The sequence below is a fragment of the Pteronotus mesoamericanus genome, unplaced genomic scaffold (genome assembly GCF_021234165.1).
Source record: "Pteronotus mesoamericanus isolate MK-2021 breed Mesoamerican mustached bat unplaced genomic scaffold, CSHL_Meso_final scaffold_165, whole genome shotgun sequence".
Taxonomy (NCBI): Eukaryota; Metazoa; Chordata; class Mammalia; order Chiroptera; family Mormoopidae; genus Pteronotus; species Pteronotus mesoamericanus.
In genome coordinates, this window is record NW_026555307.1 from 7,053,626 (window position 1) to 7,118,741 (window position 65,116).

Consider the following 65,116-nt stretch of genomic DNA (forward strand, 5'->3'; position numbering starts at 1 on the left):
ACCATATTTCTAAATTTACTTAGAAATATGAGTATTATAAAGGACTGAGAGGCAAAAATCATACCTCCTTTTCCCACATATTTCTCTTCCAATTATGTCCTATCTAATTTCTCCTACCCTCTCCCAGATCCAGGCTTGCTTCTTCATAACCTGTGGTTCCCAGGAAGACAACTGCAGGTGGTTCCTACTGAGTTAGCCTGGGAAATGAAAAGTGGACAAGGTTTCTGAGACTGAGGAGGGGAGAATCTTTCAAAAATAAAAAGAGCAGTGTTAACTGCTTCTGCTGTCACTGCTCACTCAGTGCAAGCTGGCTTGAGCTGTGTCATAGAAAATGAAGAGAGATTGCATGGCTTAGAGTGTCACCAGCCCAAGGGCTGAGGTGCAGAAAGCTCTAGAGATACCACTAAGCAGGGGGGCACTCTCTAAAAGGATATCCTTCAGGGGTGTCCAATCCATGGCCCTGCGGCCCACATGCAACCCAAGATTGCTATGAATGTGGCCCACAAGAATATTAAAACATTATGAGATTTTTTTGTTGTTGTTTTCGTTAATGTTTGCTATTAATGTATGGCCCAAGACAACTCTTCTTCTTCCAGTGTGGCCCAGAGACACCAAAAGGTTGGACACTCCTGCAATGGAGTAGACACCAAATGGGAGGCAAGATAAGGGTTTCTCATTCTTGAGAGCTTTTGTTCACTGACTGGGGAGTTCCTTTTCCCCTTCTGCTCTCTTTTAGACTTCCTAAAAGTCTGTTGACACTCCTTGTCAACTGCATTTGGCTTACAGAGGATGCTTCCTTTTGGGCAGTCTCCCATTCTTTTGATCATCAATGGGCAAACCACACCAGTGGGGTGCTGAGTCACAGACTCGTGATATAGGTCTGGGAGATGAGAGGGACCACACTGGTGATGTAAGCTTCCAGACCCCTGTACCTTTCCTTCAACACTTGGGGTTTCCCCTTCATGGCTTTCCCCACTTATTCCATATTGTCAGGGATTATGTACTTCTTGTTGGAGGATATTTCCCTCTGTATACATAAATATCAGACATTGGTGCTTATGTGTTTCCAGGCCAAGTGTCTTTTATATGGGTATCTAATAAGTCCCTGGGTGTGGTGGTGTGGGGAGTTAGAAAGCTCAGAAATGGAAAACATTTAACATTCAGAGTAGCAAATGAATAGAGCTTGCCCATTTGCATTTTCCCTTTCACTCTGACTCATCTTCCCCTCTCCCACCCTATTATTGCCCCTCCACCAGCCCCACCCATTGGCACACCCTGTCTGATCTAGGAAGGGTTAATATCTGCCTGCATCAAGGGATAAAGTAGAGGCTGGTCTGAACACTTTGGGGTCCTGGAGCCAAAGGGAGAAACGGGAGTTTAGAGACATAATATTTGAGCCCAGAAGGGGACCAAAATCTAAGGGAGAAGCCTAAGGGGAACTCAGACTATGTCTTGTCACCAAAGCAGCTTACCAGTGCCTCATTTGTTTATTTTCCAGTTATTTATTGGGCAATATATGATATGCTAGGCACATACAAGTGATTTATCACTTGTTGAATAAATGAAAATTTGTCACAGCATGATGAGAATAATGGGATAATAAAAAACAGTAAAAACATTTGTTCAGTTTCTCAGACCTCATCCTTTCCCCAGGTTAACAAGTGCTAAAGTGCGAAAAGAGGGGAAATCTCCGAAGACCTTGACCCTTTGGGCAGGAAGTGAAAGAAACCCCAGAGTCCTGATTTCAGAGAAATGTCATTTGTCATCAACCCAAGAAAAGAAGTTTTTTTCTTCGAAGACCACTACAGACCCTTTCTGGGGTTGCCCCCTTCAGAGCTTGATGGAAGGATCTGAGTCACTCACATACCCCATCCCTAGCAGTAATCCAGATGAACAGTGGTCATTCCCACAAACCAGTCGGTGCTTCCTAGTACCAAGTCAGGCATGCTTTTGGTCCTCCTTCACTCTCTCCTTGGAATCCAGATATTTCAGTCGTTTTTACTTCTGAGATAGTACAAACAGCTTCATCTGCTAGAGCTCTATTGACACCTCTGAGAAAGAGAATTAGTAGTATCTGAATGATGCTATGTACTGACAAACCACTTTCACATTCATCATTTCATCTTCACCCCCACCTCCAAATGAGATAAGCAGAGGCTATCCCTATTTCATGGATGAGGTAACAAGGCTCAGAGAGATGACTTGCCCAAGGTGACTCAACTAGTAAATGGCAGAGATGAGACTCAAATGCAGGTCCGATTAGTTCAAAGTTTGTGTTGCCTAAGATACACCTCTTTAATTCTAGAAGTTCACAAATGAAATAAGGAGATGGGAGGTTAGGAAGCAGAATCCCTGCATCCTGGAAGTAGAAGGGGTGTTCTTTCCTGGAGGGGTGAAGCAGAGCTAGAGGTATAAAACCACACCCCATGTGGGGACTGTGGCAGATTGATACTTGGGACACCCAATGGAAGACTGTGAGGTCAGGGGCGGGGTTATTGGGGAGGTGGGCAGGAGTCCAAACAGCAGTTCAGAACATGCGGTGTTCAGGAGGAAGCTACAAATGGTGAGTGGTTTCTTCTCCCCAGCTGAGACTTTCCTTCCATTATACCCCTCTTTCTGTTCACTTCCTGCCAATCTGTAGCCCTCTCCCTGAGGTGTCCAAGTAATAATCCTCCCTCCCACAAGGGTCATAACTCACCACACCTAGGAATATGCCTGCTGGGCACTGAGATACTTGGGTCTCTTTGTATCTGGGTTCCCAGTTCTCTTCTTAAAAGCCAATGTGGTGGTTTTGATGTGTGATAAATTTCTGCCTTGCTGGGTTCTGTCTTTCTATTCTTCACTTTTTGGCTTATGAAAAACAAAATTAAACTATCTCCTTATCTTAACTTTGAAACTATATATAGCCTCCCCCTCTACAGTTCTCATCTCCCTCTTACTTCCTCAGAGGCCAAAGTCTTCTCCAAAACCTCTTTCCATCCTTGGGTCAAGAGCCTTCTGTCCTGTGGCTTCTGCACCTGTTCTCTTAACTCACTGGACAGGCTTCTTTGGTCTCTTCCAGTTCCTTCTCTGAGGATGTGTTCTAGAAGCAGCAGCCTCAGGATATGATCAGTTGATACCTTGGAGACTGCCCTCCTGCAGCTATGATCCCTGCCTTGCTGACTTTTCTGCCTCTCAGGACCCTCAGCTCCACCTGATGGGCTTATGTGGGGACACATCAGCTCTCTAAACTCTCTCATGAAGCTGTTTCTTGCTCCATACCTAGCTGCCTGGACTGACTGGGTCTTGTGGTGATCTCTTTGTCTCGAATGAAGAGAGCCTGGCCTACTCAGAGTTCTTTCTCTGCAGAGGGACTCAGAGAAGCAGAAATATCAGTGTCTGCTATCCTTTAAGTCAGAGATAGCTAATTGGAAAAATCTAGTCTATACTAATCTTAAACCCACTGCTTGATACACTTGTTAACTACCTGGTCCTTGCCTTTTAAGTCCTGACTTTGATCTAATTTCCATTCTCCTGTCACCCAACCCCAGGCCCCTGTTATGATTCCGGATAAGATCAGGTCCTCTCTTGGGTTAGTTTATTTGCTCCATTCAGGACAGAGAGCTCTGATCTAGAACCAGCAACTTACTCTTTCTCCCCTCACCTCCACAGGCTTGAGAATATGCTGTTCCTCCCTCCCCTTTCTACCATGGACCTCACACTGTGGCCTTTGTCTCAGAACCTCTGAGATTGGTACCAGGCAAGGCAAAATGCCCCTGTCCCCAACAAGACTGCCTAGCCCTTATGACTCTGATCGGCTGGTACGGCTAGCAGCTAGGCTCTGGCCAGCACTGTGTGATACCATGATCACCGTGGGGAGCCAGGAGTTCCCTGCCCACAGCCTGGTGCTGGCAGGTGTGAGCCAGCAGCTGGGCCACAGAGGCCACTGGACTTTGGTGAAAGGAATCAGCCCTTCCACTTTTGCACAGCTTCTGTACTTTGTTTATGGGGAGAGTGTTGAGCTGCAACCTGGGGAACTGGGGCCCCTTGAGGAGGCAGCCAGGGCCTTGGGGGTACAGTGTCTGGAAGAGGCATGCAGGAAAGCTCGAGGAGACAGGGCTAGAGTAGAGCTGAGTGGAGGGCTGAAGGACCATCAGGAGGAGCCAGAGAAACCCACAAAGGATTCTGAGGGAGGAGTGGGGGGTCTTGGAGAACAGAGACCAGAGAAGTTTATTAGAGCTGGTGGGAGAGGACAGGAGACAATGCATGAGCACAGGACACCAAGAGAGAGCCCTGAGATAGCAGATTCAATGCAGGAGGGTCAGGGGGAACAGATGAGATCAGAGGAGAAACTCAACCAATGCCTTCTTGACCATGGAGGTGTAGATAAGAAGCAAGAAGTGATCATGTGGGTAAGGGAGAGTCCAGGGGGCTCTGAGGAAAGTCTGGGGGAGTTGCCTGGCCCCCCACCACCCCCAGGTTCCTTCCAAACCAGCATCACCTCTAGGCCCTGGTGGGCTGAGGCCCCTTCGTTGCGGGAGGGCCAGGCTGCCCTGTGGAGGAGCTTCCTGCTGTTACCACAAAGATATGGCACTCCCTTCTCCCATAACACCTCCATTACTGGAGCTTGGCAAGAGGTCTGGCCTCAGGACCAGAGGTGAGTGAAGGGGCCTAATGGAAGCCTGGCTGGGAGGGAGTGGCTCAGGTGAAGCAGTGGTGATGGGCGGAAGGGCACCACATCTCTTATCTCTGTTGTACATTTCCTGAGTTGGAAATAGGACAAGAAGCTCCCACCACAGGGGAAGCCAAAGCCCAGCCCCTGAGAACTCGTGACATCTTCCTCTCCAGGATGGGATCAGTCAGGATCCCAGGTTTTGCCAAGTGTGTTACTCTTCTTCCTCCCCCTCTCCCCTCCCCCAGGATTCCACTCTCTCTAAATCTCCACAAAGGGCTCTGGAGCCAGAACCCGTTGGCCTTCTCTAGCCCTACCTCAGGTAAGCCCCTCACTGACCTACATGAACCCTGTAATATGGTCTCTCTGCTGGGGCTGGAGTTGGGGCAGGAGTAGAGCCTGAGCAGAACCCCTTTTTCACTCTGCTTCCTCCAGGTTTCCTCCCCCAGAGCCCCACAAAGCTCAGCCCTGGGGAGATGGAAGAATCTGATCAGAGGCACACAGGTGAGTAGTGTGAGGGCGTTTTTGCTTTAGTCTCACCATAGCCCCTACTGTCTTGCTTGGGTGTTTCAGTGATCCAGCTCTGGGATTCCCTGCTCTGCCCTCCTTTGCCGTCTTTATCCCCACAGGTGCCCTTGCAACCTGTGCGGGCCATGTGGGCAAAGCAGGCCGCCCATCTCGCCAACGTCCTCCTCCTCCCTCTCCTGCCCGGCCCAGGCCCTATTCTTGTTCTGTTTGCGGAAAGAGGTTTTCACTCAAGCATCAGATGGAGACACACTACCGGGTCCATACAGGTATGGGCGCCCTATCCAGTGTAAGTTGCTTCTCTTCAAGCACTGGTCTGCCCGCCCCTAAGTCCCTCTCTGCGTGCCTGGCCCCCATGCAACTCCCTTGCCCAGTTGTCGAGTTCTACCCCCACGCCAGCCTTCCCCCCTTCTTTCCTTCACCGGCCTTTCCCTCCACCCGCCATAGGAGAGAAGCCCTTCTCCTGTGGCCTCTGTCCTCAGCGCTCCCGGGACTTCTCGGCCATGACCAAGCACCTGCGGACACATGGGGCTGCACCCTACCGCTGCCCTCTGTGCGGGGCCGGCTGCCCCAGCCTGGCCTCCATGCAGGCACACATGCGCGGCCACTCGCCCAGCCAGCTCCCGCCGGGATGGACCATTCGCTCCACCTTCCTCTACTCCTCCACCTCGAGGCCATCCCGGGCCTCGACCTCCCTGTAGGCCCCCTTCCTCCTCCACCTAAAGGGATATTAGGCTTCTTTGCCTTCAGCCAAAAACTGAAAAAAACTAAAAGATGACCCGGTGAGCAGGCTAGGCTTTTGACCAGGCACCGCGGTTTCGGTTGTCCAGCAAACAAGAAGCATCGCAGAAAGGATGCCAAGAGCCCTCTCCCAGACGACCGCGGGCTGCAGAAGCCTGGGTCAGCGATCCCGTGTGGGGTGTGGGCAGTGAAGTTTTCACAAGTTAAGGTTAACTGTGCGGGGGCGGTTTATTTCATCACCAAAATAAAGCGTTTCCTGTGCATTCCTCTCAGGACAAGAAAGCCGAGTCCAGACTTCAGTCTTGTGCGTGGGTGGGAGTGCGTGCACCCTTGTCCCTAGTCCTGTAGCGGCCCCTAGTGGGCGTGCGTCCGCAGCTCGATGCTGCGGCCACCACCTCTATCTGCCTGTTCTCCGCAGAGGGCCGGTAAGGTTCGGAGGTGCAGAGAGTTAGCAGCAAGCCCTGAGAGGGGAGGCTGTGAGAACCCAAGTTACTGCCCCTTCTACAGCAAGCAAAGGCGCCCAGTGTCTGAGTCGGGGGACACCCCGACCCAGAGCTTCAGGAGAACGCGTGCTCCGCTCTGCTTTCAACCACCCGCCTCCTCTCCTTGGGGACAACGGTCGCGGCTTCTGCGGCATGTTTCCTCAACGCTGTGTGAAACGGCGACCAGGTCGTACCTCGAACTGAGAGTAACCCTTGGCCACCGCCCCTTTCCCAGCCCAAGCCTCCAGCAGTCGCGAACTTCATTTCCCAGTGTCTTCGAGGTTCCCAGGGTAAGAAGACCCCTGCATTCTGGGAGTGGTAGTTCACGCGGGCCCCTGGTCTAGACAAGAACGATGGGAGGAGTCTGGGGCGAAAGCCACACCTCCTGGTGGCTCCGGAGCTAGCTTCCTCTCTGGGTCGGGTTGGGACCCGACAGTCCCAGCTCTCGCGGTCCTAGCTCCCTGCGGAAGGAGCGAGGCGCCTGGACTACATTTCCCTGAGGCCCCTGCGCCTCACCTCTCTTCGGCCACAGCGCGGCGTCTATGTTCTTCAGGCCCGGTGTAAGGTGACGGCTGACCGGCCTCGGACTCCCGCTCCCGTGGTGCCCCGCGCGTGGCCGGCCCAGCCCCCCGGCTCCCGCCAGACCTGCGGCGGCGCGGGTTGTTGTCGTGAGCCTCGGCTGCACCGCCCCTCCTCTCCCTCCCCTCCCCCCGGCCCTGCTTTCGGGCCGCCCCTCCCCCTGCCTCCCCGGCCCCTCTCACGGTGCCAAGATGGCGGCGGCGGCGGGCGGCGGCAGTTGCCCGGGGCCTGGGTCCGCGCGGGGCCGCTTCCCGGGCCGGCCGCGAGGCTCCGGCGGGGGAGGGGGCCGTGGCGGACGGGGCAGCGGGGCCGAGAGAGTGCGGGTAGCTCTGCGGCGCGGCGGCGGCGCGGCGGGGCCGGGCGGAGCCGAGCCCGGGGAGGACACGGCCCTGCTCCGTTTGCTGGGGCTCCGCCGGGGCCTGCGCCGGCTCCGCCGCCTGTGGGCCGGCCCGCGCGTTCAACGGGGCAGGGGCCGGGGCCGGGGCTGGGGCCCGAGCCGGGGCTGCGTGCCAGAGGACGAGAGCAGTGACGGGGAATCCGACGATGAGGTGAGGCGGTCGGAGGCGTCCCCAGCGCAGGGCTGGGCGGAGGCCGGGGGCTTCCAGGGGTCTAAGTGGCCCAGAGGAGTGACGTGGGGAAGCGAGGTCCTCAGGGCCCCTGCGGAGAGAAAGGGCCCTGGAAATAGGCATGGGAGGAGGTAGACGGAGCTGTCGGTGGAAGGGGGTTTATAAGTGAATAGAGAAGCCTGAGCTGCAGCTGGGCACTTGGGCCCGTGGCGGGTCATGCTGAAGTGTCCTGAGCAGATCCTTCTTGGTAGCTGGCAAACCTAGGGCAGTAGAGGTTTGGGCGAGGAAGTTAATAAGGACTGCATGCCCAACCAGTGATCGTTGACAGCAGCAGCTTGGCTTTAGTGAACCCTGGCTAGGGCTCTCTGGGCTCTTACCTGTAACCTGCCCCGCCCAGCCTCATAACCTCTGACACAGCCCTGGTTTCACCAGTGCCCCATTTCCTCTTCTGACCTAAAGTGGAGAGAGAGTAGAATGATGGAGGGCTTCCTCTTGGGGGCACAGGTTGAAGAGAAATAGAGTGAAGCCTGAGACTGGGCATTCCAGTTCAGGATTTATTCCCAGTCTCAGAAAAAACAGAAAGGCGTGGGGGTCCTAATGTGATAAACATTTGATGCACACCACACTTGGGAGGCCCTATTCCCATCTTTGTTCTGGAAGAAACTACAGCCCAAGAGAATGTAAACAGAGATCCCACTTTGTTCTTAGTTGGAGTGTAAGGGAATCTGATGGTAGTGCCTACTGTCTGGCCTGAGAAGACCCTGTTCTGTTTCCTTCTGTACCAGCAAACCACTGACGTCTGTGCTGGCATGGTCTGGCACAGGAAATGGGGGTTCAGAATACTTTGTGTCTTCATCCCTAAGGAAGGAGAGACCCTGTTTTCTACTCCCTTCACCTTCAAGACTTTTTACTTCTTTTGAAAATGGGTCCATTAAAGGGGAAGCTAGGGATATTCCTCGATACCTGAGTCTCAGGTGGAACGAGGGCTTTGGCACTGACTGCTCTTTCTCCCCTCCACCCTTGGCCCCCTAAATCAGGAATTTCAGGGTTTTCATTCAGATGAAGATGTGGCCCCCAGTTCCCTGCGCTCTGCGCTCCGGTCCCAGCGAGGTGAGTGATGGGGAAACTCTACCTCTGTAGCTTTATAGGAATGTTATTCTCACTCTTTGTGTCAGCTTTTCCCTGCTCAACTAGAGTCTCATCAGTTACTGAGTGTGTTCTGTGTTCAAAGCCCAAGCTACGCTGGGCTATGGGGGAAAGAGACAAGTAAGACTTATTACTGGCCCTCCTGGAACATGTTTCTCAGTCCACAGGGCTGGCTTGACCCATCTCCCCACACCTATTCTCCTTTTAGGTCGAGCCCCCCGAGGTCGGGGCCGCAAGCATAAGACGACCCCTCTTCCGCCTCCTCGCTTAGCAGATGTGACTCCTACCCCCCCAAAGACTCCTGCCCGGAAACGGGGTGAGGAGGGCACAGAACGAATGGTGCAAGCACTGACTGAACTTCTCCGGCGGGCCCAGGCACCCCCAGCCCCCCGGAGTCGGGCTTGTGAGCCCTCCACCCCACGACGGTCTCGGGGGCGGCCCCCAGGACGGCCAGCAGGCCCCTGCAGGAAGAAGCAACAGGCAGTAATGGTGGCAGAAGCAGCTGTGACAATCCCCAAACCTGAGCCCCCCACTCCTGTGGTTCCAGTACAAAACCGAACTGGCAGCTGGAAATACAAGGAGGGGCCTGGCCTAGGACCTGGGACCCCCAAGCGTGGAGGACAGTCTGGGCGAGGAGGCCGTGGAGGCAGGGGCCGAGGCCGAGGTGGACACCCCCTCGTGATCAAGTTTGTTTCAAAGGCCAAAAGAGTGAAGATGGGACGATTGTCCTTGGGACTTGAATCAGGTCAGGGTCAAGATCGACATGAGGAAAGCTGGCAGGATGCCCCCCAAGGAAAAGTTGAATCTGGACAGGGAGACAGCCCTTGCTGGAACAAGGAGCAGAAGTTGGAGGAGGGTGAAGAGGAGGAGAAAGAGGATAAAGACAAGGAAGAAGGGAAAGAGAAGGAAGAGAGAGTTGTAGCTGAGGAAGAGATGATGTTAGCCGAGGAAAAGGAAGAGGCAAAGCTGCCCTCACCACCCCTGACTCCTCCAGCCCCTCCACCTCCCCCACCTCGTCCATCTCCCTCAACATCTCCATTCCCACTTTGCCCTCCACCACCCTCAGTGACCCCACCACCTCCACCACCCCCTCCACCACCTCCTGCCCCAGAGGAGCAGGAAGAATCCCCTCCCATGATCCCGGCTACATGCTCCAGGAAGAGGGGCCGGCCTCCCCTGACTCCCAGCCAGCGGGCAGAGCGGGAAGCTGCTCGGGCAGTACCAGAGGGCACCTCTCCTACCACTCCATCCCCCAGCACCACCACAGGAGGCTCCGTGGAAGACAGCCCCACTGTGGCCCCCAAAAGCACCACCTTTCTGAAGAACATTCGGCAGTTTATTATGCCTGTGGTGAGTGCCCGGTCCTCCCGTGTCATTAAGACACCTCGGCGATTTATGGATGAAGACCCCTCCAAACCCCCAAAGGTGGAGGTCTCGCCTACTCTACGGCCTCCTGTTGCTATCTCCCCTCTTGCCCCCCAGGAGCCAGCACCAGCCCCCTCTCCACCGTGTGCCCCAACTTCTCTAACTATCCCAGTCCCGCTCCCTGAAAAGAGACGGTCCATCCTAAGGGAACCTACATTTCGCTGGACCTCACTGACCCGGGAACTGCCCCCTCCTCCCCCTGCTCCTCCCCCTGCTCCACCTCCACCTCCACCTCCCACCCCTGTCACTCCATCCCGGAGGCCTCTGCTCCTTCGAGCCCCTCAGTTTACTGCAAGTGAAGCCCACTTGAAGATCTATGAATCGGTGCTTACTACTCCTCCTCTTGGGGCCCCTGAAGCCCCTGAGCCAGAGCCGCCTCCCGCTGATGAATCTCCAGCTGAGCCTGAGCCACGGGCAGTGGGCCGCACCAACCATCTCAGCCTGCCTCGATTTGCCCCTGTGGTTGCCACCCCAGTTAAGGCCGAGGTGCACCCACCTGGGCCTCCATCTCTGAGCAATGGGCAGCAGCCTCAGGCTCAGCTACAACAGCCTCTACAGGTCTTGCAAACTCAGCTGCTGCCCCAGGCACCACCACCACTGCAGCCGCCGCCACAGCAGCTACCACCACTGGAAAAGGCCCGGATTGCAGGCATGGGTTCCTTACCGCTCTCTGGTGTAGAGGAGAAAATGTTCAGCCTCCTCAAGAGAGCCAAGGTGCAGCTATTCAAGATTGACCAGCAGCAGCAGCAAAAGGTGGCGTCTTTGATGCTGGTGAGCATGGTGCTTTGGCCAGTCCCCTGCACCTAGCCATCTAGTCTTGACTCCCTGCAGTCCCTTAGGCACCTGCTTCCTTTCAACATCACAGGGAACCCTCAGAACCAGTCCTCTCCTGTTCCTCAGCTTCCTGTAGTCCTTCCCTGGTTCCATCTTTCCTCACTTTCCAGTCTCTGACCCTGTTTATTATTTCCCCACCAGCCAAGTCCTGGAGGGCAGATGGAGGAAGTCGTGGGGACTGTCAAGCAGATCTCAGATAGAGGTTCTGTCAAATCTGAAGATGAATCAGTGGAAACTAAGAGAGAGAGACCATCGGTATGGAGTGGGTGGAGGGCCTTCTGAAGGAGGTTTGTTGGAGGAGCACAAGTAGCAACTCCTCGCATGTATTTCTGATTTCACCTCCCCCAGGGCCCTGAATCCCCTGTGCAAGGTCCCCGCATCAAACACGTCTGCCGTCATGCTGCTGTGGCCCTGGGTCAGGCAAGGGCCATGGTGCCTGAAGATGTTCCCCGCCTCAGTGCTCTCCCTCTTCGGGATCGTCAGGACCTTGCTACAGAGGGTAGGGGCAGGTGTCTTATGGGGAAATTTGACAGCTCTGTCAAATCTGGGAGTGAGCAAATGAACCAAGAGCCTAGGAGAGTGGCCAGAGGGCCTACTGAATGAGGTCTAAGAACAGAGTTGAGGTAGGCCTGGTGGCTTTGTAGCTCCATCCCCTTTTCTCCACTGCACTAGATACGTCTTCAGCATCCGAGACTGAGAGTGTTCCATCACGGTCACAACAGGGAAAGGTGGATTCAGCAGGGCCTGGGGGAGACTCAGAGCCTGCAGGGTCTGGAGGGGCCCTGGCTCATACACCGCGGCGCTCACTGCCCTCCCATCATGGCAAGAAGATGCGGATGGCACGATGTGGACACTGTCGGGGCTGCCTGCGTGTGCAGGACTGTGGCTCCTGTGTCAACTGCCTGGACAAGCCCAAGTTTGGGGGCCCTAACACCAAGAAGCAGTGCTGTGTGTGAGTAGCTGGGGTTCAGCCTCTGTTCCCACCCATGGTTGTCTGTCACCAAGGTCCCCTGCCCCGTCAGAGCAGTGGGATTGGCATCCTTGTGGAGAGCTTCCTCTCTTCCCCCAGACCACCAGTCCCCTACCCTGGTGACGTGCTGCTCCCCTCCCCAGATACCGGAAGTGCGACAAGATAGAGGCTCGGAAGATGGAGCGCCTGGCTAAAAAAGGTAACAAGTTTTGAGGAGCATTTAAGAACCTTATTTAGACTTGTGGTATGGAGGAAACCATGTTTTTTTTTTTTGCTCTCCTCCCATTGTTTGCACTCTACCACCTTTGTCTCTTTCCATTGTGTGCTTTTGTTTTCCTCCCGTACTTGTTCTCTTCTGCCCCACTTTCTGGGTTTTCTCCATCCAACTGTCCCAGGTCCTTGGCTGAGCTCAGATTCTACTAAGTCCCCTGTTCCCACAGGCCGGACGATAGTGAAGACGCTGTTGCCCTGGGATTCCGATGAATCTCCTGAGGCCTCCCCTGGTCCCCCAGGCCCACGCCGGGGGGCGGGAGCTGGGGGGCCCCGGGAGGAGGTGGTGGCCCCCCCAGGGCCCGAGGAGCAGGACTCCCTCCTACTGCAGCGCAAGTCAGCCCGGCGCTGCGTCAAACAGCGACCCTCCTATGATATCTTCGAGGACTCGGATGACTCAGAGCCCGGGGGTCCCCCTGCTCCCCGGCGTCGGACCCCACGAGAGAATGGTGCGAATTGCTTGTTGCTTCCTTTGTCACTCCTGTGTCTTGTGTGTGGAAGGGATGGGGCTCTGACTCCAGGGTTCTACTGGTGTGATACAGAAAGTAGCTGAGTGCAGAGAAGGAGCTAGTCTTAAGTGGACTGGGGAGCTGGAGTGTTAGGTGTTTAGTAGTTCATTGAACAAGGCCTAACTAAGGACAACCATAGCAGCCCTTGGTTAAAGAAGGCCCTGGAGATCCAGGTAACATTTGGGGGTTGTAAAAGGGGCAGTGGGGCAGGGAAGAAGGGGAACTTCACTGCTCACATGTCCTGCCTAGAGCTGCCAGTGCCAGAACCTGAGGAGCAGAGCCGGCCCCGCAAACCCACCCTGCAGCCTGTGTTGCAGCTCAAGGCCCGGAGGCGCCTGGACAAGGTGAGCATGGCTGCATACCAAGAACTCTGAGCCCTATAGAAGACATGGCTCCTGTCCCCCAGGAGCTTTCTGGCAAGTCAGCCTAACAGGCTTATCTGAGTGCCATGATGTGTCCACACCAGAAAACAAGCCTGAGGGGTGAGGCAAGCCTGTCCTGGAAAGCAAAGGATTTTGGCAAAAAGCAGGGTCAGGCAGCCTGGGAGAAAGGGTAGCAAGGAGAGAAGCCTGCAGAGATGGGGTGGGCAGCCTTCTGACCACCACCATCTTTCCCTAGGATGCTTTGGCCCCTGGTCCTTTTACTTCTTTTCCCAATGGCTGGACTGGAAAACAGAAGTCCCCTGACGGTGTGCACCGGGTTCGTGTGGATTTTAAGGTATGGCATTGAGGGGGAGGATGGCAAAGACTATGTTTGAAAGAAATTTACAGTGTCTGAGAAGCCAGGGCTTTAAGATAGATGGATCTGACTTTTATGTTATTGACTGCTCTCTGATCCCATGTCTCCTTCTCTGTCAGGAGGATTGTGACCTAGAGAACGTGTGGCTGATGGGAGGCCTGAGTGTGCTTACCTCCGTACCAGGGGGGCCACCTATGGTGTGCTTGCTGTGTGCCAGCAAAGGCCTGCATGAGGTTGGATTCCTGCCTTGTTTCACAGCCTCCCAAGTCTCCATTAGCCCTTACTGTCCAATTTCTTGGGCCCTCTTAGCAGGGTCTCATGCCCTGGCCTCCTGGCCTCACGCTGCACTTATTTTTCACTCTCCTATTCCTAGCTGGTATTCTGCCAAGTCTGCTGTGACCCTTTCCACCCATTCTGCCTTGAGGAGGCTGAGCGGCCCCTGCCCCAACATCATGACAGTTGGTGCTGCCGCCGCTGCAAGTTCTGCCACGTCTGTGGGCGCAAAGGCCGGGGATCCAAGGTTTGGGCAGTGGAGCCGTGGGGGTGGGTGGAGGAATGGAGGAAAGCAGTATCCCTGTGCCAGTAGATCCTGTCATTACTGTCTTTCTCCAACTTCCAACAGCACCTCTTGGAGTGTGAACGCTGCCGCCATGCTTACCACCCAGCCTGCCTGGGGCCCAGCTACCCAACCCGGGCCACACGCAAAAGGCGCCACTGGGTGAGCGATGAGGCCCACACTTCTTGCTTTGGAGTTCTAATTAATGTTGCCACCATCCTCATCCTTGCTCTAGGTTAGGACTCTCATGAGGAGGGGAAGGTTGGAGGTTCTTTTGAGAGTTTGATAAACATAACATTTCTTCTTCAGGAATTTCACATAAGAATTTGCATGTAATGTTTTGAGGGGACTGTGGATTCCATAGTCCCAGGCTCAGAATGCCCTGCTCTACCCTACCCTGCACTCCTCCCAGTTTCCCCATTATCAGTATCCCTGCTTTATTCTCCTGTTCTTCTCTTACCCATCCTTATCTATTTTCTGCCTACCATCCACTTCTCTTTGCCCATCTTCCCCTCTCACTGCTATAGCCTGGTGTCTGGCTCTACCCCTGACATTGCCCTGCCCCCTACCTATCCAGATCTGTTCAGCCTGTGTGCGCTGTAAAAGCTGTGGGGCGACTCCAGGCAAGAACTGGGACGTCGAGTGGTCTGGAGATTACAGCCTCTGCCCCAGGTGCACCCAGCTCTATGAGAAAGGTGGGGACTTGGCAGGGACCCTGGGCCCTGGACCCTGGGGGTCCACCGGGGAGTGGGCCAGGCTCCTACACAGGCAGTTAGAACAGATGTTCTCTTCTAGTGGCTTTCTGCCCTTTTCGTTATGGAATCTTTCTGTTCAGGGTAATCTTCCATAGAAGCCCATCCAGTACATAAAATGGGACACAGCCTCTCTGAGGGCAGTAGAAGTGGAGGATCTGGGACCCCACCTGCATGGTAGTCCCTGAGATTCTTTCTGGAACTTCAAATCTCCACTGAGCCCTTGAAAACCTGGGCTTTCCTCATTTATTCAGGCATCATGTGTAGCAAGGCCCTATTCCTTGTGAAGCATCAGGGCTGCAGAGTTAAAAAAGGCCTTATCCTCAGCCATTTTTTGGGAGGATGGTAGGGACCCAAGACGGACCATAATGAAGGCAGCCCATGCAGCAGTCAAGGGATGGTGCTCCTACCCCTACAACAGAAATTCTAAGGGACAGGTAATAGCCATAGCTCCTCTGACTTGCTCTCTTCTCTCTTCCTTTAGGAAACTACTGCCCAATCTGCACACGCTGCTATGAAGACAATGACTACGAGAGCAAGATGATGCAGTGTGCACAGTGTGATCACTGGGTACATGCCAAGTGTGAGGGGCTCTCAGGTGAATAAGTGAATTACCAGGACCTCAGCCCTTTGGGGATCCCTGTCCTGCCCCCTACTGTAGGCCCTCAGAGGACAGGTGGGCTAAGTGTCCTTGGCGACTTAGCAGCTATTGAGGACCCCAAACCATTTTTTCCTTTCTCACCCTGGCTATTCTAGATGAAGACTATGAGATCCTTTCAGGGCTGCCAGACTCAGTGTTGTATACCTGTGGACCGTGTGCTGGGGCCACGCACCCCCGCTGGCGAGAGGCCCTGAGTGGGGCCTTACAGGGGGGTTTGCGACAGGTGCTCCAGGGCCTGTTGAGCTCCAAGGTGGCGGCCCCATTGCTGCTGTGTACCCAGGTCTGGAGGGCTTGGGCCACAGGGTGGGGTGGGGCCAGGCCCAGCACCAGCCCTGCTGACTTCCCCTCTTTGCAGTGTGGACAAGGTGGAAAGCAACTGCACCCAGGGCCCTGTGATCTGCAAGCTGTGAGTCAGCGCTTTGAGGAAGGATACTATAAGTCTGTGGTGAGTGGGACACTGAGAGGAACAGGTGAATGCCAGGAGGGGAGGGCTGAGGGGCAGGGGAGTAGATCCTGACAAGCCCCCTTACAGCACAGCTTTATGGAGGACGTGGTGGGCATCCTGATGAGACACTCGGAAGACGGAGAGAGCTCAGAGCACCGGGCTGGAGGCCAGATGAAGGGGCTGCTACTGAAGGTGGGCTCTTTGGGAGATGCTATTAGGGTGGCTTCAGTGGTAATGGGAAGGAGAGAGTGGGTCCTTCAGATCCTTCCTCTGCCAACTCTCCTGTGGAAGACAGTTCTCATCTTGCTGCCTTCTCCCCAGCTGCTGGAGTCTACGTTCGGCTGGTTCGACGCTCACGACCCCAAGTACTGGCGACGGAGTACCCGGCTGCCAAAGTGAGTAAGGCTGAGTAACAGGAGGAGAACAAGGGAGTGAGCACAAAGGCCTAGGGCATCTGATGGGAATCTAGGGTCAAACTGGCCTGAGAATAGTCAAGAAGCAGAGTTGGGGTCTAGAGGGTGGTGGGACCTAGATGACAATCTGTAGTAGTTACAGATTGATTAGCAAAGATTCAGACTGTGGAATTAGCTTTCATTTTGTTTCTTCTTTGTGCCAGGCAGTGTTGGGGACAGCAGTGAGTGGGCTATGTTTGGGGGGATTGGGAAGGCACTGATGGCTTGGACGGTCAGGGTGATGATGAGGAAGCCCTGGTGAGGTGCCTGCTGGAGCCTAGGACCTAAGACTTCCTAGAAGTGATGACATCTGAGCTGAGATGTGGAGGAAGAGTATTCCAGGCATGAGAAACAGCAAGCATTTCATGTGCCAAAGGTGGCTTGAGAGGGCCTGGCTTTTTTGGGAGACTGAGAGAAATGCCAAATAGAGAGGAACAAAAGGGTGTCATGGCATGCTTAGGTTGAGAAGGTGGGTGGACCCCAGTCCGGCCATCCTTGTTAGACATGTCAGATGCTAACCCACCCTATCCACAGTGGAGTCCTTCCCAATGCCGTGTTGCCCCCATCCTTGGACCATGTCTACGCTCAGTGGAGGCAGCAGGAACCAGAGACCCTGGAATCAGGGCAGCCTCCAGGGGACCCCTCAGCAGGTATTGGGAAGTGGGAGCTGGAAACTAGAGCCCCTGAGTTGGTGGGCCAGGCTCCAGGTCCTTATTCTTAAACCTCCCTTCCCATGCTCCTTCCAGCTTTCCAGGGCAAGGATTCAGTTACTTTCTCACACCTGGAGGACCCTCGTCAGTGTGCACTCTGCCTCAAATATGGGGATGCGGACTCTAAGGTGAGGGTTACTGCATGAAGCCCTAGGTTGTGGGCGCTGGTCCCTGGATCCTCTCCTCACATCATTTCTCTGCCCCTAGGAGGCAGGGCGGCTCCTGTATATCGGGCAGAATGAGTGGACACACGTTAACTGTGCCATTTGGTCAGCTGAAGTATTCGAGGAAAACGATGGTTCCCTCAAGAACGTGCATGCTGCTGTGGCTCGAGGGAGGCAGATGGTGAGAGCATGGGCCTGGAGAGGTGGGCAGCCCTCGGGGTTTTGGGTAGAGCCCCTCCTTCCGTGGTGACAGCTCTTGTTTCATAGTCTCTACCATAGCATGTCCTTTTACTGCTGCTCCTAGGTACCTTTTTTTGTTGTCTCAGGACACTGGTATGGGAGAGATAGTGCCCACCCCCCCCCTTTTTGTGGCTCTGTCCTGGGAGACTAAATATTAGAAAACCTCCTTTTGATCAATCTTGTGCTAGATGCTATCCATATAGTATATTATTTACCTTTTAACACGTCCCTGTGAGGTGAGGTGTTGCCTCTATTAGAATTCTCTCTTACCAGTGTGGGACCTGTAGAATTTTCAATCTCACTGTCAGGAAGTAGGGTAATAGAGGTACATACTGCAGGAGGCAAATGTGAAGATTAAATAATACAGGCTCTATATTAGAATTATGTGAGAAAGATGATAAATGCTACTCAACAGGTGTTAACTGTTGTTTTTCAACATTCTGCTTCAAAAAATATGAAATAGTTTTGATGTGAACTTGGCCCTGTATGCAGCTAGGTGAGAGGTTATATTTGGTGAGTGTCCTTGCTTTGTGACAGGGGCTAGATAGGGGTCCAAGCAAAATCTCAAGGACAGTGATGCTGAGCGTCAGGCCCTGGCCCCGGTCACTGGCTTCTCCCTTCAGCAGCCCCTTCCACCCGCAGCGCTGTGAGCTCTGCCTAAAGCCTGGAGCCACGGTGGGCTGCTGCCTTTCCTCCTGCCTCAGCAATTTCCACTTCATGTGTGCCCGGGCCAGCTACTGCATCTTCCAGGATGACAAGAAAGTTTTCTGTCAGAAACACACAGATCTGCTGGATGGCAAGGTGGGCCATTAGTGTGGGAGAGAAAGCTCCCCACTGCTCTCTTTCCCCCTCCCACTCAGGGAACCCTGCTGTCTCAGTGCTTCTTGTACTCCGTTTCCTTTAGCCGAGCCCCCAGCTGTCCAGTCCCTGCCTATAGAGCCTTTCCTCCCATCCCTCTCATACCCTACCAACCCAGCAACCCCATTGCCATCTACTTCCCAGGAGATCGTGACCCCCGATGGTTTTGATGTTCTCCGCCGAGTCTACGTGGACTTTGAAGGCATCAACTTCAAGCGAAAGTTCTTGACAGGGCTCGAACCTGATGCCATCAATGTGCTCATTGGTAAGCCGTTTGCTCTCTAGGGTGTTCTTCCTGACCCTGCCTGGCACCACCCTCCTGACCTCTCTTCTGTCCTGTAGGTTCCATCCGAATTGACTCCTTGGGTACTCTGTCTGATCTCTCGGACTGCGAGGGACGGCTCTTCCCCATTGGCTACCAGTGAGCAGCCCGGGGGGAATTGGTGGGGTTTGGGACTGCAAGACTAGATCTCATTTCCCCAAGTTGTCCTATCCCTTTATCCCACACACACCCACCTACCTGACAGGTGTTCCCGTCTGTACTGGAGCACGGTGGATGCTCGGCGGCGCTGCTGGTATCGGTGCCGAATTCTTGAGTATCGGCCATGGGGGCCGAGGGAAGAGCCAGTTCACCTAGAGGCAGCAGAGGAAAACCAGACCATTGTGCACAGCCCCACCCCTTCTACTGGTAAGGTCTTAGAACTACCTCATTTTTTTCCCTGAATGCCATCCTCTCAATCCTTATTCTCTTCTCTCCTAAAGAAACTCCAGGATGCTTGCCATTTCTTTCACTGTAATGGCAATAACATAACTTAACGTCTGTGCATTGTGTGTCAAGGGTTTATGCTCAGCATTTCACAGGAAGTGAGGGGAGAGCACCATGCTGCCTGCTTTGGGGTGGTGGGAGGTGGTGACAACTTCCATACAAATGGAAGGAGCCTTTAGGGCCACCTTACTTGGGGGCTTCATGCTTATGTAATGCCCCCCAGAGCTCTCTGAGGAAGGTACAAACTCCGCTGTACTGCAACTTGAAAGGGTAGTCGCTGTCCACAGTAACACAGTGGTGGTGGTGGTGGAGCCAGGATTCTAACCTGACCTGCTCAATTCCCAATCTGGCACCTTCACAGCCACGTTGGCACTGAGGGATGTAGCTGAGAACTGGATGACACAGAGCAAAGAATGGGCTTGGATATTGGTAAAGGGAGAAGCCATTGGGGGCTGAATGGGAGGAGGAAGAGATTGGGATTGTGTCTGCAGGTAAGGAGTTCGTTCCAGGTTAGAGTCCTACATGTGAAGTAGAGAGGGGAGGAGGGTACAAGCTCTCCTGGATGGAAACGAGAATGTTGGGAGGAGGCAGCATCAGCTGCACAGGTTGGGTGGAGCCAGAAGTGCCAGGATAGGGCGGGTGCATTTGATGTGGCAAGGATGCATGGTGCAGGTAAGGAAGTGGTAGGACTGGCTGTGCTGGAGAGAGGGCAGTGCCACTGCTGGCATGTAGGGCCTGAATCAGCAGTAGGCAGCCAGGAAATGGGGAGATGGCAGGGGATAGCTGAGGAAGAATCACAAAGAGACCCTGACCCAGGTACGTGTGGAGGTTTTGCAGAAACCATGGAGGGGTTTGGGTCCAGGGTGATGACTGGGAAACACTGCTCGTGACTGGGTCAGAGACAGGGGCGGAGAAGGTACAGTTGGCTCAAAAAGGAGGGAATGTGAGGAAAGGCTTTCATAAAGGGCTCCCGTGATCCCTGATGCCGTTTTCTTGCCTCTTCAGAGCCCCCAGATCATGTCAACCCCCCACCAGACACAGATGCCCTTATATCTGGAGTTCCTGAGCACCACTCACCTATTCAGAACCTGGACCCCACTCTTCGGCCAGATCCAAGCAGTGCCCCTCCTCTAGCTCCCCGCTCCTTTTCAGGGGCTCGAATCAAAGTGCCCAACTACTCACCATCCCGGAGGCCCTTGGGGGGTGTCTCCTTTGGACCTCTGCCCTCCCCTGGTGAGTATTTGGGAGTATTCAGGGGAGGGATCGGGCAGGTGAGGTAGGAGCACCTGGCTGACAATGACCCTTCCCCCCACAGGAAGTCCATCTTCTCTGACCCACCACATCCCTACAGTGGGAGACCCGGACTTCCCAGCTCCCCCCAGACGCTCCCGTCGTCCCAGCCCCCTGGCCCCTAGGCTGCCCCCATCACGGCGGGCCTCTCCCCCTCTCAGAACCTCTCCTCAGCTCAGGGTGCCCCCTCCTACCTCATTCATTAGAGCCCTTACACCTACCTCAGGGGAGCTGGCTCCCCCTGGCCCTGCCCCATCACCACCCCCTGAAGACCTGGGCCCAGACTTTGAGGACATGGAGGTGGTGTCAGGACTGAGTGCTGCTGACCTGGACTTTGCAGCCAGCCTGCTGGGGACTGAGCCCTTTCAGGAAGAGATTGTGGCCACAGGGGCAGTGGGGAGCAGCCATGGGGGCCCGGGGGACAGCTCAGAGGAGGAGGCCAGCCCTATCCCCCGCTACATCCACTTCCCTGTGACTGTGGTATCTGGCCCTCCCTTGGCCTCTGGCACTCTCCCTGGAGCCCCTCGCATCGAACAGCTGGACGGAGTGGATGATGGCACAGACAGCGAGGCTGAGGCTGTCCAGCAGCCTCGGGGTCAGGGGACACCTCCTTCAGGGCCAGCAGGCCGGGTTGGGGTCATTGGGGCTGCAGGGGACAGGGCTCGACCTCCTGAGGACTTGCCATCAGAAATTGTGGATTTTGTGTTGAAGAACTTAGGGGGTCCTGGGGAGGTGGGTACTGGACCCAGAGAGGAGCCACTCCCCTCAGTACCTCCCCTGGCCAATGGCAGCCAGCCCCCCCAGGGCCTGCCCCCTAGCCCAGCTGACCCCACTCGGACGTTTGCCTGGCTCCCTGGTGCTCCAGGGGTTCGAGTATTGAGCCTGGGCCCTGCCCCTGAGCCCCCCAAACCTGCCACATCCAAAATCATTCTTGTCAACAAGCTGGGGCAGGTGTTTGTGAAGATGGCTGGAGAGGGTGATCCTGTCTCCCCTCCAGTAAAGCAGCTGCCTCTTTCCCCTCCCATCCCCCCCACGGCCCCCACTTCCTGGACTCTGCCCCCAGGACCCTTGCTGGGTGTGTTGCCAGTGGTAGGTGTGGTCCGCCCTGCCCCGCCTCCACCACCCCCTCCACTGACGCTGGTGTTGAGCAGTGGGCCCTCCAGTCCACCCCGCCAGGCCATCCGTGTCAAAAGGGTGTCCACCTTCTCTGGCCGTTCCCCACCAGCACCTCCTCCGAGCAAGACTCCCCGGCTGGAGGAAGATGGAGAGGCCTTGGAGGATCCCCCCCAGGGGCCAGGGCTTAGTGGCAGCGGGTGAGTGAGTGTGCTGAGGCTGTGGAGGCGGGCAAGGGGGTTGGGCAGAAGAAGGCAGCTCAGGCTTCTTGTGATACCCCCACCACCACCACCAGGTTTAGCCGAGTGAGGATGAAAACGCCCACAGTGCGTGGAGCTCTTAACCTGGATGATCCTGGGGAGGAAAGCCTGAGGTGAGTGGCCAGTGCCTTTTCCCTGGAAGCTCTGGGATCTCTGTCCCTTCTCTCTTCTGACAGGTCTCTCCTCATAGGCCCCTCCAGGACCAGTCCCCTCTGCTGCCACTTCCAGAAGATGGTCCTCCCCAGGCTTCTGATGGTCCCCCTGACCTGCTGCTTGAATCCCAGTGGCACCACTACTCAGGTAGGAACTGGCCTTTTCCTCTCACTACCTTCTTGTGCTTGCTCAGCTGAGTGACCGATAGATACAGTGGAGAATTGATACACTTCAAAAAGCACTTAATGTACCCTGACCGAGTAGTTCAGTTAGAGTGTTGTCCCAATGCACCACGGTTGCAGGTTCAATCCCTGGTCAGGGTACCATACAAGAAGCAACCAGTGAATGCATAAATAAGGGGAATAACAAATCGGTGATTGTCTCTCTCCCCCTTCCTTTCTCTCTCTAAAATCAATGAAAATTTTTTAAAAATAACTAAAAAACAGAAAACAACTACTAGGTATTACACATCGCACGCCCACCCGGGAACAGGCCTGAGACTGGGCATTAAAACTAGAGAGATGCCCTCAGGGAGCTCATGGCCTGTGACAGAATCAGAGATACGAAGTTTCAGCTTGCTGTGAGAGGGCATCTGGAAGTGCCTTGTCCAGAATGCCCAAGAGTCCCAGAGAGGGCCTCAGAGCCTAATCTGCCAGGGTCAGAGGGTTAGGTACCTAGTACAACCAAAGATGAAGTTCTGGGGATTATCCAGAGAGGATGGATCCCACCTAGGACCCAGAGGAGGGGTAGGAACAAGTAGGGAGATCAGAGGAGAGTGGTATCCCAGAGGCCCAGGAAAGGAAGTAGTCAGCAATCCCAAATACCACAGAGGACTCTATACAGGGTCTAGGATTGGTGTGTACCGTGTGGGCCAGTGGGACGAGGTAGGGAGGATGTTGTGTCAGAGCTTAGAATCAAAAGACAGTAGTTGATGAAGTCAAAACAACACCCAGGCACTTTGCTAAAAAGTTCAGCTAAGAGTCTGGGGGAGGAGGGTGGGCCAGTAGATAGAAGGGTTTCATATGAGGGCTGAGACAGCAAAGCCAAAGATGGGGCAAAGGAGGTGAAAGGAGGCATGGTGATTGGGTTGAATAGGAGACCCCTGAGGTAGAAGAAAAGTGAGGTTAGATGTACCTAAAGTACACAGGATGAGGGCACTTGGAATCATTTGGCTGACCATCTCAGTGAAGCTGGAAGAGAAATACTGTGTTGGTCAGGGATGGCAGAGACAGGGAGGGCTGCAGCCAAGTAAGCTAGTAATCAAGCAGCCTGAGTTTTGGAATTTCTGGTGGCCCCAGTCCTGTCCTAAGGATTCTCTCATGATGTAGATCACAGCTGCTAAGCATGAAGTGGAGTGAGGTACACTGGTACTGCTTAACTGAAAGACTGCTTATGGGGTCAGAGAGCGCATGAGGATATGACAGTGACCGTGACAGGCAGGTTCCTGACTGCCCTTAGGGAGCATACCTCATTTTGGTAGAGGAAACATATGTGTACAGGAGGTAATGCACTGCAGCCTAGAATGAGTACTGAGAAAGAAGGCAGAAAGAAAATCTTGTTCAGGGAACCGAATGGAGGTGAGAATGGGAGAGGGCTAAGAAGAGGTGGAAGAAATCAGAGGTGGAAGAAGTCAGAGGTGGACCCAGGGCACTTGAGGCCTAGAGAAGATGTGGGTCACACAGCAAGAGTCAGGTTTAGAATCTGTCTTCGAAGTGGGAAGGCATGTGGGCAGAGTGGCCCAGAGAAGTGATGTAGGGAGAAAGAGTGACCATGTGAGTCTTGCCTCTCTTAAAAGTGTGCTCCACTCAAACTTACATTACCTCCACTTCACCCAGATACAGTGATTAGTCCTCAGCCCGCAAACTGATGCGCTGACAGCATTTGATGTGCTGATCCCTCCCTCTTTGAAGCACTTTCTTTCCTGGCTTCCAGAACACTATCCCTCTCCTCACCTCTCTGGTTGTGCCTCCTCATTGCCCCAACCTGTCAACTTCAGCATATCCAGGCTGCTCTTGTCTAATTTCATGGTCCTAAATCCCATTTCTAATTCTGATAGCCCCCATGTTGCCAGCCACACTCCTTTATCCTGGTGCCTGCTTACCATCTCCACCAGCAAGTTGCCAGGGAGGATTTTCTAAGAGGACTCTCAAATTCAGGATGTTCCAAACTGAGCTCTCAACCTTTACAACAAACTTGTTTCTCCCTAATCCTCTTTATCTTTGTAAGTAATAGTTTTAACCCTCTAGTTGTTCAGGCACCAAACCTCAAGAGTTTTCCTTGAAACCTCCCTCTCTTTCTCTCACATTACATCTCCTACATCGGTATATCCTGTCTGCTCTATCTTTAAAATCTTTAGCTGCTGAAAAATCCCTTAAATAGCTCATAATATACAAGTATATTTGTACTATTTATGTGAGACAGCAGAATGAGGGGTGGATGTTTATGATAGATTGGGTTTGAATAAGCCATAGTGTGTCCTGTAGGGTCTAAACACTAGAAGTCCTACAGAAAGGGACTGCAGACCCTTTAGAAAAAATTAAGTTTGGTCTGTAGGGTTCACTGGGCATATAGAGCAGGGGCCTAGACCCAGAGTCTGCTTGTGCCCAGGGAGGGAGGGAGGGCAGAGAACTGGGAGGTTTTGACTGCAGGAGGCGTGATCCTTACCTACTTTGACCTGCTCCCTGGGGCCAGGTGAGGCTTCAAGCTCTGAGGAAGAGCCTCCATCCCCAGAGGATAAAGAGAACCAGGCCCCTAAACGGGCTGGCCCGCATCTGCGCTTCGAGATCAGCAGCGAGGATGGGTTCAGCGTGGAGGCAGAGAGCTTGGAGGGTGAGTCAGGAGTGGTGGTGACAGGGAGGGAAGATATCTCATAGAATACCATCCTGAGTCTGCTCTGGCCCTGCCATTTCCTCAGGGGCGTGGAGGACTCTGATTGAGAAGGTGCAAGAAGCCCGAGGGCATGCCCGGCTCAGACATCTCTCCTTTAGTGGTAAGTGGGGGGTCCACAGGGACATTGGGGTCTGGGATGACTTCCTGAGGGCAAGATGGGCCTCTGAAGTGACTTGTGCGTCCTTACCTTTGACTCCTCAGGAATGAGTGGGGCAAGGCTCCTAGGCATCCACCATGACGCTGTCATCTTCCTGGCAGAGCAGCTGCCTGGGGCCCAGCGTTGCCAGCACTATAAGTTCCGCTACCACCAGCAGGGAGAGGGCCAGGAAGAGCCACCCCTGAATCCTCATGGGGCAGCCAGAGCCGAGGTGTATCTTCGGTGAGAGGTCTGGGGTGTGATGCCTGTGTCGGGGAACCCTATGGGCAGACTCTAGGGTGGGAATTAAGTCTGTACAGATTGGAAACTGAGGCCTGAGAGAAGACACTAAGCCATTCCAGGAATTGTTACTAGAGTTCATATCAGAAAAATGAACCTCATTCATTCCCCTCTTGCTGTGTCTTTAATAGTAGTATTCTTCCATCTCTGCCAGTGGCAGGGCCCAGGCCAAGAAGAGGGGGGTAGCGTCTCAAAAGTAATGGCTATGAACCTCCCTCCTTTTTTCCCCTTCTTCCTGCAGGAAGTGCACCTTTGATATGTTCAACTTCCTGGCCTCCCAGCACAGGGTGCTCCCTGAGGGAGCAACCTGTGATGAGGAGGAGGATGAGGTGCAGCTCAGGTCAACTAGGTATGGAGGGCAGGCCAGCGTGCTGGGGTGGTCTGGAAGGGTCCTAAAGAGGGTGACCAGAGGCAGGAGAGGCCATTCCTGGGTACCAGCCTGTGTCACACTGCTATCCCCCACCAGACGCGCCACCAGCCTGGAGCTGCCCATGGCCATGCGTTTTCGCCACCTCAAGAAGACATCCAAAGAGGCTGTGGGTGTCTACAGGTTAGTGGGGTTGGGGGGGAGGATGCCCCTTGGGTGGATGACAGGTGTTCTGGTGTGGGCCTGCCTTGGTTCTGTTCCCCTTCCCCCCCTGAGCTTCCCTTGCCCATCCTACCCTGCAGATCTGCAATCCATGGGCGGGGCCTGTTCTGTAAGCGCAACATTGATGCTGGCGAGATGGTCATTGAATACTCTGGTATTGTCATTCGCTCCGTGCTGACTGACAAGCGGGAGAAGTTCTACGATGGGAAGGTGGGCTCTGCCAGATCATGAGAGTGAGGTGGGTGAAGTAGGGCCTACCCACAGGAACAGGGCGCCTGACTGCCCCCCCCCCGCCCTTGTCCCTGTAGGGTATTGGGTGCTACATGTTCCGCATGGATGACTTTGATGTGGTGGATGCCACAATGCATGGCAATGCTGCCCGCTTCATCAACCACTCTTGTGAGCCCAACTGCTTCTCTCGAGTCATCCACGTGGAGGGCCAGAAGCATATCGTCATCTTTGCCCTGCGCCGCATCCTGCGTGGTGAAGAGCTCACCTATGACTACAAGTTCCCCATTGAGGATGCCAGCAACAAGCTGCCCTGCAACTGTGGCGCCAAGCGCTGCCGTCGATTCCTTAACTGAAGCGGTGGCTGTCCACACACAACCACCCTCCCCCACCCCTGCTGCCATCTTGCCCCCGTTTGGGAGGATTCCCTAGTCCCTCCCAGAGCATCTCACCCCCACCCTCATGTTCAGGGTGGATGTGGGCATGCAGGTGTCAAGGGCCCTGTCCCACACCCCGCCAGCCCACACAGCAATTGCTCCCTTCCTGCCCTGGGGGCCCAGGATGTAGATATTGTACAAAGGTTTCTAAATCCCTTCTTTTCTATGCACTTTTTTATTTAAGAGGGTGGGCTCCCAGGTGGGAACCCCCCACAATAAAGTCTGTCAATGTTTGGAGAGGTGGTCTTCTGGTTTGTATGGTGCTGGGTGCAGGTAGGAATTCCCATTTTTCCATACCCCACATCTGTTTTGAGCCAAGGAAGCCATCAGCCTAACAGGTAGGTGAGAACTGTTGTTGAGGATTAGAATTAAGTTGTGGCCTCTGTCAAGACGTCAGAGCAACAAATGTTCTGCATACTGTAAGTTAGAATCCAGCTGGGTCTCTGGATGAGCTGTCCCAGGGGTAGCAGGAATATTTCTCAAGAAGGGACCCTGGTTCCCCAGAGGCACCTTAGGCCAGCTTTCCCACATCTGGTCTTGTGTGTATGACAGATGGGCCCTCCTCTTCTGAGGGGGTTGGGGAATGAGGACGTCTGTTGTGTCTTGTCCCAAATAGGACTGTTTCATGAGAGCTCCTTCATGAGTCTGGTAGGCAGCAGGCACTTCAAGGGAAACTTGATTACTAGGCCAGGCAAGCCCCAGATCAGCCAAGCTTTAATAGCACCTGCAGTGCATCTGCCCGCCCTAGCTGGGCCAGGTGTGTGCCAAGCTGGCCCAGAGAAGCAGAGGGCTCCCTTGCCACTACCATCTCAATCAGTGCTCGCAGAGGTGAGCGACTGGGTCTCAGTGAATAGGCAAATGTGGACCAGGCAGCAGGCAGTCCGTATCTTGCAGCCAGGTGTCGAGTGGTACCACAGGCCAGTGCCCCACCTGGCCCAGGCTCAGGGTCCAGCAGCACAATCAGTTCCTCCAGCACTTCCAGCTCATCCAGGAGGCGAGACAGGGGCTGTGATGCGAGATTTGGCAGCTCTGGGAGACAGAAGGAGGCATGAGAGGGAGAAAGGGTGGGCTTTCAGTCCCATCTTCCCCTTGACCAAGACTAACCCCCTGCCCAGGAATGAGAGGAAACACCTTCCTTGAGTCAGTCACCTGCCTCTGATGGCTCCTGAGAATGTGGAGAGGTGCTGGGATCACTGCAAGGATAAGGATGGATGGCTTTCCCATGGCGATAGGGGCTATGCTTTTGCTGAGTGAACCAGAGGATGGCCGCTGAGGTCACAAGCAGAACCAGCACCAGGGGCAGAGCAACAGTTAGCAAGGCCTGCCAAGGGACAGTGTGCTCAGATGTCCACAAGGGGCTGGAAGTCGCCGGTGAGCTGGGTTCCCGGGAGCTTAGGACGCTGGATATTTCAGGCTTCAGGGGACAGGGCTCTTTGGTAGGAACAGGCTTCTGGAAATAAGGGGTTGGAGTGAAGCAGGAGGCACACCCCGCTCCTGCCTCTTCAGCCCAAACCTTCCTTATAAACCTCCACAAAGGCCACATCCCCGCCTGACCCAGCCGCTGCACTGCTTTAACCCTAATTAGTCACCCCCAGATAATGTGTCCCCACTCCATCCTCTTCGGCAGGGCTACACCACTTTCTTTGATCCAGACCCCGCCCATCCGGCCTGAAACCGCGCCCCCAGGCCCTGCCCGCCCCACCTCCCGTAGGCTACACCCTTGCCCAAGAGGTCCAGAGGCCGACAAGCACCTCTCTGCAGCGCCGCTGGGTTCCCGCAGGAGTGGGGGCCTTAGCTCCTCCGCCACAGGGGCTACAAAGCTCCGCGCTGTCAGGATTGCACTGCCCACGAGGACACTTTTTGAAGGGGTGCGTTACGTGATCACCAAAGTCATTGAGCCCGCAGTTTTCTGAAAACTCGTAGTCTAGAAGGAACAAGGTCTCTTAGGGGGCTTCCAAGACCCTCCTCTTCTGCAAGGTCCTTTCTCTTTTGTCCTATCCCAGCAGGCCTCCGCCCCTTGTACTCTACCCACCTATCAGCGGAGTAGCCACCCCTCCATTCTCCCCTCTCCTCACACTCTGAGTCTCGAAACTTTTCTCCACAGGCCCCGCCGCCTTAATGCCCCTCCTGCTTCCACACCAAACTGCACCCAGGCTGGCAGGGACTTACCTGCATAGCTCACCCCTCCCTCACTGCCTGGACCACACCTAACAGGCTACAAAACTTTCAACAGTGGCCCTCACGTAACTTTTGCACTTGCTCAGCCGCCCATATCTGCCTTACTTAAGGCCCACCAGCTCTACCCTGAACCGAGGCCCCCAAACCTCCATCCTCCGGTTTCCTATCACCCCCTCGCTCAGCACAAATACAAATACATGCATATATATGCATAGGTATACACCCAGTTCCTGCTCCTCACCCGGGCATGGTGGTGGACCAAAGCGCTGCAGACAGCTGCCACAGCACCGGTTGTCGGGGTTCCAGTACTCGAGGCGGCCACAGTGCTGGGAGGTTTCCTGCAGCACCGCCTGGGCCAAGAGCAGTGCCGCACACAAGAGGCGGTGTTGGGGCCCCATCCGGGCGGGGCCTGCAGCCAGAGGACCTGCAAATGCGACAGCACCTTTGACACTTTTCCAGGAAACCAGGGAGGAGACAGATGTGAGGACATAGGACCCCCAGGCTCCTGCAGAGCCAGATTCTACCCCCAGCCCCCAGTCCTTCTCCTGCCCATCATCAGAGGGCACAAGGTCTCACGATTGCTAGAGCAATAGCTCTGAAGTCAGACCATGTGGCTACATATCCCACCTCTGCCATGTTCCATCCACAGAGTAGGCTAATACCACCTGTCTCATAGAGTTATTATAAAGAATTGAAACCCTTATTAGAATCAACTATAATTAAAAAATAAAAAAAGATTTTTAAAAAGCTCTTAGGCCCCGGTTGGTGTGGCTCAGTGGACTGAGTGCCGGCCTGTGAAACGAAAGGTTGCCGGTTCAATTCTGAGTCAGGGCACATGCCTGGGTTACGGGCCACAGCCCCAGTTGGGAGCATGCAAGAGGCAACTGATCAGTCGATGTTTCTCTCCCTCTCTTTCTCCCTTCCCTTACCCTCTCTAAAAGTAAATATTAATTTTTTTTAAAAAAGTTCTTAGGACAGCACCTGGCATATTGTAAACTTAAGTATTAGGTATTACCAACTCCCATCCCAAGGAATCAGGATGGAAGACCCAGGTCTCATCCACTGGAGACTCCCATTCAACTCCAAGTGACCTTACCTTAGCTCCTAACCCCAATCTCCTCTGGGCTGGAAATCCTCCAACCTGTCACAACCAGGTGTCTTCCCTTTGAAAAGCCTCAGATGGATGTGCTGAAGTTTCTAGCACAAAGTTGCCCCCAACCCAACAGTCCCACTTGGGGATTTCTGGTCTGCTGAAGCTTCTCAGCTAGTTGTGGCTAGACACCCGCCCACTTCCCCTTTTCAGCAGATACGAGGAAGGAAACTCCAGCCCACAGCTAGGCTCAAGCTCTAAATCCTCAATACAGAACTTTAAGGCAGGGGTGGTAGACCCCAGAGGCTGGGAAAGACGGCGCTAGGGAGTTAAGGGAGCTTTGAGGATGGGTCCTGGCTAGGAACATCTGTGCCTGTCAGGGATGGAGGACAAGAAGGCCAGGATCTCAGAAGTGGCCATGCCAGTAGTCTGAGGAATCACTGGTTTCTTTCTTGGGGATGGTGGTGGGTATGGGACCTCAGGGGGTGACCTGGGAAAAGAAGTGGGGAGAGGAGGATTAGAGGTGTGGAGCAGAGCAGGTGATGAAGTAACTAGATGTGGTCTCAGGATAGGTGCTCAGTGGCTGATTTCAGGATTGGAGATCCATACTGGTCTTGAGTTTGGGGTTCAGGATGGATTGGGGGTTGGGACTTAGGTGCTGGTTTTGGAATGGGGCTCAGTGCTAGCGTTAGGATATCAAAGGCTTGAGACATTGTTTTGGGGGGATAGGATCAGGTTCATTCCAGGGTATAGGAGCCTTAGGGTTTGAGAAGTCTTGATACCTTCCCCTAGGTTCCCGCCCACAGAGCTGCTGGCAGAGGTTCCAGGAGATGGGTTGCAGGTGTATGAAGCTTCAGAAGCCACCGCGGTACATTCTCTGGGTTGAGGATAGATGGATGGATGGATGGATGGAGGATGGAGGACTACATTATGAATGACAGCCCCAACACACACACAGAAGCCTGGAACGCCAGGTGCCCATCCCACCCCTGTACTGCCATACTCCATCTCATACTACTGACAGCATGACTCCCAGAAGTCAGTGACAGGAGACAGTTCAGCATGCACAACCTACCCATTGAACCAGCAGTTACTGAGTTCAGCTACTGTCTGCTCAGCGTCCTCTTCACATGAAAACTGATTGGGAAGCTGGTCAGGGTCAGCAGTTAAACTCCAAAATCTTCAGGGGATTAGTTAGCAGCTCCCAGGCGGGTTGGATTTAGTGATAGACCTCAAGCTATGAGGCTTCAGTGGTGGCCTTTAGGCATTGAAATGCTTCCACCTCTGGGTTCTAATGGGGGGAAAACAGGCACCTTCACACAGACATTGCCCACGAGATGGTCCCCCAAGTGTCTCACACATTCACCTCTTCAAACTCTCTGTACTTCCGCAGTTCTGTGAACACCTCCTGCCAAGACCAGGAGGTGTTTAGCTGAGCTCCTGGCCCACAAGAAACTCAAACCACTCCTGCCAGCCCTCACCTCAAAGAAGTTATAGTGTTCTCGCACCTCCATGTTGCTCACGTGACCTCGAGGAGAGGGAAGGGTGGAATCTGGGGGTGGTCTGCTGAGGGCTGTCCGCCCTTCCCCTAAAACTGGTCCCTCACTCACAGTATCACCCTTCCGCGGTTTGGGCGGTGTTCTGTGGATTCCGGTGCAGGCTGAGCAGCACTCTGTTCTGAATAAATTTAAGAGGGGCAGGGCCTGAGCAAAGAGGGGGGCTACATGCAAAGGGTTTGGGATACGACCTTGCACCACAGAAGAAGCCTAAGCATTGTGAATGCATCAGTGATGCTTGTCCGTAAGGAAACCAGAAGAGGGAGGACTGAGAAGTGGGAGACAATCCAGAGACGTAGTCTGTAGACTGAGGGGCGTGGCCAAGTTACTGGGAGTAGAGCCTGAAGCTTGGGGGTGGAACTAGCACAGTTCGAGTAGAAAAAAGCCGGGCGGTAGGATGGGCCTAAGAAATCCGGAAAAGGCGGGACCTCACGGTGATGGACAGAAGGAGGGAAACAGTCGCGAGACGTTTACCCCGCAGGCTTCGGCCCTGAAAGTCGGCTTCTTGTGTAGCTTGCAGGCCCTGATCTAAAAAAGAGCAGGTAACCCCGGAAGAGGTGCAAAGACAGAGGTGAACCGAGGGCCAGGGAGGCCGGATACCCCAGAAACACCAGCCACGCTGCCCAGCATCCAGGCAACCAAGTGTGCCGTTCCCGGTCCGTAGATGGGCGATTGCCAGCGCCCGTTCTCTCTTGTCCTCAATTCAGGATATCGAAGTTAAATATTCGACCATTTTTGCCCGAACCCTACAATGCTCACTGCCTTTTCTCAAATCACTTCCGTTGCTTAAGAGCATTGGGAAATGTAGTTCTTCACTGCCCTCAGACACTAGCGCGCTTGCGTGTTGGAGCCCTGAGCGCTCTCCACGTACTCACCGACAGGAATTCCCTGAAAGCGCATGCGTGCAGCACTGCCTCTCAAAAAGACTACAAACTCCAGAGATACTTGCGGCGTCTCACTCAAACGTCCGTGGTTGAAAGTGGCAAAGGCGTTCAAGCCAGCGGAAGTAAACACCGCAGGTGAAATGGGGGTCTTTTGACGCATCCTGATAAATATAAAGAGCGTTTCAACGTGTTCAGCTTGCTGGTGGGGGCGTGGGTGCCCTACTTTTAGCAAACCCACCCTTCAGTTTATCTCTGTTTTGTCGTTAAAGGGGCGTGGATTTTCGCGATCCTTGAATCTCATAGTGTCAAGGCTCGGGTCTTGTCCCTCAGACCCTCGGGACGACCCGGTCCCAGCGCAACTATGAACTTGGAGCGGGTGTCCAACGAGGAGAAGTTGAACTTGTGCCGGAAGTACTACCTGGGTAAGGATCAGTCTCCCAGGACCCCAGGAGAAGAGAGAGGACGGGAATAGGGTCTCTGGGCCTGGATTCCTGGATCTAAGCTGGATGAAGCGGCTGAGGGCGCGGACTCCTGGGTCTGTGGGAAGGGCCTGGGTCCTGAGGGAGGAGGAATCTGGACCTCAACTTCTTGATCCCAAGAGAGGAGGGGATTTGGGGGCTGGACTCCTGGGTCCTGAGAAAGAGATGGCTGTGAATCAGATTCCTGCATCCCAGGGAGAAGCCCCGATACCTGAGTCCCTAATAGCAGAGATCTCAGTTTGAACTTGGGTGTGGGAGAGGACCTTGCAAATAAGTCCAATAGATGGGTGTTGGGGAGGATACTCATTGCCTTATGTCCCAGTTTGTTTTTTTCTCTGCAGGTGGGTTTGCTTTCCTGCCTTTTCTCTGGTTGGTCAACATCTTCTGGTTCTTCCGAGAGGCCTTCCTTGTCCCAGCATACACAGAGCAGAGCCAAATCAAAGGCTGTGAGTCCAGGACATGGTTGAAAGAATACCGTTGTAGGGAAGGGGTGTAGAGAAAACGTGGAGCTTTGGTGGAAGGGATTGATGGAAGTTGCAGAATTCTAGGGCTCTGTAGAAGAGAAGAGAAAGCTGGTGTGGGAGTGACCAGAGAGAGAGCATGTGAAGCCAACTTTACCCACTCCTGTTACCTCTTACAGATGTCTGGCGTTCAGCTGTGGGCTTCTTCTTCTGGGTAATTATACTCACCACCTGGATCACCATCTTCCAGATCTACCGGTCCCGTTGGGGCGCCCTTGGGGACTACCTCTCCTTCACCATACCCCTGGGTACCCCCTGACAACTTCTGCACAGGCCTGAGACCTGATCATTCTTCCAGGATGGGATCCTCCATTCTCAGCTCACGCTCAAGCCCCAAATACTTATTCCCATCTCCTATGTTCTTTGTTGACATCCTCCAATAAATAACTCTAATTCTCTGTGTTGACTACTGGGATCTTTTGGACATTGAAACAGAAAATGACTATTAATATTCAGGAACATTCATTGAATGCTTACTTTGTCCCACCCAAGCTTAGTGCTTCACACATTATGGGCTTTTTCTCACTACTACTAATAATCCTCTGAAACAGGAACTATTCCTGTGTCAGAAACTTATTTTACAGATGCGGAACCAAGAAAGGAATAATGTTTCTATTACTGGGGGCTGCTGTCCTGTACTGGTAGTATGTGAATTTGAAGACAGTGCTTTCCCATTTGACATCAGTATTCTCATCCAAAGTGTGGACCAGGTGCATATATAGTCAAGGCATATGTGGTCAATTGAAGTTTCACATTTTCTGAAGAAGATGTCTGCTTTATTAAAGAACATTTCCTTGACCATCCTATTTAAAATTTCAATCCTCACCTTGGTACTATGATCCGTCAGGTTGTATTCTTTCCCCTACTACATTTCATTTAAAATGTTTTACTTGTTTATAATTTATTTCCCATTCTCTAAAATATAAACTATTAGGGCAAATGTTTTTGTTTTGTATACTTCTTGTCTCTGGTACCTAGAAGATTGACTCGTAGACAAATATTTGCTGAGTGAATGAGGTTGTGCTTGAAAATAGATTGATAGGTAGCTGGCACATAACTCGTGCTAACAGTGAACGAAGCCTAACTCCAGGCTTGTCTTCCAGTTAGAGGCAAGAGGGACTCCCACTCTTAAATAAATCCTGTTAATACCTAAATAGGTGTTGTTCAAAGCTGCTAACACCACGTTCCAAAACACTTGCCGTTGCCTCAATCCTGTATCTCCCACCGTGCCTCGCGCGGCGCAGGCGCAGGCGCTGAGTCTCCGGAGCTAGAACTACACCTCCCAGAGAGCGCTCCCGGGTGTCGTTGGTTTGTTTCCTCAACTGCATTCCCTAGAAGGTGGGACTTAGGGCTAGGAGCCGACGGCGGTAGCTGTCAATTGGTCAGGGTACAAGATCGACAGTTGCGCTGACTAATAGGAACAAGTGGCTTCCGATGGGGCCGCGAGGGGAGATAGAGGTTGCTCAGGGCTGAGGACCTACAGCACACGAAGCTTGTCTTTGACCGCTCCCCCGTCTGCTTGTGGCCTTGACTTGTCCTAGGATTCTGGGGGCTCCTCTGACCCACCTAGCCAGACCCCAGACACAAACCATGTTCCCGGTGAAGGTGAAAGTGGAGAAATCAGGTGAGGACCCAGAGATCAGGACCCTGTGACGGAGCACGGAACTGATCAGGGTATGGGAGTCCCGATTGACAAGACTGTTGTGATGAGGCAGACAACGCGACTTCTCCCTGCAGCCCTTCTCACTATCGCTATGTCAGGCATCGAGCGATTCCTAGCCACCTGCATACCTTCCTGGTCTGTGCTCAAAATAGCTTTGAGATTTGTGGTGGCTCAAGCAGTGTGGTGCGGTGAGACGTGGGGATCTCGAACCATGTGACCGTGAGGACTCTTTTTCTTGGTTGTGCCCCAGTTTCTCCATTTCCAGCAGTGGTCATGAGTCAAGCATTGTACTGACTGCCTGAAGTACAGGGAAGTTTTTAATCTTCGCAGTCACTGTGTCTCAGTAATCCTAAAAGTCGGAAATACGGTAGATAGGGAAACCGAAGCTGAGAGACAGGAAGTCATTTTGGGTTGGGGCCGAGCTTATAGGAATCCAGGACTGGCATGTTAATGGCGGTGGGAGAGGCACAGAATCCAGACAAAATGTAATAGTAAAACGATGTAGGATGTTAGATGGTGTAAGTGGTAATAAAATAAAACAGACAGAGGGTGAGGATATCAGGAGTGAGGCTAGATGAGGGAGAGAGCCATGAGGATATGTGAGGGAACAGCAAATCAAACAGAGGAAATGGCTTTGAAAAAGCTCTGAGGTGGAAGGAAGCTTTGCTTGGCCTGTTCAAGGACCAGCACAGAGGCCAATGTGGCTGGAACAGAGTGAGTGAGGTAGAGGGCGTGATGAGATAGGGGAAGAGAGGGGAAGGGAGAGGAACAGTTCTTGTGGGCCAAAGTTAGGACATTGGCTATTGCTCTGAGGGAAATGGGGAGCCAAGGGCGGGTTTCGAATTGAGGAGTGCGTTAATAAAGATGCTCCTCACATGCCAAAAGAAATCGTGGGTGGAAAAATATAGGGGGCCTAACCACAATGATCATGTGGGGAGGGTTAGGAAGGGTCATGGAGGCCTGTGAACACCAGGCAAAAGAGCTCAGTGTCTGTCCTGGGGAGACTGCAGAGTTGCAGAGAGTTCTAAGGGGAGGATCAAGGGTCAGGATTGGTTTTAGGAAGATTTCCCTGGCCACCTTATAGAAGGTAGATCAGAAGGGGAGACTGAAGTTGGAAGCCCAGGAAAAGGAGGAAAAGGACCAGGATGGGCAGGTTAGAATTGAGATAGGTGGGAGAGAAACTCAGGGCCACATGGACAGGGGTTGGTGGGTTGGGATGGAGGCGGGAGAGAGGCGTCCATGTGAGGCCTAGGAATGGATTGGGGACTGTGGGGCTACCTCTTAAATGGGAGCTTGGGAAAGAGGGTAAGTTTAGAGAAACACTGAGGTTAGCGTGGGACCCAGTAGGTGGAAGGAACCTGGGCGATATCCAGGGGGAAGTGTCCAGGAGTTCATGGGATCCCAAGATCTGAAGTTCAGAACAGAAGTTGGGGTTAACGAAAGAGATGTGGGCATGACCCATACCATGGCTTCTGCCCAAAACTTTTCACTAGAATCCCAACGGCCCCCAACCCACATCCCTACCCTGTCTCTCTGAGCGATGTCAGGAATCTTTGCATCTCCTGGTCTCCTCAGGAAGTCCCGGGGCTGGCCAAAGCATATCCCCAAGTGTCCTTCCAGGCTCTGAGCACTGGGCCAGAGCACTTACTAGTTGGAAGAGGAGAGTGAACACCTCATAGGGTGAGAGGAGAATATTTATAACAATATTCCCTCCTTAATTTCTGTGATGAAGGGAGGCAAACACACAGGCTGACAGGGCCAGGCAGGGCCTGTGACATTCAGGAAGGTGGGCCCAGATATCATTTCCTGAAGAAGGGGGCAAAATGGGAATTCTGGATAAAATCTCTCAATTAAATGCCAGCTCATTCAAATTTAATTCTGATTTAAAATAATAACTGCCTCAGTCAAACAAAGCATACCTGCACCCACTTTGAGTTCCTGCCTTACAACTTCAGCTGTAGAGCCAGATGGCCTGGGTACAAATCCTTAGCCCTGCAACTTGCTAGCTGTGAAACTTTGTGCAACTACCTAACAGCTCTGTGTCTTGGCTTCATGATCTGTAAAATGAGGATACAAATCATATGTACCTGCCAGGGTCAATGTGAGAATTCAGTGGGTTAATATGTCTGATGTATTTGGAACAATGTTTGCCATATAATAAGCACTTTGTACATGTTACTTATTGCATTCTGCTAAGAGATTCATATACAATATAGGTTTACTTAAACCTCAGAACAGTCCTAGCAGATAGGTATCATTTGGAGACTCATTTTCTTAAGATTTTATTTATTTATTTTTAGAGAGAGGGGAAGGGAAGGAGAAAGACAGGAAGAGAAAAAAAAAAATCAATGTGTGGTTGCCTCTCATGCACCCCCTACTGGGGACCTGGCTTGCAACCCAGGTATGTGCCCTGACTGGGAATCAAACCAGCGACTCTTTGGTTTGGTTCGCAGGCCGGCACTCAATCCACTGAGGCACACCAGCCAGGGCTGGAGACCCATTTTTAAGATGAGGTAACAGGTTCAGTGAGGTAAGGTGACTTGCCTTAGGTGAGACAGCCCTGGAACCCAGAGCTCTTGCTCATTGCTTCAGTAGTCAGCCTACCTCACCTTCTCAGCACGCCTGGGCCTGGCCATAGGATTGGCTATGAATGCCCTTCCCAAGCCCAGTTGGCTGCCCACCAGCCTTGGGCCTGGGAACTAACTCCTGTTTGGTACCCTCTTCTCTAGAGTTGGAGATGGCTAAGGCCCGGAACCAACTGGATGCTGTTCTGCAGTGTCTCCTGGAGAAGAGTCACATGGACAGGTTGGGACCCGGGCCAGCTTGGGGTCATAGGAGGTTGGGAGCCCTGGCAGTTTGGGCCCTCTGATACCTGGGTGGACCTGGGTGGAACTTCAGAACCTGGCTTAGGGAAGAAGGGGCCTAATGGAGAGGCCACCCATTGCATTCCCACCCTGGTCCTTGGAACCCTGAGCCCACAGTTCTCTTCTGCTACCAGGGAGCGTCTGGATGAGGAAGCTGGGAAGACCCCCTCAGACACCCACAGCAAGTAAGTTTTGTTGATAGGATATGTATCTGAGAGTTTGTGGTGAATGACTTCCCTCATCCAAGCCCTGACCACTGTGCCCCCTCCACTACAGTCCTAACCACTCTGTGTGTACAAAGACCCTGTGGCAGCAGAAACTTAGATCCCCTCATAGTTGGCACCTAGAGCCCCAGGGGTGTGGGTGGGACACATGGCCTAAGGAGTTAGTGGGGTCCATGTGAGTGAGCATCCCAGGCTCGATCTCAGTATCCCCAGGGTGTCCTTTGGGGGGTTTTGAGCAAGCATTTGTTCAAGGGTCAGCCTGCTAATTCCCTGTCTGTCTCCACAGGGATTGCTCCATTGCGGCCACTGGCAAACGGTAAGGTAGCAGAGGTCCCAGCCAGGTGACAAGAGGTCCCCAGCCCTGGTTCTGATGTTCTCCCAACTCACACAGGCCATCTGCCCGCTTCCCTCACCAGCGGAGGAAGAAGAGGAGGGAGATGGATGATGGGCTGGCTGAAGGAGGGCCACAACGATCCAGTGAGTAGGTGGTGGCCCTAGAGGGTGATCAGTGATAGGGGGCTATGTGAGCATGTTCACATACCTCCTGCTCCTACCACTCTAGACACGTATGTGATTAAGCTGTTTGACCGGAGTGTGGACTTGGCTCAATTCAGTGAGAACACACCGCTGTACCCAATCTGCCGTGCCTGGATGCGCAACAGCCCCTCAGTGCGTGAGCGCGAACGCTCACCCAGCTCACCGCTGCCCCCACTGCCTGAGGATGAGGAGGTAGGATGGTGGTAGGCCCCTACCAGCAGCCAGGGTGCTAGTGGGTAGATGGTCACAAGCCAGTAGGATAGACTGGCATAGGTTTCTGTGTCCCTTAAATGTCTCCTGGATCCAGTAAGACATAGATATGAACCCATAGGCTAGGGGTATAGACGGAGCTCTCTAGAGCAGACAGACATAGCTATCTGGTCTAGGAGAAAGAAGGGACAGGGTTCCCCTGGGCAGATAAGTGTGACCTCCAAGGTGGGGATCCCCAATAGCTGGGAGGCCAGAGAAGGGTCCTTAGTGTAAATAGGGGTAGCCACTTGATCTAAAGGAGCAGATGGGAACCCCCTGGGCTTTGCAGGCATAGATGGGAGTCTCTGGACTGGTTGAGTAGGGGTCAGTGGGGGTCCCTGGGCTGGACAAGTGAAGACAGGGATTCCTGGGGCAGACCTGACCCCCCAAGCGGGGTAAGGTCCCCATACTTCAGACATGACTCCTAAGTACAGGTCCCTAGTGAGACACGTTTATTGTCACCGGGAAAGGCAGTAGGGGTAAAATGTGTATTCCCGGCTCCCTTCTCTGACTCTTTTGGGCCTGGTATGGGGCTTTTGTGTCCCCAGGGTTCAGAGGTCACCAACAGCAAGAGTTGTGATGTGTACAAGCTGCCTCCTCCTACAGCCCCCGGGCCACCTGGAGATGCCTGCAGATCCCGAATTCCATCCCCACTGCAGCCTGAGACCCACGGCACCCCTGATAATGAGGTGGGTCTGCAAGGCTTGCCTGGGCTTATGGGACATATGTTGTGGGGCTTGGGTATGGCCACCCACCCTAGCCTCTCTGTCCACACAGCCCTCTGAGCCTGAGCCCTCTCCCTCCACACTCATCTACCGCAACATGCAGCGCTGGAAACGCATCCGTCAGAGGTGAGCATCCCCGACCTGCTTGCCCCTCTGTGGCTTCTGCCTCCACTGCTGAGTCCTCCCTCTGCTTCCCCACCCCCCACTGCAGATGGAAGGAGGCATCTCATCGGAACCAGCTTCGTTACTCAGAAAGCATGAAGATCCTACGAGAGATGTATGAGCGACAGTGATATTCCCCTGCCCCCACCCCACCCCAATAAACATTTCCCTCTTCACATTGGCCTCAGATTGCTCCAGCCCATCCTTCCAGGCCCAGACACAAAGCAGTTGGCACAGCTCTAGCACATTTATTGGGGGAATGGGCCTAGGTAGGAGTGAGGGGGTGGGACAGCAGGGAATTCAAAGAGAGAGAAAGACTGTGGAGAATGAAAGAAAGTGGCAGCTGGGCTGAGTCTTAGAAGTAAGGAGAGGGGTCTGGAAGGTGGATTGCCTGTGGTTAAGTTGGAGATAGGGGTTAGGACATTGTGCAGAATCTGGGGAGAGGGGCACGGTAATCTGCACATTTTGAGCTTGAGGTTACTGGTTGGCCTAGAATAGGTGTCCAAGGGTGAGGCTCAGAAAAAGGATTCAAAAGTCTGAAGGCAACTGGCTGAGATTTCAAGTCAAAAGATGGGTTGGGGGCATTTAGGGGGTGACCGGGAGTGGAGTGTCTGATTGGAATTAGGGGAAGACCAGGCCTGAGTGTGGTGTGGGAAGTCTGTGCAATCTAGGATATTGCCCAGGGGTGGGTTATATTTAACTGGTTTAGGGTTGGGACAGAGCTATCTATATCACAATCTGGTGTCAGAGTGGAGATACCTTCCTAGAGGAGACAGGAGGAAATAGGAGGGAGTTTTGAGTGCATTAGTGGGGATGGGAGACTATATGCTGAGGGGTTGTACTTGTAGGGTCTGGAAGCTAGGGAGGTGTTGGGGTTTCAAAATGGAGCGCCTCTGAGCAGGAGTGCCAGTGGAAAAGGTCTAGGTTTTCAGGGCTGTCTAGGTTGGAAGGGTCTGGGCTGGATCCCAATTAGGGAGTGGAGGGATCTTGGCATACTTGGGATATCTGGCTGGGCGGAGTCAGGTCGGCTTTAAAAGAGGGGGCCAGAGGCAGCTCCCATGGTTCAGGCGTGCCCAGACCCCAAATTGGCAGCAACTGGTGGTGGCAGTGGGGCCTGAGCGGGTACAGGTGCGGCCTGGATGGACAGAACACCCTCAGGCGACAACGCTGATGTCACTGCGGCAGGGTCCACGCCAGGAGGCAAACGGTAGCGGCGGTGGAACTCCCGAGAAACGTAGCCATGTTCATCCTGGAAGGGGAGAAATTAGAGTAGCTCTACCCTTCCCTATCGCTGTCCTCCTCCCTTAGGTCAGAGGAAGCCACCCTGGGTTCTGTCTATGCCCCTCCATCTGCCGGCTCACCGGGCGCTCCTCATGGCGAGCGTGCACTTCCACATGTTCACCAACCACCTTGACGGAAATTTCCTCTGGTGAGAAGTGCTTCACGTCCAGCAGCACCGAGAAATGCCCGGGGTCAGTCGGCACCTGCGCACAGCCGACTGTCATCGGGCGGGGCTAGGTTCCCAGGAACCAGCAAGGCTCTCCCCGGTCGGTTCTAATGTTGCAGCTGACCCTGGCCTCCGAAACTGGAAGCCCGTTTCCTACTCGTGGCCACCGATGACCTCTTCATCCCGACTAATCTCATCCACCTCTCACCCAGAGTGATGAGGCTACCTTACCCTGCCAGATGAGAGACCTCTGCCCTCAGAGTGAGGCCCGCCGTACATGCCCCGGCGTCAGCGACCCCATTGTCAACGTGTCCTCCGGAACACCGACTTCCCAGCCCCTTTCCTCTCAAAGCCCCCAGGACCCTTACTGCCACAAACACCCTGCTCCTACCTCCAGAAATCGCCAGGATGCCTCCAGTCTCCAGAGTTCTGGTTCTAACCTCCCACTTGAGTCACGGGACCACTTTCGCCCTCAGCAGTGAATTGGTACTCCTCCCCCACTCTCAGATTGGCCAGGCCCCCCTTTCTCAAGTCACAAGACCCTTCCTCCTCTCTGCATCTCCAGGATACATAGAGCCACCCCATACAGTCTCCAAACTATCTTCCCCAAGAATAACAAAACATCCCCTCCCCGCAGGAATCACTGGGAAGCCCCCAAGCCCTTCAGAATGACTGGGCTCCCTTTCCCCGCCTTCCCCCGATTCCCTGGGTCTCCAGGCTTTTTCAAAGTCACCAAGACACCCTCCTCACCCTATAAGTCCCCTTAGAACTGAGACCCTCCTCAGGTAGACAGGCACCTCCGACCCGTTTCAGTAATCCGGCCTCAGAGATTCCATTCTTGGGGAACTCCGGAAGCCCCTTTGAGTGGCCGAACTCTTTACCCTGCTCAAAGTTAAGGGACATTTCCTGACCCCCAATTCCCAGTGTGACAGAACCCCGAGCCTTGGAAGTAGTCGGGTTACAGCCCTCCCCAGGCCTGGCACCTGGGCGGCAGGAAGCGCCACGCTGGGTGCGCGCAGGTAGTAGGGCGCCAGCGCAGCGGGGCAGAGCGCAGCGAGCTCGGCCTCCAGCAGCCCCTCGCCGAAGCGCTGGTCAAAGAGACGTCCGGTCGCCGAAAGCCCGGGCAGCGGGGCCGAGGCGCGGCGCAGCCAAGACGGCTGCACAGGCACCGGGATCTCCATCCTGCTCCTTCTCCGCCGCCGCCCTACGCTTCGTAGTGCTCCTGCGTGCGCCGCCGCTGCTTTATAGCACGATCTGTGTCCGCCCCTCGGCGGGCCGCCCGGGGACATTCGGACCACGGCCAGACCTAGACACTAACAGAGCCTTATTTAGAAAGCCAACAATGACTTGGCCATTTATTAAGCTCCTGCTGGATGCCAGAGAGGTATCAAGATTCTCCAATTTCCCGAAGGGGAAACTAAGGCTGAGAAGGCGGAGCCTTGCTGGAGTAGGGCGTACAGCGCGGCGTTTGAGACCCAGGGCCTGAGAAGCCCTCCGCAGAGTTCCCAGTCCCTTACTCCACCCCCTCCCCGCAGGCAGCTCTGGAGATGACGCAGATGGCAGTCTTAAGAGCAGAATCTTGGGTATAGGGAGCCAAACTGTCAGGAGGACACAGGACAGACCCTATTCCCATCTCAGCCCAGCCCCCCGGCAAGCCGGGCCTAATTCTGTGCCTCTGACTCAGCCTCTGATGCGCAGGGTAAACGCGTCTGCCAGGTGAGCAGCGGCCAGGGGGCGTGGGCAAGAACAGTCCAAGCTGGCCCCCCGGGGGCCGCGAGCCTGGCCCGAAATAGCTCGTTTTGATCCAGCCACTTGGCCAGGAGCCCAGGCTTGGCACTTGGCGCAACCAGCTGCTCCTACAGCAAGACAAAAGTAGTTAGGTGACCGTGCAGGACAGGCCTGCAGGTCCGACTGATGGAGGGCCATCCTTTAGAAAGGAGACAGTCTCTTTTATTGCCCCTGCAACGGGAAAAACGGATGTTGGAATGGAATCTGGACGAGATTCCCGCAGCAAGAGGGGACGTGGTTGGAAGCCAAGACTATAGGGAAACGAGTGTACTTTAGGACCCCTTCCTAACCTCGAGCCCAGTTTCACATACTTTCCATGGGCCCACAGGCTTGCCAATTACTGCTGCACACTGTGGTTCTCCAATCAAACACTCTCTCTCTCAGGCCAACACTACGGTCAGTTGTGAGACACCACCGCCCTTTGACCACATTCCATTACTTTTTTTTTTTTTTTTCCTTCTCTGTCATTGGTCGCCTTGAAGGCGGCCGTCTTCCCGCGGGGGCACTTCCTGGGGAGGGGCGGGGCTGATAGGGCATCGCTAAGCAACAGAAAAGCGCCGCCGCTGCTTTATCCTCCGAGTCAATCCCTTGAAGGAGAGGAGCAGGAGGCAATGCTGTGGTGGCTGCGAGATGAACTGCGGGAGAGGGCGATCTCTCTTCCGGGGACCAGGAGGCTTGGGGAAAACCAAGGGTGAGAGCAACACAGCTAGAGGCAAGTTTGCTGGGGTCTGGAGTCTCTCCTTTTCAATCGCATGGACCTACAACTCCCCAGCCGTGGATCCCATAGCGTCTTACGTTCTGCTCTCTTAATTGCCTGAAAGGAATTTTTTCTTCTAATGCTGTCCGGGGGCATCTTGGGAATTAGGTTTCTTAATGTTGAAAATTTCTCCAGATACCCATGGAGGGGTGTGTGTGTGTGTGTGTGTGTGTGTGTGTGCGCGCGCGCGCGCGCTTCTTTTGATTTTTCTTGCTTGGTCAAGCCTAGAGACTGATGGGGATTGTAGTCCATCTACCGTTTTCTCCTTCGTTTCCCAAAGACTTATGGGAAATGTACACTGATTGGGTTTAGCCGTGGTTCTTAGCTCAAGCTCCACTTCAAAATCGGGTGGGACACTGCGAAAAAGATAGGTGCCTAGCTCCTGCTACAGATAATTCTTATTCTTTTGGTCTGGGGTGAGGACCACATATCTACATTTTTAAAAGACAACTCCTAGGCTGTATCTAGTGTTGAGTACCACCAGTTAGCAGTTTCTGGGTTCTTCTCTCTTTCTTAAATTTTACTGATTATGCTATTACAGTTGTCCCGATTTTTCTGCCTTTGCCCCCTTCCACCCAGCACTCCCCACTCCCCCAGGCAATCCCCCCACCCTTGTTAATGTCCATGAGTCATGTGTGTAAGTTCTTTGGCTACTCCCTTTCCTATACTGTACTTTACTTTCCCATGGCTATTCTGTAACTACCTATTTGTACTTCTTAATCCCCTCACCTCTCATCCATTTTCCCACACCCACCCTCTCATCTCTACAGCTTTAACTTTTGGCATTTTAATGATGATGTGTCTTGGGATGGGCTTCTTTGCATCCATCTTGTTTGGGACTCTGTGTTTCCTGGACCTGCATGTCTATTTCCTTCATCAAATTAGGGAAGTTTTCTTTCATTATTTTTTCAAATAGCTTTCCAATTTCTTGCTCTTTCTCTACTCCTTCTAGCACCCCTATGTAGTGAATGTTGGATTGCTTAAAGTTGTCCCACAGGCTCTTTATACTGTCCTCATTTTTTTGGATTCTCTTTCCTTCTTGTTCTGAATGTTTTTTTGTTTTGTTTTGTTTTGTTTTGTTTTGCTGTTGTTTTGCTTCCTTATGTTCCAAATCACTGATGTGATTCTCAGCTTCATCCACTCTACTGTTGTTTCCCTGTAAATTGTTCTTTATTTCAATTATTGTATCCTTTATTTCTGACTGGATCTTTTTTATGCTGCTGAGGTCCTCACTAAGTTCCTTGAGCATCCTTATAACCCATGTTTTGAACTCTGCATTGGATAGGTTGCTTATCTTCATTTCATTTAGCTCTTTTTGGAGAGTTTGATCTGTTTTTTCATTTGGACCATGTTTCTTTGTCTCCTTCTTTTGGCAGCCTACATGTGTTTGTTTCTATGTGTTAGGTAGAGTTGCTTTGACTCTTTTGATATCATGGCCTAGTGTAGCAGGTGTCCTGTAGGGTCCAGTGGCTCAGCCTCCCCTATCACCCAAGTTAGGTACTTGAGGTTCATCCTTCGTGTGGGCTGAGTACACCCTCCTCTTGTAGTTGAACCTTGGTTGCTGTCGGCAGATCAGCGGGAGGGGTTTACCCAGGCCAGTTGGCTGCGAAGATTGGCTGTGACCACTTACTCTCCTCCCTCCGTGGAAGAGCAGCTGTGCAGGGGCAGAGTAGTGGTGCTCCCACGTGGTCTGTAGTTGTCCACTGGGTGTGCTGGCCCCTGGGGTTTCCCGCCTGGCACAGGCCAAGATAAGCCTGTGTTTTGCCCAGGGCCACCCTGCCTGAGCTATAAAGCAATCTGAGATGACAGCTACTTGTGCTGGGCTTGGAGATTTCCAGGATAAGCCAAGCTGTGAATGTACGCTGTTGGTTCTGGGCCTGGGGCTCACTGAGGACAGCTGCTGCTTGTTTGAGAATTTAGGAAGTTGTGAAGCCTGAGCCAAGACCATTCCTAGGGGTTGGGTGGGGTGGAGTCTCCCAGGCGAGTCAAACAGTGTTAGCCAGGTTGATGGAATCTTAGATAGGCACCTGTGTGCTGCTCTGTTGTGGGAGGGCCCAGAAAAGGGACAATGGCCCCTGCTCATCTTGGTGCCAGACACCTCAGCCTCCTCCTGCATGCCACTGGTGCCCTTCAAACCACCACCCAGCTGCAGGAAGCCAGAGGGAGTGAGTCTGAATAGGTGAGTCCGTGTACGGGTTTTTTAAGAGGAACTGCTTGGGGCTCTAGAAGTTTCTTCCACCAACTCAATCCCCATTGGTTTTTGCAGCCAGAAATTGTGGGGACTTATCTTCCTGGCACTGGAACCCTGGGCTGGGGGCTTGGTGTAGGCCTGGGACTCCTGGCTCCTGAGATTTCCCTAATTTTTATCCAGCCTGTTCCATGTCTGCGTCCCTCCTTTCAGTCTTGATGGATGTGGTTTCAGTCTGGATGGATGTGATTTCTTTAATTTTGTAGTTGTCAGGCTTCCATTCAACTCGATTCCTGTTGGTTCTGAGCAAAGGTTGTTTTATATTTTAGTTGTAATTTTGGTGTGGTTGTGCAAAGAGGCGAGCCAGTCTGCCCACTCCATTCTCTTGACTGGAAGTTCAGGGTTCTTCTCTTTTGAGACTCCACCCGGGGCTGGTGGAAATTATGCCCCAGTATCATTATCTTGAATAGACAAGGGGATTATAGCCCATCTCTTATAGGAATCCATGGGAATTATAGTCTGTTCTGCCCTCCTCTTCCTATCCTCTCACCCTCTACCCCCCTCCCAGCATGGTCCTCCCAGGCTGCAGTGACCATGCTCTGCCTACCAACCCCACTCTCCCCTTGCAGCCTGCCAGTTTCCACTCAAGACAGCCCCTTTGGGGATTCTCCCCTAAGCCGAAGCTACTGCTGGCCATTGAAGCCAGACCTGGCACCTCAAGGTGAGGACACCTCACAGGGTGCTGTGTGCCAGCCCAGTAACAAGGGAGTGGATGACGAGAGGGAAGACCCGTGATAAGACATGCAGGTGAGAGATAAAGAGACAATCCCTCCTCCCCTCCCCATGGCCCTGTCCTTTCCCAGTCTTCAACCACCATCACAACCTCATTTACTCTGAGTTGTTACCATTGTGAGATGTGTTTCCTCCCCTCTGGACTAAGACTTCATGTGTGTCTTTGTTTTCCTACAGGGATGTCCCCAGGCCTCACTTTTTCTTCTCCCCACCTCCCCTATTTTAGACCCTGAGCCCATCCAGGTCGCAAAGATCCAGAATCCCAGAAGTTCCCAAGGCTCTGGTCACAGGTCACAATTCCCCTGAGCTGTTTGAAAAGTCCTGGCCATCCAGCTCAGGGACCCCTTCCCCACCCAGCACCACTGAGGAACAGATGGGGACTTCCCCACCATCCCCCCTGACTGACAGTAGTGACTCCGTAGTGGCCAGGTAAGTGCCATCAACCCTGAAGGGCAAGAAAGATTGGGGGACTGGGCAGGCACCCTGTAATAATCACCACAGTTAACATTGTTTATGAAGCACTTTCAAGACGACATTTCATGTGTGTTAAGAGCTCTGGAACTAGGCTGCCTGGGTCCAAATCCCAGCTTTATCACTTACTCTCTGTATGAGCTTGGGCTCAGTTTTTTTTTGTCTGTAAATCGGGCATATGAATAACACATCCTCCAGGGCTGTTTAAGCTTTCAGTGAGTTACTGTCTGTAAAGCTTCTATAACAATGCCTGTCACATGCTGAGCATTTGGACTTGTAGGACACAAGTTCATCTGCTAAAACAAAGAGTGCCAAATTAATTGTGGCTTAAACAAGAGAGCATTTATTCCTCCCTCACCTAACAGTCCAGGCAGAAGGAACCAGGGCTGATATGGCTCTGGCACCTAGTTAAAGTGTCAGAGATACAGTTTCCTTCTATCTTGCTCTCCTCCCAACCCTTGGCTGTTGCCCTTTCCTTCATGGACCAAAATGGCCAACAACATCAATTTTTCAGAATCACATCTCCTTATACCCTGTTAGTCAAGAACCTAGTTACACGGCCATAAAGCTACAAGGGCACCTGGTAAATTTATCCTTGGAAGAGTGGCTAAGTGCCCAGTATTAGTCTCACATAATATTCCATTACTGTATAAGAAAAGAGAACAGATACTGAGGTACTACTACCAGGCATTGCCTTGGTGCTCAATAAGCATTGGCTTCTGTGACGACGACGACGACGACGACGACGACGATAATTTGGTTCTCCTCACCCCATCCACTGCCCATTCTCTGAGACCCACAGGTTCATAAACCGGTTCCGCCAGGCTCAGCCCACAAGCCGAGAGGAACGCCAGCCCGCAGGTCCAACCCCAGCTGACTTTTGGTGGCTGCAGCCTGAATCTCCAGACCCTAGCAGTAAACTTGCAACAGGTACCTGCTTCAGCCCCATCCACTGCTGGCCCAAAACCTTTCCTGTTCAATGCTCCCAGCAGCCATTCCTCCTGGCTCTCCTAAATCAATTGGGGCTTCTCAGCAGGAGCCAATAAACCAGAAGGAAGACTCAACACAGCAGTCCCGACTCTTGCCAAGGTGACCAGTGCATCACAGGCTAAGGCTATGGCCCCCCTTCAGGAAATAAAGCAGGTGATATCCACATCCACTCCTTCCACTATGTACCTGAACTAACAGCATCAGCCCTGGGATAGAATTAATCAACCTCCAATTCAAGGAAGCTTAAACAAACAAACAAAAAAGGATTTGTTTGCTACTGCAATAAAAAAAAATCCAAAAGTAGATGTTTTTCAGGCATGGCTGGATCCAGGTGTTTGAACACTATTGGGAGGAACATAACTATCTTGGCTCTGTTCTTTTTGGGCTCAGTCTCAGGCAGGCTTTCCCCTCAGTGTAGTTAAATGGCTCCAGTAGCCCTAGGCTTCTAACTTATTTAATCCACAAGAAAGAGGAGGCTTTTCCAATAGCTGAATGTTGTGATTAGCCAGGCCTGGTCAGGAAGGTAGGGTCAACCCTTCTACAGCAAGGACTGCACGGAGGGGTGTGGATCCACAGAGAAAACTTGGGTCACTTTTCTCTGAGGAGAAGGAGCAGACTCTACGCCAGCATGTGAGGGTGCCAGGTGGAGTGCAGATATGTACTCCAGGCCCTCTGTCTGGAGCCCTTTTCGGAACAGCCTTTGGGATGGGAGCTGGCCTCTGACCCTCTCACCTCACAGAGCCTCAGCACATGGAACGCATCCCTACTGGACCTGGAGATGCTGAGTCTGCAAAGCAGAGCTGCCAGGCTGCTGAAACACAGGTACTTCCCCCACCCCCATCATCCTCCCCACTCCTGCAGTTCTGGGCCTGGCCCACTGCCTCTGAGATCCCTGTTGCCTCACTTTTGCTTTCTTCCTACAGCAAGGCCTCTGTCTCCTCCTCCTCCCGAAGCCTCAGTGATGTCAACAATTCCTCCTTTCCCATCAGCTCTCTTGGCCTTTCTCCTTCCTCCATGACCTTCACCCCTGACTCCGGCAAGGGCTCTGATGCCAAGGCACATGGTGAGTTCTAGAGAGCAAGTGTTGAAGGCAGGTGGTGTGAATTCCAGCTCTGCCACTAAATAGCTATGTGATCTTGGGCCTCTCTGGGCCTTTCTTCTTTTCCCAACTTTAAAACAGGGATAATAATTGTACTACTTTGCTATGGGTGTTATGAAAATTAAATGAGTTGGGGAATATATGGAGTACTTAGCACCACTCTGTTAATAAGTAGCTTTCATTTGTATGACAGGTTCTCTGTATCCCATCTGCCTCTCTGAACACAGAGCTCCAAAGTCTGAACGCTTTTTGCAAATTTGACACCACACCTGATTTGACAGCAAAATATGACCTCAACAGGAAGGAAATTTATTATCTCATTTAGAGTGACTTCATACTTTTTGCTATGGATATATTACATTGAATCATATGAAATTTTTGCCTTTGTAAGGAAGAAATGTTTAAATATTGGCAATTGCATATTGTTCAACAATACACCAATGGGTCTGAGTCTGGTGTACTGCACCAGACCCCTGTCTACACTTTTCATACCATGCAACTTTGCTAAAATATGCTAACTGTTGAACTCTCAAATTTTTGTTCCCAAGATTTCAGAGATGAGATTAAGGACCTGGGTCACTATTACTGCCATCATTATTGTTATGTTTACTCTGTGCCCAGGTCCTGGGATACAGTGGAGCACAGGACAGGTGCTCTGTGTCTCATGGGACTCCCATGAATGGTAACAGGCTAGCACAAGTAAACAGAGAGATGTTCGTGCATGCTGTATGATCCAGCTAAAACATGTGCCTGTCTGATTCTTCCCTCTATCTAAGCATCACCTTTTCTTTCTGAGCCTCAGTTTTCTCATCTGGAAAATGAGGATAAAACTAGTACCTACTTCATGAGGGTTTTTTTTGCAGATTAAATTTATTCATTCATTCACCTAACAAACATTACTTTCCTATTGTGTATCAGGCCCTGTGAGCAGGATTAGAGATTCCACAGTGAACCAACAATGCATAGTCTAATCTTTGGGGTACTCACAGCATAATGAGTGTAGTGCAAAAGAGTAGCTACATTACCTCAAACAAATGTGAAATGTAAGCAGAATAAGGGCCATACAGGAGAGGATTATGATGTTGGGAAGTCAGAGAAGGCCTTCCCAGAAGAGATGCTATCTAAACGGAGACCTGAATGATAGTGGCGACAGGAGCCCTCTAGTACGTATAGAGAACCTGAGGTGGAAGGGAGCATGGTACAGACAATAAGCTAGAAAAGGCAAGAACCAGGGGTGAGAGTCGTGTTGGATAAGGATGGAGAGATTGACAAGGGTCAGATTACATTGAGTCAAGTAGGCTTGGGGAGGCAATTGGTCATTATCTTAGTACTGGGGAGCCAGGGGAGGATCTGAGTAGGGAGGATACATAATCTTCCTTGAGTGTTAACAAACTCCCCCTGGCTGTTATCCCCGAGACCCAGTGAGAGATGCTGGTCATTTGGCTTGGGCCAGAGCCTGAAGAGCAAAGTAGAGGAAATGTGGCCATGTTTGGAAGCAGATTCACAGGATTCTCTCTACACATCTTTTTGGGGGATATAGAGGGGAGGGCAGAAGAGAGAAGTCTGAGATGATGCCCCTCCCTCTCTGTGCATCATTGGATGGTAGGGCTTCTGAGAGGCAATGGTAGCCCTCGTAATCATCACTGTGGAGATGATGCTCTGGGTGATGGGATAGATGTCCTTTTGCCCCACTGGACTGAGGACAGCCAGTGGCCCTGCTGTGAGCCACTGTTGTATTGAGCCAGAACAGTGCCTGGCTCAATAGTAAGAGCTCAATAAACACTTATTAATGAAGGAAGAATTGAATGATGACAGGTTGAGAACTCCATGAGTCCTCTCTCTTCTGACTCTGACCCTTCCCCACTTCCCACTCCAGAGAGGAGTTGGGACATTAGGTGGAGAGCCTGACTGAATAACCTTCTGGTACAGTCGAAGGGTATGTGTGCAGGCTGTTATCGTGTTCCTGTCTTACCCTCTTCCCTTTACTTACCCCACAGCAACTCCTGCACCAGCCCCCATCCCTGCTCCAGCCCTGGTTTCCTCCCAGGCACCCCTGCAGCCAGAGGATGACATTCTGTACCAGTGGCGGCAGCGGCGGAAGCTTGAACAGGCTCAAGGAGGTCAGGGTGATGGAACCTGGGTGCTGCCAGGGACCTCTGCCCGTACCACTCCGGTGAGATGGGGAAGGGAGGCGCCTGAGGCGCTAAGGGGATCCTAAGGGAAGTTGGAGGAAGGAGAAGCCTGAATGGGCCTGAGGACACTACCCTTTCTCTCTTTCAGGTCCCTGTCTCCATCTGTCCACAGACCTTGCCTGCCCCTGCAGAGACTCTTGGTTCTCTGGGAACACAGTCTAACTGCATGCCACTTTGGGGCAGTGTGGCCCCACCTGGTCCCCACCAAGCCTTCTATGTGGAGAGACCTCCTATTCCCCCAGGGTTCTCTCCACACATCTTTTGGGGCCCCAGCCCCCATGGGTTTCTCTGGGCACCACAAACTGGTCCGTGGGTATCTTTCAGGGACTTGCCTGGGACCTCTACTCCTATGCCTCTTACCACCCACCAGGGTCTGCCCAACCCTGAGCCATGCAGTCCAGCCCAGCCAGAGAGGCAGGGCCCCAAGCCCCGAAGGGGTAGAACCCCGTGCCCAGAACCTGCTGGGCAGGTCACAGTGGCTGACCAGGGACCTGGTCCGCAACTCAGAGGCCCTCTCGGTCAGGTAGTGGCCGCTAGGCTATTTCCGGAAAGCCTGGGGGACACGCACTCTCCCCTCGAGGGCCTGCCTCCATCCCTAGCTGAATCTCCTAAAATCAAGGCTACACACCCTCAAACCAAGGTTAAACACTCTCTATCTGATTCAGGGTTTCCACAGGCAGAGATCCCGCCTGAACCTTCTAAGGCTGAGTTTCTGAATGCCAAGGTCACGCCCTCCGCAGGGGGGTTGGTGCTTTGCAAGGAGGTCAGGCAGGCTCAGACCAAGTTCTCGCCCCCTCCAGCTGAGGAGGCTTCTGCCAGAGTCAAGTCCCCGCCCCCTCTGATCGAGGCGGGGTCTTTAGAAGCTGTGGTCATGTCCTTGCCTGCTGCTGACCACACCCAGCCAGAGGATCTACTCTCCCAGGCTGCTGGGCTTCTGCAGGCTGCTGAAGGTGAGCCTGTGTGCAAGGCTGCTAGGATCTGGATGGCTATCCAGCACACTATGAGTACAGCCCCCTGGAGCTCGCTCTTATTTCCCCTAGACTCTGACAGCAGCGAGTTCCAGGAGGACCCTGTACTGCAGGTGCTAAGGGTTCAGAGGGCAGAGCTGCGGCGGCAAAAAAGGTGACCATCTCCAGGATTTATAACACTGGAACCCTGAATCTTCTGAGACCCCCATAGAGTGCCCACCTCTCTTGAACCCCTGTCCCAGAACTGTCCACAGCCTCAGACCCCAATCCTGAGCACGTACTCCCTGGTTTTTTTCCCAGGGAAGTGGACACACAATTATCCTTCCTGCTGGGCCACACTGAAGACCCAGGGTCTTGGTCTCCAGCTAGATCACCCCCCGGCACCCGGGTCCCCAAGGATGCTACTGAGGAGAGAAGGAGCCTCGCTTGAGTCCAGAAGGCTTTGGATTGTACAAATTCTGTTTTTCCCAATAAATTTTTTTTTCCAGTTTACTTGCGTCTAATAAAAGAGTTCTGGAAAGGGCGGGTCATGCTATTTTAGGAAATGTCTCCCTCTGTGCCCTACATCCATTTTGCCCCACCCCCACCCTAGTTTATGACCTGTGATACAGAATTTTCTCTGGTTTCATCCTCTTTGAGGGCAAGGCAGGGGAGGGGCTCCAGGCAAGATTAGGACTCACCCTAACTCAGAAATGTATCCTTTTATCTCAGATAAGAGAAGGAACTGCCCTCTGGGCATGAAGCTAATGGGGTTATCAGAGTATTGGACAATGGTTAGTCCTCAGTCTACATCCAGCTTAAGCCTACAGTAGCATTTGGTTCATTGATCCCTCTCTTGAAGCGTTCCCTTCCCCTGCTTCTAAAATCACCAGTCTGTCACTTTAGTGTGTCTCAGGGCTCTGGCCTTGATTTCTCTATCTACACTTACTCCCAGGTGCTGTTGTAGCCTAATGGATCTAAATCCTATCTGTCCTGATAGTCCCCAAATTTCTTTGTTGAGCCTAGACCTGGCCACTGAACCTCAGGCTCCTATATCCTGCTACCTACTCACCATCCTCATTCAGAGATCCACGAGATGTCTCAGACTGCACAGGTCTTAAGCTGAGTTCCCAATCTTCCCCCAAAACCTGCTCCTCCCAAGCTTTCCTCTACATCCTTCCTGCTTGGCCCAAAAACCTCATGGTCAATCTTGACTCCTCTTTTCCTCACACCCACAGTCAATTGACTGGGAAGTCCTGTCAGCACTACCTTTAAAATCTACCCAGAATTTAACCCCTTCTTCCCCTTCCACAGCCTTCACCCTAGTCTAGGTGATCATCACCTGTCTGGACTATTAAAAACCTATCGTTTTGTCAACAAGTTCTTTGAAATATTTCCTATGAAAAAGTAGAATCTAGGTTTCTTTTTCTTGAAACTGGATAGAACTTTGACTTTCATAAACAGAATGCAGAGGATATGATACTGCTTTAAATCTTTAAACTGTTTTAGAAAAGATGATACAATTTCTATCTAGTTTCCTTCTTGATATCTATTTATTTAAAAGATGGAATATATTTCTGTAAAAAAGTAGCTTCTGTTTGTCACAGGCATGGTAAATATTTGTTTTCAGCTTTTTTGAACAAACCATACATTTAAATTAAACCAACAAGAAGGAAACTAATAAGAAGAAATAAAAGATGTTTATAGTAGAAGAACCTGATCTTGTTGGAGGGTGAGTAGGGCCTAGAAGGATTCCTGAGAAAGTTACATTTAAACTGAGACAGGTAGGAATTAACTAGTTGACAAAGGGCAGATTCAGCCCAAGTTCTTACCCCTCCAGCTGAGGAGGCTTCCACAGGTGCCAAGTCCCTGCCCCCTCTGCTCAAGGTGGGGTCTCTAGAGGCTGCAGTCACATCCTTGCCTGCTGCTGACCAGCCCCCCAACCCCCCCCCCCGGAGGATCTACTCTCCCAGGCTGCTGGGATACAAACCACCCCCCAAAACTTAGTGGCATAAAACAATCTGGCACCAGGGCTCAGATGGTCAGCTGGAACTATTGACTCTAGTACACGACTTCCTTGTGGCTTGGGCTTCCTCGAAACATGACTGCCTCAGCAAAATCACATTTCTCACTTGATTTCTCAACAACTCTAGAGCTAAGTTGTTCCAGTGGACAAGGAGGAGACTGCATTGCCTCTTACTCCCTAGCCTTGAAAGTCACATGGTGTCCATTCCACTATTCTTTATTGGTTGAATTCTGCCCAGAATCAAAGGGGAGGTGACGTATACTCTACTTTTTTAATGAGATAAGTGTCAAAGAATTTGCATCCACCACAGAGGTTGAAGTGGGGGGAGAGGGATACTCCAGGTAGACAAAACATCACATAGGATGTATCTGTGATGGGAGTGAAGTTTGCAAGTTCAACACATTGAAATAAATAACTGTAAATTGACCCGTTCCCCAGCATTCTGTCTCCCCAATCTCTGCTTGGTTTTTATCCATAGAATTTATCACCTAATATTCTGTATTTTTAAATATTTATTTTGTTCATTGTTTTCTTCTCGCTTTTGAATTCTTTGTTGGCAGGATATATTTTCCCATTTTGGTTACTGATGTCTCCACAAATTATGTGTTTGGAGTTTTTGAGTGAATGAGTAGACTGATCAAGGATGTGCCTTCTGCCTTAGTGGGGCAACTAGGTTAGAGTGTCGTTCGGATGCACCAAGTTTTGAGGGTTCGATCCCCAGCAGGTGCATAAATAAGTGGAACAACAAACTGGTGTTTCTCTCCTCTTTTCCTCTCTCTAAAATCAATAAATAAAAAAATAAAAACAAGGATGTACCTTCTAAGACTAAGAGCCTTGTTGAGGGCACAACCAGTGGGAGTGTCCTCTTGAAAGGGGCACTGTTAGTGTTTTCTGAACCTGGCTAAGTCAGTGGCAGAACGATTGGGATTGGCTTTATGGGAGGTGTGGCTATGTTCTGGCGTTGCAGGCTAAACTTATTCCTAGGAAAAAGGAGATAAGGCTGGAGGCCAGCCTGTAATAAGCATTGGGGAAGGCAAGGAAAATATCCAGTGGATGGAGCTAAGTCTCAGAATGCCTAGGATTGTGTTCCGGTCAAGGCATCCGAGCCAATGGAAACTCCATGGGCGAATGTCCTCATGTGGACAGAGTTGGGGGCAGGACTCTTACAGTGGGGCTTAGAGGGTTGAGACCTTGAAAAACTGCTTGAGGGTGGAGAAAAGGCCTGAGCCTATGGGAATATCCAATTATGAGTGTCAGAGGAGCGGTCACTGAGTGGACTATGGGGTAAAGCTCATTGCTTAGCGTTAAAAGTGTTAGAAGCGAAGCTTAGCCCTGGCTGGTGTGGCTCAGTGAATTGAGTGCTGGCTTGCAAACCAAAAGGTCGCCAGGTCGATTCCCAGAGTACATGCCTGGGTGCGGGCCAGGTCCCCAGTCCCAGCTGGGGGCGTGAGAGAGGCAACCGCTCAACGTATCTCCCGCCCATCTCCCTCTAGCTCCCTTCCCGGCTCTCTGAAAATCATATAAAAAGAAGCAAAGGGGGCGTGTTGGGCGTGAATAACAGCCAATGAAAGCAATCTGGGCGTGGCGTGGCGCTGTCAAGCTTATCCGGGCAGGACCCACGCAGATGGGACTCAAGCCAAAGCCAATGAAAAGCCGCTATATGGGCCGGGGCCCCAGGCAGGGTGGAGCCAATGAGGAGCAGCGCCGCGTCCCTACAGTCCGGGCCTCCGCCACCGGCAGCAGTTAGGGGCGGAGCCTGCAGCTGCCGGCGCGCCCTCCCCTTTGTGTCGCCATGGCGGCGGCATCGGCGATGAGGACCACGATCGAGGGGTCTAGCGCGGCCAGCACCTGAGGAGGCCACGCGACCATGGTGGTGAGGGGCCTACGCGGCCATCAGTCGGTCCGCGTGGCAGTCTGTCCATGCACGGCCCCGCCCCGCGCGCCCCGCCCCCGGCCCCGCCCGAGCCCGAGGCCTGCGCCGCCCCTCACCCCTCGCGGACCCTCTTGTCCCCCAGCCTGGTCTTGGTCCCAAGCCCTTACCCTGCCCCGCCCTCTCCCGCCTTCTCAGCGTGCATCTGCTTCCATGCCCCGGATGGAGGTGACTGTGGCTGAAGGCTTAGACTTGGGAGGTGCTGGTCCCGGGAAGGACCCTGCATCCCCCAAGTGGCCCCCGCAGAGACCTGCTGAAGCTCCCTGGGTCCTCACCAGCCCTTATCCCAGAACCATCTTCATCGTCTTATCCCAACCTCCATCCCTTCCTGGCCTAGCCTTCTCCTGCTACCACCAGCCCCTTTCTCTTTCTCGAGCCCCACCCCCATTCAGCTTCACGTAAGCCTAACCCTTTTCTTTTCTTATCATTTTCACCCCATTCCAGTCCCTCTCAACCAACCCTCTTCTACTCCCATCAGCCAGCACCTTTACCTCAGCCTTTCCAGCTGCTCCCATTCTCCTTACTCCACCCCAACCCCAAGCCAGCACTGATCCTTGGTTCCTCTCCATCTTGTCCTCATTCTCCCTCCCCGCCCCCCACCTCCCTCTTCCACCATGCTGCTCCTGCTCATTCATCCATTTTATTTCTTCATTTGATTGCTTAAGAAACATTCACTGAGACCTCTGCAAGCCCATGCTCCAGGAACAAAGAGAGTCAGGTCCCATCCTTTGGGAATTTCATGGGTTGGTGGGGAACAGACCCAAGGGTGAGACCCAAAGAGAACTTGGGGTTGCAGGGATATGAAGGAAGGAGAAGCTAGAGCCCCATTTGGGGAGCCACATCTGGTAGCTGGTTAATTTATTCATCAGATTTTACCCTGCCCCCACTGGCAACTGGGCTGACACTTGGCATTGGGACCCAGCAAGGAGCCAGACACAACCCTAGGAGGAGTGTCAATTCCATGCCCACCTCTGCGCTGGACAATGCTGGGGAGCTGGGGGCTCAGTCCAGGCCCTGATCCTGGGGAGATCACAGTCCAGTGGGGAAGATGGACTTGTCACCAGGCAGTGACATCTCAGAGTGCTCAGGGCTATGATAGGGGAAGCCCAGGAAGAGTCATCAAGCCTGGGATGGGGGAACCTCAGGATGAAGGAGTCCAGAAGAGGTGATTGATATAGCTTGAGGGATCAGGGAGAACTTCTGAGAGGAGGAAGCATGAACGTTGAGACCTGAGGGATGAGGAAGAGTGAACCTAGTGAAAGAATAAGAGTGTTCCGTGCAGAGGGAACAAACTTTGCAAAGGCCTAGAAGGAAATGAGAAAGTGGTGCTTTTGTTGGACTCAGAAATTTGACAGCTCTAAGAATGGAGGCAATGGGGAAGAGATGAGGGTGGAGAGGTAAACAGACCAGAGAATTATCTTGGAGACAACAGGGATCCATTGAAGGTCTATGATCTGTAGAGAGACAGAGGTAGATTTGTATTGTGTGAAAATTATACTGTTGCTTGCTGTGAAGATGCTGGCAGGAGGGGAGAGGCTGAGAGCAGCAAGACTGATAAAATGGAAGCTGTGATTGCCCAGACATCGATGAGAGGTGTGGAGAGGCACAGCTGGAAGATGACTATACTCTCCAGGGCCTGCAGGAGGAGTTTAAACCCAGAGACATGGTACCAGCATGCTCTCTCCCTGCCTCACCCTGGCCCCTGCTCTTCTACACCCCCCCACCCCAGACCACACAGGGAGATGAAGGCCTATCCTCAGCCTGGCCTTCACCCCCCCCTTGACCTACCCTGTCACTCCATGCTCAGGGGAGTGTATGGAGTGATTCAGGCCTCTGGGCCCAGACTGGTAGAAAACAATGCTCCTGTTGTCTCTCTGCTCCCAGCTCTGGGGGCCTCTGATTCTTTTTTCTGCTCTACAGGCTCGTAGCACTGACAGCCTGGATGGCTCAGGGGAGGGCTCAGTGCAGCCCCTGCCCCCCACTGGGGCACCCAGTGTGAAGGGGAAAGCTGGGAAGAGGTGAGAAGTAAGGGAGTGGCTCAGCTTACAAGGGGGCCAAGCACAGGAGCCACTAGTGATGTGTCACCTGTCCCCCAGGCTCTCGGCTCCTCGAGGTCCTTTTCCTAGGCTGGCTGACTGTGCCCATTTCCACTATGAGAATGTTGACTTTGGCCACATTCAGGTACGAGGGTTTGCACCCAGGTGGGAAGATGAGATCCCACCCACCTCTGAAGCAATGTCAGCTACCCTACCCCTGAGACTGGTCCCTGGGACTGGCTGCTCCACCCATCTGAGTCAGTGCCCAGAAGTGCAGGACAGAAGGGGAGAGCTGCTCATCATTCATGCATTTTTTCCTTTATTCATTTAGCAACAACTTTTTGTTAGGAACATATTCTGTGCCAAGACCCTTTACTCTGATTGAGGCATCACTAGGCTCTGCCCTTAGGGAACACAGCCCATCCCTAGATAGTGCCACCCAGAGAGTTTAGGACTGGAACAAAAGCGATGCCCTCACCTGGGCCTTTCTTTCCCTCTATAGCTCCTACTCTCTCCAGAGCGTGAAGGATCTAGCTTCTCTGGGGAGAACGAGCTGGTGTTTGGGGTGCAAGTGACTTGTCAGGTAAGCGGCACCCCCCACCCCGCTGCCTCTCATCCTGCCCCGTGGCCTGGTTGCCATAGTCCTCAGCTCAGTGAAATTGGACCACTGCTTCTTTTTGTTACTCCTGCTCCCACAGGGCCGTTCCTGGCCAGTTCTCCGCAGTTATGATGACTTCCGTTCCCTGGATGCCCACCTCCACCGGTGCATATTTGACCGGCGATTTTCCTGCCTCCCAGAGCTTCCCCCACCTCCAGAGGGTGCCAGGGCTGCCCAGGTAAACTGCTTGTCATCCCATCCCTGCCTCAACCACGGCATGTCCTCCTCATGGATGTGTGAAACCATCAAGGCACGAGGGATTGATAAATATTTAGACACAAGTATGGCTCGAGTCCCAACCAATCAGAATGGAGAGGCCCTAGGACTGCAGCAGGGTTCTGGAGGCTCCCTTTAGTTTTAAGATCATGGGGAGTTCTGGGGTGTTCCATGGGAGGGTCAGTATGGCTAGACACAGAAGCTTGGCATAGTCTGTGTACAAACAGATATGACAGTATTTTAGTACTTAACAGTGGAGTGGCACCCATGCATTGAGGTTGAATTTCTGTCCTGCCTAGAGGCAAGCTGAGGCAGTGCTGGGCTTTCTCAGGGACTCCTCACAAGAGGCCACCCTGACAATCTGATTGCAGACGCTGGTGCCACTGTTGCTGCAATACCTGGAGACCCTGTCAGGACTGGTGGACAGTAACCTCAACTGTGGTCCTGTGCTCACCTGGATGGAGGTGGGCCCGGGCAGCAGGGCTTGGATTTGGGAGTGAGAGAGGGATGTCAGAGGACCAAGGACCAGCCTGGGAGTGTGTATGGGCACAGGAAGGAAATGAGCCTGTCAGGAGACAGTGCTGGCGTTTGTGTCTGTTTGGGTTAATGCCCGCGAGGGAGAATGAGTGCCTGCCTCTGTGTGTGTGTGTGTGTGTGTGTGTGTGTGTGTGTGTGTGGTTTTAGCAGGTGTTTGGCTGTGGGGATGTGGGAATTTCAAGGTATATCAGTTAGAAATAGGTTTGGCCTGGCTAAGAGTGATTAAAGTCAGGAACTTTTTACTTTTTATATTTTATTTTATTTTTTAAAAGATTTTATTTATTCATTTTTAAAGAGGGGAAGGGAGGGAGAAAAAGAGGGAGAGAAATAGTGTGTGGTTGCCTCTCGTGCACCCACTACTGGGGCCTGGCCCGCAACCCAGGCATGTGCCCTAAACTGAGAATTGAACTGGTGACCCTTTGGTTCTCAGGCAGACACTCCATCACTGAGCCGCACCAGCCAGGGCTATTTATTTATTTATTTATTTATTTATTTATATTATTTTTGAACCTCATTTTTTAAAATTATGTTTTATTGATTATACTATTACAGTTGTCCTGATTTTACCCCCTCTCCACCCAGCACCCCACACTCCCTCAGGCCATCTCCCCACCATTGCTTATATCCCTGTGTCATGTGTATAAGTTCCTTGGCCACTCCATTTCCTATACTGTACTTCACATCCCCATGGCTATTCTGTAACTACCTGTTCGTACTTCTTAATCCCCTCACCTCTTCACCCATTCCCCCACACCCCGCCTCCCATCTGGCAACCATTAAAACACTCTCTGTATCCATGTAAAACCAGCAGCTTTTTAGATAGAAGATGTGTAGTGCCTGCTATAGAGGATGAGGGTGCATGGGTGTATCAGGAGGACTTCAGGGCAGGGGAGTCCTGGGACATGTGAGGGGAAGGAAGGCGCCTTGTTTTGAAAGGGGCGTGAATTTAGGTGTTACACCAATAGTTCTGAGTGACTAGATGGGGAACAAGTGGTTGCCTCCACTGGGCATGAAAGAACCTTCTCTGTCTTTTTTATTTATCACCTTCTGGACTCTCCCTGCCACATCCACCTTCCATGTCAGCTGGACAACCATGGCAGGCGACTGCTCCTCAGTGAGGAGGCCTCGCTCAATATTCCTGCGGTGGCTGCTGCCCATGTGGTAAAACGGTACACAGCTCAGGCACCAGATGAGCTGTCCTTTGAGGTGAGCCTGTGGGCAGGGGGCAGACTCCAGGTGGACTCCCCGCTTCCTAGCCGCTTCTCACTCTCTCATCTGCCCACTCCCAGGTAGGAGACATTGTGTCAGTGATCGACATGCCGCCCACAGAGGATCGGAGCTGGTGGCGGGGCAAGCGAGGCTTCCAGGTAAGCCTGGGTTTGGGTAGACAGAGGGAGCTAGGGCACCATGCCAGCTGGGGTGGCCCAGACACTGACCCTGAACCCTCCTCAGGTTGGTTTCTTCCCCAGCGAGTGTGTGGAGCTATTCACAGAGCGACCCTGTCCAGGACTCAAGGGGGGTAAGTACTAGGGGCAAAGTGGGGAGGCCTTCCTTCATCCTTGGCCTGCCATCCATCCTTTCCACCTGTGGTTCACCCCACAGATGCCGATGGTCCCCTGTGTGGTGCCCCAGCTTCCCAGGGTGTCTCCTCTCTAACCTCAGGTAATGAAAACAAGAGGTCAGTGTCCCTCCCCGCTCCCACCAGACTGATAACTGTACTGACCCTGTGTGGCCTGCCTTTCACCCTGCAGCTGTACCCCGGCCACGTGGGAAGCTGGCTGGCCTCCTGCGTACCTTCATGCGCTCCCGTCCTTCTCGGCAGCGGCTGAGACAGAGAGGTATCCTGCGGCAGAGGGTGTTTGGCTGCGACCTTGGAGAACACCTCAGCAACTCAGGCCAGGACGGTGAGGTCCCAGGCCCACCTACCTAGGCCACTGCTCCCACTCAGGATTGGAGCCATCCATCCCTGACCCCTCTGCTTTCTCCCAGTGCCCCAGGTACTTCGCTGCTGCTCTGAGTTTATTGAGGCCCATGGGGTGGTGGATGGAATCTACCGGCTCTCAGGCGTGTCATCCAATATCCAGAAGCTACGGTGAGGGCCCTCTACCAATCCCTTCCCTCTCCAAACACTTACTGAACATTCTCCTCAGTCTAGGCCCTGTGCCATGTGCCAAGTTGGGAAGACCTCCCTGGTTTGGAAGGCACAGATTGGGATTGGATCAGGACTGGAGGCAGAGAGGGCTTCTTTGAGGAAGTGACACCCCAGCTGAGGCCTGAGGGTGAGAACAGAATGAGCATTGGAAGTAGAGGGATCACTTTCACTGAGTACCTGCCACATGCCAAATAAGAGCCCACGCTGACAACCTGACTACAGCGGGGACACAGTGGTTAATGAAACAACCAGAGGCTCCCACCCTCATGGGGCTCACATGCTGGAAGCAGAGACGAACGAAGAAATGAGAGAGTTTACTAGTAGGTGACAAGTGTTATGGAGAACAAGAGATTTCAGGATAAGGAGAATCATAATAAATTGGGGAAGGATATTAGAGTTATGTGTAGAGTGGGCAGGGAAGACCCCCTGGGGAAGAGCTCACTCTGGAGGATGAGAGTGAGTGAGCAAGCAATGTGGATATCCTGGGAAAAACATTTATGGTGGAGGGAACAGTCAGTCCAAAGGGGAAAGTAGGAGGAGGTGATGTCTGAGAAGTAATTAGGGGCAGAGTGTGCAAGATCTTTTTGACAACTGTTGGGATTTTGGCTTTTACATGGGAGAGTTCTGAAGCAAAGAGAGACAACACGCATGACAGCCTAAGAGGTGGGAAGGAGTGAGGCACAAGTGTTGAAGCTGACAGGAAGCCATGAGTGAGGAGGATGGAGCCTGGGGGAGTGAGATGCAGCATTAGTTCCTGTGCACTGAGCCTTTACCTTTGAGCAGTGGGACACCACTAGACAGTTGTGAGCAGGGCTGCTGGAATTCCAGCCACAATTTCCATTGACCTCCTGAAGCACAACTTGGTGAAGGTAGCAAGGTCATGCTCTGGAATCAGATAGCTTTGGGTAGCTACAGGCAGGGGCACCTCTCACTTGAGCCTCAGTGTCCTCCTCTGTAAAATGGGGCACCTCTGTCTTTGGCACACAAGGTTATTACAGATGAAGTAAGTCTTTGCCTTTGAGGAGCCCAGGGCAGGGAGAGGGTTGCATCCATCTGTGGACAGTGGAGCGGGGCAGGGGCACAGCCAGATGGGCCAGCTTTGACACAGTCTTTCTCCTCTTTGACCTGGTGGCCTCAGGCATGAGTTTGACAGTGAGAGGATCCCTGAACTCTCTGGCCCCACCTTCCTTCAGGACATCCACAGTGTGTCCTCCCTCTGCAAGCTCTACTTTCGAGAGCTGCCCAACCCCCTGCTCACATATCAGCTCTACGGGAAGTTCAGCGTGAGTAAGGGAGCTGGTGAGGTTGGAGGGTCTTGGGATACATGGGGGCCAGCCCCCATGATGCCTGTGCACATCTCAGGAGGCCATGTCAGTGCTCGGGGAGGAGGAACGCCTGGTCCGTGTCCACGATGTCATCCAGCAGCTGCCGCCACCACACTACAGGTAAACCAGGAGGGGTAGGAAAGGGCTGTGGTGGGCTCACAAGGGAGTTGATGTTCAGATGAGGTGTCCCCTTCCACTTCCACCCCCAGGACTCTGGAATACCTGCTGAGGCACTTGGCCCGCATGGCAAGACACAGTGCCAACACCAGCATGCATGCACGCAACCTGGCCATTGTCTGGGCACCCAACCTGCTACGGTAAGCTGGCAGCTCACCAGACTGTCACCCACAGCTCCCTCCCATGAGCTGAGCCCCAAGTTTCCCCCTACACGTACGCTAGGAACTCACCCAACTTCTGCTCTCTTGTTCATTTCATTCAACATATATTGTTCATTATCTCCAGTGTGCCGGCTCCTGTTCTCAGCACTGGGGACAGAATAGTGAGCAATATCCTGTGCTCCTGGGCTCACATTCTCATGGGCACGGGATGGATGGACAATGAACTAGCAACAAGAAAATACATCGTATGGTCTGATGGTAGTGAGTGGCAAGGAGAAAGATTGCAAAGCAGGGAAGGGGCATGCACAAGATCATGGGATTTTGAAATGTTTAGAATGGCAGGGAAGTTTCAGTAAGTCTTCTATAGCTAGCAGCAGGGTAAGCCCCAGAGGATTTGATGGTGACTGAGACAGGCAAGCTGTCTGTCCTAAATAAAATAGGTTGTACATAAGATGGTGGGTATAAGAACTGTGAGGAAAAAGAAACAAAGACAGACCTGGAATACAGAAAAGGTTTACAATTTTATATAAGGTGGATGGGGAAGACTCCATTGAGGAAGGTAACATTTGAGTCAAGATCTGTAAAAGGTGAGAGAGGGAGCTATGTTGATGTCTGGGGAGTAACAAACCAGGCAGAAGGAACGGTAAGCACAGAGGTCCTGGGGCTGGGTCAGGAGGAGCAGTAGGGAGGCCAGCGTACTGTAGCTGAGTGAGTGAGTGAGTGAGGAAGGGGTTGAAGAGGAGGAGATGATGAGGTCAGATACGTGATGGGGGACCAGAGAGAAGAGGAGTGAGTGACTTACGAATTGTGGGTCATGTGAGGACTTTACCAGGAGTGAGCTGCAGCCAGGAGAGGGCCCTGAGCCCAGAGGGCCCTAACATGGCTCAGGTGTTTCAGCTTCCTCCAGCTGTGAATGGGAAGCAGACTGTGGGGGTGGGGATGGGAGCAGGAGACGAGGAAGGAGGCAGCTGTGATGCTCCAGGAGGGAGGGGATGGAGGCTGGGCCAGGGCAAGGCAGTGAAGGAGAAGAAGAAATTAGATTCTGGGTAGATTTTATAGATGGAACCCGCAAGGTTTGGGGGCAGATTGGATGTGGGTGTGACAGAAAGAGAGAAGTCAAGGACGATTCCAAAGTGTCTGGCCTGAACCACAAAGGGACTGAATTGACTGAGATGGGGAAGGTGGTGGGGAGCATGTTTGGGGAAAGGTTGGGAACCCGGCTCTAGATGTGATCAGTTTGATGGAGCCAGAGGTGTTGAATGACAGTTACTGCTTCCATTGGCCCCTCACCTAACTTAGCTAGAACCTCTCCCAGCTGTGGCTCAAGACACCTGGTCTGCCTCTCCTTCCTCCCATTTAGGTCCATGGAGCTGGAGTCAGTGGGGCTGGGTGGGGCGGCAGCCTTCCGGGAGGTGCGGGTGCAGTCAGTGGTGGTGGAATTCCTGCTCACCCACGTGGATGTCTTGTTCAGTGACACCTTCACCTCTGCTGGCCTCGACACTGCAGGTATGCTTGTCCCATCTCCTGATGTCCTGGCTACTGCCTCCTCACTGTCAGGGCTGCAGTGGGAGGGCAGGTGGGCTCCCAGCCCTGTTTCTACCCACTGAAGCTGGACCTCCCTCCCGGCTCCTTGAGGACCCCGCCCCGGCCTCTCCCACCC

General features: G+C 52.9%; 8 protein-coding genes across 14 annotated transcripts in view; 6 read left to right on the forward strand and 2 right to left on the reverse strand.

Moving 5' to 3' along the window:
- Positions 1–3,708: 3,708 nt before the first annotated feature.
- Positions 3,709–5,877, forward strand: ZBTB32 (zinc finger and BTB domain containing 32). The gene is made up of 5 exons (XM_054588873.1): positions 3,709–4,636; positions 4,900–4,973; positions 5,087–5,155; positions 5,281–5,445; positions 5,624–5,877. Exons 1-5 carry the CDS (start codon positions 3,750–3,752, stop codon positions 5,875–5,877), a joined length of 1,449 nt encoding a protein of 482 aa, XP_054444848.1. The 5' UTR covers positions 3,709–3,749.
- A 1,292-nt stretch (positions 5,878–7,169) lies between these two features.
- Positions 7,170–26,662, forward strand: KMT2B (lysine methyltransferase 2B). 3 transcript variants are annotated; one of them, XM_054589037.1, is made up of 37 exons: positions 7,170–7,526; positions 8,582–8,654; positions 8,899–10,886; positions 11,091–11,204; positions 11,298–11,448; positions 11,622–11,901; positions 12,063–12,118; positions 12,360–12,638; positions 12,948–13,042; positions 13,317–13,415; positions 13,556–13,669; positions 13,810–13,956; positions 14,059–14,154; positions 14,570–14,687; positions 15,229–15,342; positions 15,501–15,685; positions 15,761–15,850; positions 15,938–16,042; positions 16,172–16,245; positions 16,837–16,952; positions 17,049–17,140; positions 17,220–17,357; positions 18,059–18,217; positions 18,419–18,539; positions 18,617–18,695; positions 18,802–18,962; positions 20,046–20,273; positions 20,356–21,643; positions 21,739–21,816; positions 21,894–22,003; positions 24,548–24,685; positions 24,771–24,845; positions 24,947–25,124; positions 25,423–25,530; positions 25,648–25,731; positions 25,851–25,980; positions 26,079–26,662. In XM_054589037.1, exons 1-37 carry the CDS (start codon positions 7,170–7,172, stop codon positions 26,352–26,354), a joined length of 8,094 nt encoding a protein of 2,697 aa, XP_054445012.1. In that variant the 3' UTR covers positions 26,355–26,662. The 3 variants fall into 3 exon arrangements, 2 of the variants coding, with proteins under 2 accessions (XP_054445012.1, XP_054445013.1); XM_054589038.1 differs by lacking the exon at positions 8,582–8,654 and having other exon boundaries at positions 7,443–7,526; XR_008530469.1 differs by lacking the exons at positions 21,739–21,816; positions 25,423–25,530; positions 25,648–25,731; positions 25,851–25,980; positions 26,079–26,662 and having other exon boundaries at positions 21,880–22,003; positions 24,947–25,014.
- Positions 26,592–31,885, reverse strand: IGFLR1 (IGF like family receptor 1). Its single transcript, XM_054589039.1, has 5 exons — positions 30,779–31,885; positions 28,855–29,037; positions 28,187–28,359; positions 27,585–27,885; positions 26,592–27,464 (listed from the first exon to the last, which is right to left on the reverse strand). The coding sequence occupies exons 1-5, from the start codon at positions 30,780–30,782 to the stop codon at positions 27,139–27,141; spliced, it is 987 nt and encodes a 328-aa protein (XP_054445014.1). The 5' UTR covers positions 30,783–31,885; the 3' UTR covers positions 26,592–27,138.
- Positions 31,886–32,199: 314 nt separating this feature from the next.
- On the forward strand, positions 32,200–33,555 carry PSENEN (presenilin enhancer, gamma-secretase subunit). Its single transcript, XM_054589040.1, has 4 exons — positions 32,200–32,278; positions 32,413–32,565; positions 32,964–33,068; positions 33,263–33,555. The coding sequence occupies exons 2-4, from the start codon at positions 32,505–32,507 to the stop codon at positions 33,400–33,402; spliced, it is 306 nt and encodes a 101-aa protein (XP_054445015.1). The 5' UTR covers positions 32,200–32,278; positions 32,413–32,504; the 3' UTR covers positions 33,403–33,555.
- Positions 33,556–34,593: 1,038 nt separating this feature from the next.
- Positions 34,594–39,790, forward strand: LIN37 (lin-37 DREAM MuvB core complex component). Of its 5 annotated transcripts, none has more exons than XM_054589042.1 (10): positions 34,594–34,767; positions 37,260–37,336; positions 37,536–37,611; positions 37,805–37,855; positions 38,181–38,210; positions 38,286–38,371; positions 38,457–38,623; positions 39,229–39,369; positions 39,458–39,531; positions 39,617–39,786. In XM_054589042.1, the coding sequence occupies exons 3-10, from the start codon at positions 37,544–37,546 to the stop codon at positions 39,696–39,698; spliced, it is 699 nt and encodes a 232-aa protein (XP_054445017.1). In that variant the 5' UTR covers positions 34,594–34,767; positions 37,260–37,336; positions 37,536–37,543; the 3' UTR covers positions 39,699–39,786. The 5 variants fall into 5 exon arrangements, with proteins under 5 accessions (XP_054445017.1, XP_054445018.1, XP_054445016.1 ...); XM_054589043.1 differs by having other exon boundaries at positions 37,260–37,319; XM_054589041.1 differs by lacking the exon at positions 37,260–37,336 and having other exon boundaries at positions 38,457–38,634; positions 39,617–39,790.
- Positions 39,791–39,799: 9 nt separating this feature from the next.
- HSPB6 (heat shock protein family B (small) member 6) lies at positions 39,800–42,436 on the reverse strand. The gene is made up of 3 exons (XM_054589047.1): positions 41,998–42,436; positions 40,929–41,051; positions 39,800–40,816 (listed from the first exon to the last, which is right to left on the reverse strand). Exons 1-3 carry the CDS (start codon positions 42,301–42,303, stop codon positions 40,631–40,633), a joined length of 615 nt encoding a protein of 204 aa, XP_054445022.1. The 5' UTR covers positions 42,304–42,436; the 3' UTR covers positions 39,800–40,630.
- Positions 42,437–43,400: 964 nt separating this feature from the next.
- On the forward strand, positions 43,401–52,740 carry PROSER3 (proline and serine rich 3). Its single transcript, XM_054588874.1, has 11 exons — positions 43,401–43,493; positions 46,377–46,554; positions 46,766–46,968; positions 47,813–47,940; positions 48,044–48,153; positions 48,740–48,822; positions 48,924–49,063; positions 51,097–51,272; positions 51,380–52,241; positions 52,332–52,413; positions 52,560–52,740. The coding sequence occupies exons 2-11, from the start codon at positions 46,549–46,551 to the stop codon at positions 52,687–52,689; spliced, it is 1,920 nt and encodes a 639-aa protein (XP_054444849.1). The 5' UTR covers positions 43,401–43,493; positions 46,377–46,548; the 3' UTR covers positions 52,690–52,740.
- A 3,305-nt stretch (positions 52,741–56,045) lies between these two features.
- The window catches only part of ARHGAP33 (Rho GTPase activating protein 33), a 13,242-nt gene continuing 4,171 nt past the window's right edge, over positions 56,046–65,116 (forward strand). The window contains exons 1-16 of the mRNA XM_054588875.1: positions 56,046–56,137; positions 58,115–58,212; positions 58,291–58,375; positions 58,733–58,813; positions 58,929–59,066; positions 59,476–59,568; positions 60,725–60,847; positions 60,931–61,008; positions 61,094–61,160; positions 61,244–61,303; positions 61,393–61,545; positions 61,631–61,733; positions 62,932–63,076; positions 63,156–63,238; positions 63,328–63,435; positions 64,817–64,962. Coding sequence (XP_054444850.1) covers positions 56,132–56,137; positions 58,115–58,212; positions 58,291–58,375; positions 58,733–58,813; positions 58,929–59,066; positions 59,476–59,568; positions 60,725–60,847; positions 60,931–61,008; positions 61,094–61,160; positions 61,244–61,303; positions 61,393–61,545; positions 61,631–61,733; positions 62,932–63,076; positions 63,156–63,238; positions 63,328–63,435; positions 64,817–64,962 — 1,567 coding nt within the window. The 5' untranslated portion in view covers positions 56,046–56,131. The remainder of the gene's footprint in view (positions 56,138–58,114; positions 58,213–58,290; positions 58,376–58,732; positions 58,814–58,928; positions 59,067–59,475; positions 59,569–60,724; positions 60,848–60,930; positions 61,009–61,093; positions 61,161–61,243; positions 61,304–61,392; positions 61,546–61,630; positions 61,734–62,931; positions 63,077–63,155; positions 63,239–63,327; positions 63,436–64,816; positions 64,963–65,116) is intronic.

Excerpts from the sequence above, each read along its gene's own strand:
- ZBTB32 (XM_054588873.1), top strand. The coding sequence starts at position 3,750 with ATGCCCCTGTCCCCAACAAGACTGCCTAGCCCTTATGACTCTGATCGG. Across the intron at positions 4,637-4,899 it reads GTCTGGCCTCAGGACCAGAG|GATTCCACTCTCTCTAAATC; the intron begins GTGAGTGAAGGG and ends CCCCTCCCCCAG. Across the intron at positions 5,156-5,280 it reads ATCTGATCAGAGGCACACAG|GTGCCCTTGCAACCTGTGCG; the intron begins GTGAGTAGTGTG and ends TTATCCCCACAG.
- KMT2B (XM_054589037.1), top strand. The coding sequence starts at position 7,170 with ATGGCGGCGGCGGCGGGCGGCGGCAGTTGCCCGGGGCCTGGGTCCGCG. Across the intron at positions 15,343-15,500 it reads CAAGTGTGAGGGGCTCTCAG|ATGAAGACTATGAGATCCTT; the intron begins GTGAATAAGTGA and ends TGGCTATTCTAG. Across the intron at positions 15,851-15,937 it reads AAGGATACTATAAGTCTGTG|CACAGCTTTATGGAGGACGT; the intron begins GTGAGTGGGACA and ends GCCCCCTTACAG.
- IGFLR1 (XM_054589039.1), bottom strand. Across the intron at positions 27,886-28,186 it reads CCCAGCGGCGCTGCAGAGAG|AAGCCTGTTCCTACCAAAGA; the intron begins GTGCTTGTCGGC and ends CCTTATTTCCAG. Across the intron at positions 27,465-27,584 it reads TCAGGAGCCATCAGAGGCAG|AGCTGCCAAATCTCGCATCA; the intron begins GTGACTGACTCA and ends TCTGTCTCCCAG.
- PSENEN (XM_054589040.1), top strand. The coding sequence starts at position 32,505 with ATGAACTTGGAGCGGGTGTCCAACGAGGAGAAGTTGAACTTGTGCCGG. Across the intron at positions 32,566-32,963 it reads GTGCCGGAAGTACTACCTGG|GTGGGTTTGCTTTCCTGCCT; the intron begins GTAAGGATCAGT and ends TTTTCTCTGCAG. Across the intron at positions 33,069-33,262 it reads GCAGAGCCAAATCAAAGGCT|ATGTCTGGCGTTCAGCTGTG; the intron begins GTGAGTCCAGGA and ends TACCTCTTACAG.
- LIN37 (XM_054589046.1), top strand. The coding sequence starts at position 34,734 with ATGTTCCCGGTGAAGGTGAAAGTGGAGAAATCAG. Across the intron at positions 37,612-37,804 it reads GAGAAGAGTCACATGGACAG|GGAGCGTCTGGATGAGGAAG; the intron begins GTTGGGACCCGG and ends TTCTGCTACCAG. Across the intron at positions 38,624-39,228 it reads CACTGCCTGAGGATGAGGAG|GGTTCAGAGGTCACCAACAG; the intron begins GTAGGATGGTGG and ends TTGTGTCCCCAG.
- HSPB6 (XM_054589047.1), bottom strand. The coding sequence starts at position 42,303 with ATGTCCCCGGGCGGCCCGCCGAGGGGCGGACACAGATCGTGCTATAAA. Across the intron at positions 41,052-41,997 it reads TGGCGCTTCCTGCCGCCCAG|GTGCCGACTGACCCCGGGCA; the intron begins GTGCCAGGCCTG and ends GGCTGTGCGCAG. Across the intron at positions 40,817-40,928 it reads CTCGCCATGAGGAGCGCCCG|GATGAACATGGCTACGTTTC; the intron begins GTGAGCCGGCAG and ends CTCCCCTTCCAG.
- PROSER3 (XM_054588874.1), top strand. Across the intron at positions 47,941-48,043 it reads TAGCAGTAAACTTGCAACAG|CAGGAGCCAATAAACCAGAA; the intron begins GTACCTGCTTCA and ends GGGGCTTCTCAG. Across the intron at positions 51,273-51,379 it reads CCTCTGCCCGTACCACTCCG|GTCCCTGTCTCCATCTGTCC; the intron begins GTGAGATGGGGA and ends TCTCTCTTTCAG.